The sequence below is a fragment of the Numenius arquata genome, chromosome 2 (assembly GCF_964106895.1).
Source record: "Numenius arquata chromosome 2, bNumArq3.hap1.1, whole genome shotgun sequence".
In the NCBI taxonomy this organism is placed as follows: Eukaryota; Metazoa; Chordata; class Aves; order Charadriiformes; family Scolopacidae; genus Numenius; species Numenius arquata.
In genome coordinates, this window is record NC_133577.1 from 118,644,181 (window position 1) to 118,707,777 (window position 63,597).

At 40.3% G+C, this 63,597-nt stretch overlaps 2 protein-coding genes across 5 annotated transcripts; one reads left to right on the top strand and one right to left on the bottom strand.

Moving 5' to 3' along the window:
* The first annotated feature begins 14,460 nt into the window (after positions 1-14,460).
* Positions 14,461-37,034, top strand: NAPEPLD (N-acyl phosphatidylethanolamine phospholipase D). Of its 3 annotated transcripts, XM_074163527.1 has the most exons (6): positions 14,603-14,672; positions 26,546-26,858; positions 32,893-33,211; positions 33,449-33,539; positions 34,583-34,697; positions 35,892-37,026. In XM_074163527.1, the coding sequence occupies exons 1-6, from the start codon at positions 14,608-14,610 to the stop codon at positions 36,015-36,017; spliced, it is 1,029 nt and encodes a 342-aa protein (XP_074019628.1). In that variant the 5' UTR covers positions 14,603-14,607; the 3' UTR covers positions 36,018-37,026. The 3 variants fall into 3 exon arrangements, 2 of the variants coding, with proteins under 2 accessions (XP_074019617.1, XP_074019628.1); XM_074163516.1 differs by having other exon boundaries at positions 14,461-14,672; positions 32,893-33,539; positions 35,892-37,029; XR_012463643.1 differs by having other exon boundaries at positions 14,469-14,672; positions 32,893-33,837; positions 35,892-37,034.
* Positions 37,034-47,704, bottom strand: ARMC10 (armadillo repeat containing 10). Of its 2 annotated transcripts, none has more exons than XM_074163545.1 (6): positions 47,576-47,704; positions 46,200-46,345; positions 44,922-45,056; positions 43,475-43,651; positions 42,015-42,086; positions 37,034-40,330 (listed from the first exon to the last, which is right to left on the bottom strand). In XM_074163545.1, the coding sequence occupies exons 2-6, from the start codon at positions 46,314-46,316 to the stop codon at positions 40,076-40,078; spliced, it is 756 nt and encodes a 251-aa protein (XP_074019646.1). In that variant the 5' UTR covers positions 46,317-46,345; positions 47,576-47,704; the 3' UTR covers positions 37,034-40,075. The 2 variants fall into 2 exon arrangements, with proteins under 2 accessions (XP_074019646.1, XP_074019638.1); XM_074163537.1 differs by having other exon boundaries at positions 38,188-40,330; positions 47,580-47,703.
* Positions 47,705-63,597: the final 15,893 nt, after the last annotated feature.

The following is a 63,597-nucleotide window of genomic DNA, read 5'->3' on the forward strand; positions in this document are numbered from 1 at the left end:
TCATACATTTTATTAAATTATTGGAGGATATTATACAGATTATAAATGTATTTACTCAAGGGCACAACAAGTTGAACTTACATTCTGTAAGTGCCTTCAGCCTTTTAATGCAACAACCTGGAAATTCTGCAGCATCTTATATTTAAATACTGAGTTCTTGTCATTAACTAAACACAAATTAAGCAAGCACTTGAGTGTTCCTTGTGTTATTTATCTTTATATTACAATAAAATTATTTTTTTATGCTTGCACAAATTCAGGGTTCAAGACACTGTAGCAACTGCATTTTGTGCTGATTTTTGTGAAATGAATAACCACACTATAGAAGTTACCAAGGGAAAAGCTGGGGATGTTGACAGATGGATGGAAAAGAGAAAGTTGGGGATTTTATAACTTGAGAAGCCAGCAGGAGTTTGGGAATGCAACAAAATATTGGCTGGATTTCTGCTCACATAAACAGCTAACTTGCTAAAGTTGATATTTAAAAACTCTTAAATTTCAAGTTAACAATCTGATTGCAGTGAATTTAGCAGTGGACATCACTGAAGATCTTTTTTCAGACTGATTTCAGGTTCACTTGCCTTTTTTTATAGTTCTATGAAGAAAACAATTTCTAGAGCTTCTCAAACCTACTGTGCTCTACGTCCCAGATTGATGCCTTTCTCAAATCCTATTATAGCCCAGAGTGCCAGACCTACCATTTTTTGTAGAAGACAGCTGCTTTTGCTGGTCATTTTCTTCCCTACCACTTTTCTGCATTTTTCTACTAACTTCCAGATGTTTGGCAGCTAGTGCAGAGCAGTAACTCCAAGCAGGCTGCCAAACATCTACTAATCCCAGACATCGTGCATGCACAGGTTTTCTCTGTATTTGATGTGCGCTGTGATTCTTCTCCTTCACAAAAGCCACGCAACTCAAGCCACATATGCTCAGAAAATCGTCAAGTTTGCGATGCAAGAATTTCAGTGCATGCACATTAATGAGTTGGTCTGTAGACAAGCAGTAAGTCCAGAACACATTCAAACTGATGCACATGCGTAAAGATCCAGTATGCCTTAAACACATTTGCTTCCGCATTCGCCTTTAGAACTTCAGATACTGACCGGAAGCATGAGAGTACCTGTGTACCTCTGGAATATATTTTTCTTTCATTGAAAATCCCATTTAACTAAGTATATAAGGAAGAACTGGGTTAATATGAGAGGCTTAAGAGATCCGCCTAAGAGGCATTTTCAAACACGACATGGTCTTTATAGCAGATGAGCTGTAGTATGTCAAACGAAAGAAGGTTTGGAATAGAAATCCAAGTCACAACTACTAAGTAGGTTCAACAGAATTAGGGGATGGACAGTTGCTCCCTAGCTGGCTGCAGTTATTCCACTGATGATATTGCATAGTGGTTGCACTACTTTAAGCATTAGCCATAATCTCACGTGTTTGTTTCTGACTATGGCTGTCAGTCATCCTGCTACTCTATTAATGCTGGCAGATCTACTTTTTGTACTATGTAATGTATTTATTTTATCCTGAACCATTTTTCCCAAGTCAGGTATAAAAAATAAAACCAGAAAGCTTCAGAACTTACTGCCAGCTGCGCAGTGCACAAATCTCACAGCTATTCCTTTTGACTTTGCCACTTTTTTTTTTCCCCCTATGTTAACCTGTATTTTCCAGTCTTGGTTTTCTACCAGTAAACTTGTTTACATCTCATCTTTTCTTTTTGAATTACAAGTTAAACACTTGGAGTAATTTTTAGTATAATTATACATAAAAGTTGATCACAAGGCATTTATTGAGAAATGCTAAACTCCCCAAAGCTTCTCAAAACCATTCTTTTTCACTCTTTTTCAAAGTTTTCAGCACCCTCTGGATAAATAAAAGAAAGAATATGTGGCATTTACATGCAATTTTTATGTCATCTATTTAAGATCCTCATGCATTTCTCAGAACTGTATGGATTGACTCTCTCTGCCTGCCAAAATCTACCCCAAGTCATGTATATTTGAATAGGGAAAACCCATCTACACAGTTTGCAATAAAGCACCAGGAACTATGAGCGTAGTTAAGATTTGCTACCTGATCTTTACAGGCTCTAAAGGTCTGAATCAAAGTTCAGCACAGTCAATGACACACTCTGATTTAATTCCAAGTACCTGCCTTTAAACAGGTGACTTGACCTGCATGAAACGGTGACTGACACTCACATACAGAAAATGGAGTGGAATAGTTCAGTTGGTAGGGACCTAGAATGATTATCTAGTCCAACTGCCTGATCATTTCAAGGCTGACCAAAAGTTAAAGCATGTTGTTAAGAGCATTGTCCAAATGCCTCTTAAACACTGACAGGCTTGGGGCATCGACCACCTCTCTAGGAAGCCTGTTCCAGTGTCTGACTATCCTCTTGGTAAAAAAATGTTTTCTAATGTCTCTTTTTTCACCTCTGTTTTGGCTTCTGCAAATGCTTGTGTATGATGCCTTGCTTTGATTTGTAAGTTAGAGAAGGAAATAAGACATCCAGACAGAAAAGGGAAAGAACAGATAAAGACAACTTAGATAAATTAAATGTTCTAAACTGTGTCAGTGTGATATACCTCCCTTAGCCATTCTCTATTAGTTCTCAGAAGTAACTGCTTCATTCCCTCTCTAAATAAGGAATGTGTAAGTTAAATAAGAAAGGAAAAGGTCAAGCATATAAATAGAAAAAAGGCAGAATTCAAAACTTAGGAATTCAGGAAAGGCGGTTCTATGCCTTTTAAATCCTTTTGCCAAATAATAGAAAAAATACAGTATTTCTAAGCATCTATACAATCGCAAGGAGGAGATTATCAAGAAGATGTAGCCAGGCTCTTCAAAGTGCTATATGGTGGGAGGGTGACAAATGATGTTGTAAATTGAAATAAGAGAGGTTAAAACTGTATTTAAGAGAGAACATTTTCATCATCAGGGAGTCAAACCATGGTCTACACTTTTGCAGGTTTTCAAAATCCAACAGGATAATGTCTGATCTGAACTCATAGCTGACCATGCTTTGAGCAGGGGGTTGAACTAGAGACCTCCTGAGGTCCCTTCCAAACTACATTATCCTGTAATCCTGTGGTCATAAGTAACAGGTAATGTGGTTTTACCAGAAAACAACCTATTAAATGCATCATTCCAGAACTGGGACATAAGCCATGCAGATTAAGCAGAAGCATTAGGATGTTGTTCAAGATGGAAGGATGTAAATTATTTTTAAGAATAATCAGCTGCACAGGAGGGTGATAGAGTGTTGTTGGTAAGCAGCACACCCCTCAGAAAAGCATCTAGTGGTAGTATTGCATCATGAACTGAACAAGCCAGTGCTGTCATACTGCTGTAAAATAATCAGACCTCACACTGGGATGTATAAACAGCTCTATAAAAGACACGTGCAGCAAGGCTCTGTTCAAACCAGCGCTGATAAGACCTCAGCTGGAGTACCACATCCATTTTTGGGCACCTCACTTGAAGACAGACCAATAAAGAAACCACAGTAGATCCATGTAATTTTCAAAGGTGTAGAAAATGTGACCCATGAGGTAAGATTGAAAGAATTTGTTTGTTTAGTCCAGCAACGATAGGATTGAGGGAAGATATGATATCAGTTCTCAAACATATAAAAAGTATTGCAGAGATACAAACTGTTTTTCATGTCTACTGTTATGGCAAGAAGTAATAGCCTTAAATTGCAACTTGAAGATTTAAGTTATATTCTGCAAGAAGCTTTTGAACTGTAAGGAATGTTATGCAGTAGCTCACTGTGGAGAGGTCTGAAGAATCAGCTTGACTGCAAATTTTCAAGGTTAGATTGAACAAATATCTGTCAGGATCTGATTAGATAGATTCTACTCTGAAGCAAGAGGGTGAACTGGAAAACCCTTTCAGATCTTTTTTTTTAAATCATGTCTAGAGAAGCAACTCCATTGTCCTCATTACTAAATTGGCATGAAAAAAAGAGGAAAAAAAAGTACAGGTGTCACCTCTCCAAGTTTTCTTAAATTATGACAAGTTGTTTTTTTTTCCTACTTGTTAAACCTCACTCTTGTTTTAGCTAGAATTAGGGTATCTCTGGTAGCAAAACAGTACAGCATACGTGAAACTGGAAAATTATTTTTATTGACGTTGTTCTATTTTGTGTTTTGAAAATACTTTTTTAACTTAAATCACGCGAGCAGTTGGGATAAAAGAACCCTTTGATTTGTAACTGCTCATTTTGTTTAAATGACAGGAATGGCAGGGATAAGAGGAGCACCCTTTGTTTAGCTTTATCTGTGCTGGAGAACGCCTCTTGCAATTGCTCTGTAAACCACCATTTTGTCTAGGTCTTTTTACACTGTCTTTCTAAACTCCCTGAAGTTCTCCCACTGACAGAGGTACACAGGCACTAGGGTTTGCTGTCCTTTCACCTAGGCTCATGACCAAACTTCTTCATTTCAACTCTGAAGAAACTTACTCCTACCTTTGTAGAGGTCCTGGTGAAATGAGGGGAAATCCCACTTGAAATTTCCAGTACTTCTAGGATTAAACATGAATAGTGGAGTTAAACATCAGTAAGAGAACACCAGTCCCTCACTTCATTTGCTACAAAGGAACAAGTCACATTCTTTATCTACCCCAAAATCCATGGAAGTTGTGGTTTCTAAAAGCTTCCATCCCAGGAAGCAGGAAACTTAGAAGCAATCTCTTTTTTTTTTTTTTTTTCATTTTAGAGGTAGTTTTACCTTCTGCTTATGTTGCTTATATATTTTTAATAACAGTTATCTTTTACTAACACCCTTATTTTGTTATCTGACTCCAAAAGCATTTTCTGTGGAAGAAGTTGATTGTTGTGCAGCATTGTGCTGTATGCTTGAGTCATTCGTAAGTTTTTGAAGAAAAAGCTATCTATACCAGAATATTTAAAAACATATCAGTCATCTTCCAAGTTATAACATACATAATTACATCCCCTTTGAAAAAGACAATGATGCTAATAATTACCTTGAAAACAAAAAATCCTTGTTACCTTCGTAGAGTTTATATTGTATATATAAACCACCATCAACAATTATTCATGCATTTTAAGTAACAGTTGTGCAATTTTGCTCTAGTTTTGCCAAAACTAAAAGACTCGGTTCAGATGGATCTGTTTTCCAGTGACATCTGTGCTTACTTTATTCCATTTATTCAGTGAACCAGCTGTGTTGACTGATGTCTGAGAAATCAAGTTCACTCCCAGAGTAATTCCATTGTAGTCAATTTAGTTGCAGCAAGGACCAATTTGACCCATGCAGCTCAGTATATCTAGAAGGTCATGCAGCCTGTCAGTAGCTCAGACAGGATTTAAATAGAGGATCCTCCTGAATCCCAATTCAAATGAGCCTCTTTTGACATCATCATCATTCCTACACATTCAGAGTGACGCTTTGTCAAATGCCACCCCAAGCATTGCTCATCTGTTCGCATACCAAAAAAAAGTGACCTTCATGGCTTTAGTCACATGCCCTCATTCTTTATTTCCATTTATTTGTAACTCTCTCCTCTATTCAGTGCCAGCTGTTAAAACCAAAGCGGATTTCCTTTCCCTCTCCCTCCCGGGGGCTGTGGGTGAAGAAGAGGTTTCAGAGCCATTTCAGGAGGGCGGTAGCAGGGTACTGAGGTAAGCCTGGGAACCCAGCAGTTTCCATTAGTGCCAGGGCAGCAGCTTAGCAGCTGAAAGAAGCTTCACGTAGCACATAGCACGCCTGCCTGGCATGCCGGCAGTTACAATAATACTCCAATCACAAAAGATCCTCACTGAATGTAGTGGTTTGGAGTACGGGATTTCTTGAAGCCCCTTCTGTCCCCATATTTCTATGATGCCGGTACAATAAAGCTACAAAAACAGTTTGTGCAGTCCACGATTCTGAATATTTACAAGCAATCTCCAGGAAGCTGTGACTTACCTCATTGTTATACATCTTCTTTCTTATTCATGACTATTTCCCTACAGTAACTTTACATGATTTAAAAAGTCATTATTTTTTTCTTGGTTTCCATTTTACAATGTATCTTTCATTGTAATCTCGGTTACAATACCACCAGCGTTATCTGATTTTAACCAGGTTTCTTGTGAAACTGTGCTCTGTGCCTTTCTGTCAAACTAATCGGCCAGTTTCAATTATATTTGAAAGAAGGAAAGAAATCTCAAGGGCTTTCTGTGGATTAGGAAATCTCAGAGCATTCCTCAGTTTCTTAGTAAAGGCGGACAACTCAGCTACATCCCAGTTCACGCTGTGAAGAAACCTGGGTATGCATCTGTCCTTTTCCCTGCAGCCTGGTTTTCACAGAAAGTAAATATTTAAAAATTGTATATGATGGGATGGTGCTCCAAAGGCATCTGTTCTGGTCAGTCAAGGCACCAAGGCCTTGGAGCATGTAATAATACACCCCTGAAGTAAGCCTAATACAGCCCAAAGTGATTAAGTTCCTACATTTTCTTTAACATCAGTATCTGGATATAGGAAGGAAGCTCAAATTAGTTCCCCGAGTATGGGAAAAGTAGGTAGAACATGGCAGTATGTATTATCTTAGCATGGGCCAGTTGGCAGTGGCCACATGCCCTTACTGGCCAGTCTGCTTGCACACATGACTAACTGGATTAACCACAGCACACACTGTCTCTTGCCCAAACAGGTGTCACGGAAGGCATGAAGAGAAGTGGACTCAGATTGTTGCACTGGGTGGGTGAAACTACACAGCAGTGAACAGAAATGATCAGGTAACCAAGCTTGCTTGGTTTCATTCCTTCTGAAAGAGCCTATTTATATACGATTGTGTGTTCCTATGTGACATTGTCTTTCCATACGTGCTCTGAAAGTACGTGAGTAAACAGTGGCTCCAGTTCATCCATGACCATTACTGTTTTTATTCTGCATTGCTGTCAGAAGTATTACACCAACTGTAAACTAAAAAATGAGACAGACTGTGAATTCAAAGAAGTTGTTCCAATCCTAGGATCTCCAAATGGATATATTACTGTTTAGCAGATAATAAACATCTGTGAACCTCCAACATTGTCTGTCTGTAAGACTTTAAAGGTGTTATATTCAAACGTGAGGAGGAGGAGACAGCTTTAACACTCTGCAGCTTTACAGACAGCTCCTCTAAAGCATGTAGAATAAATAGTTGAACTGACCTGTCACACTCCCACGATCAGCTCATCACTGTATTGGTGCACCCCCAAAATCCTCTTGAGAGCAACCTATTTGGGACACTGCTGGTGAAAACTCAGGCCTGTGCACCCTTCAGCATTCTCTTCAGGCAGTCTAGATACTCCTACAGCAGATGTATGCAGCCTGGAACACCCCCAGTCAGAATATTTACACCATGAATTACTTAAGAATATATTCTTCCATATTCTCATACCACACCTCCTTCCCTTCACTGAATTTCACTGAATTTCACTGAATTTTTTTTTAGAGTTCGAAGGGACCGTATAGATCATCTAGTCCAACTCCCCTGCTGAAGCAGGATTGCTTAGAGAATGCTACTCAGGACTGCATCCAGGCGGGTCTTGAAAATCTCCAAAGAAGGGGACTCCACAACCTCCCTGGGCAGCCTGTTCCAGGGCTCTGTCACCCTCACCGTGAAGAAATTCTTCCTCATATTCGAGTGGAACCTCCTATGTTCCAACTTGTGCCCGTTGCCCCTCGTCCTGTCACTGGGAACCACTGAAAAGAGTCTGGCTCCCTCCTCCTTCAACCCACCCTTTAGATACTTATAGGCATTAATAAGGTCTCCCCTCAGCCTTCTCTTCTCCAGACTAAAGAGTCCCAGCTCTCTTAGCCTTTCTTCATAAGGGAGATGCTCCAATCCTTTAATCATCTTTGTTGCCCTTCGCTGGACTCTTTCCAGTAGTTCCCTATCCCTCTTGAATTGGGGAGCCCAGAACTGGATGCAGTATTCCAGTTGTGGCCTCATCAGTGCAAAGTAGAGGGGGAGAATGACTTCCCTCGACCTACTAGCCACACTCTTCCCTATGCAGCCCAGGATTCCGCTGGCCTTCCTGGCCACAAGAGCACATTTCTTGCTCATTGTCATTTTGCTGTCTACCAGGACTCCCAGATCTTTCTCTTCGGAGCTTGGCTCCAGCAGGTCCACGCCTAACCTGTATTGGTGCCTGACATTCTTCTTGCCCAGGTGTAGCACCTTACACTTTTCCCTGTTGAACCTCATGAGGTTCTTCCTTGCCCGGCTCTCCAGCCTGTCCAGGTCTCTCTGGATGGCAGCACGGCCCTCTGGGGTGTCAGCCACCCCACCCAACTTGGTATCATCAGCAAACTTGCTGAGGATACACTCTGTCCCCTCGTCCAGGTCACTGATGAATATGTTGAACAGGACTGGACCAAGTATCGACCCCAGGGGGACACCACTGGTTACAGGCCTCCAGCTTGAACCTGTTCCATTAACCATTACCCTTTGGGTCCTGTCACACAGCCAGTTCTCAATCCACCTCACTGTCCCCTCATCCAGCCCACACTTCCTTAGTTTTCCAATGAGGATGTTATGGGAGACAGTGTCAAAAGCCTTGCTGAAGTCAAGGTAGATGACATCTGCTGCCCTCCCCTCATCCAGCCAACCAGTTATGGCATCATAGAAAGCTATCACATTGGTCAAGCATGATTTACCCTTGGTAAACCCATGTTGCCCACTTCCAATAACCCCCTGCTCTTCAACTTGTTTGGAGATGACATCTAGAATGAGTCTCTCCATTACCTTCCGAGGGACGGAGGTGAGACTAACTGGTCTGTAGTTCCCAGGGTCCTCCTTCTTGCCCTTTTTGAAGACTGGTGTGATGTTGGCCTTCCTCCAGTCTTCTGGCACCTCTCCTGTTCTCCATGACTTTTCAAATATGATAGAGAGTGGCCCAGCAATAACTTCTGCTAGCTCTCTCAGCACTCGCGGGTGTATCCCATCTGGGCCCATGGACTTATGAATGTCCAGTTTGGCCAAGTGGTCCCGAACCTGGTCCTCTTCTACTGAAGAAAAAACTTCCTCTCTCCATACCCTCCCCCTGGCCTCCAAGGCCAGAGGTTCATGAGGGACAGCCTTAGCAGTGAAGACTGAAGAAAAGAAGGCATTCAGCAACTCTGCCTTCTCCGTGTCTTCCACCACTAGGGTGCCCATCTCATTCCTCAGTGGGCCCACATTATCCCTAATCTTCCTTTTTCTGTTTACGTACTGGAAAAAACCCTTTTTGTTGTTCTTAACTGTAGTGGCCAAGATGAGTTCAGCTTGAGCCTTGGCCCTTCTAATTTTCTCCCTGCATATCTTCACTGCTTCCTGGTATTTCTCCTTGCCTACCAGGCCCTTTTTCCAAAGATCATAAACTTTCTTTTTGTTCCTGAGCTCCAGCCAAAGCTCTCTATTTAGCCAGGCTGGTCTTCTTCCCTTCCTGCTTGATTTTTGGGACTTGGGTATGGCTCTTTCCTGCACTTTTAAGAGTGCCTCCTTGAAGTGTGACCAGCCTTCCTGGGCACCTTTGCCCTTCAGGACTGTCTCCCAAGGGACGCTTTCAACCATGCTCCTGAAGAGGCCAAAGTCTGCCCTTTGGAAGTCCAAGGTGGCAGTTTTGCTGGCCCCTTGCCTTGCTTCAGCAAGAATTGAAAATTTTATCATTTCATGATCACTCTGTCCAAGACGACCTCCAACATTTACATCCCCCACAAGACCTTCTGAATTAACTATCAGCAGGTCCAGTATGGCACTTTCCCTAGTCGGTTCCCTCACCAGCTGTGTTAGGAAGTTGTCTTCCATGCACTCCAAACACCTTCCTACACACTTGCATCTTGTCCCTCTCCAAGCACTCTGTAGTGCTGCCAGTGAGTACCCCTCTCATTTTGCAGGCTGACCATATGCCAAACAAGCAAGCGGTGTCTTGGCAGGGTGACTTTTTCTTCCACAATTACAGAGGACTCAAAACGGGCATTCCCTGCCAAAGGGCCACACTCACAGTCATGAAGGCAGCCAGACCATCTTAACAACCCCTGAGACCCAGCATTGGGGTTGTCAGATGATGTGTACGTGCCCCACAGTAACCCATTTTCTCTGTGGTGAATAAAAGTACTGAGATATGGCCAAATACTTCTTATAGCCACAAAAAAAAATGAAACCACAGAGGTATAAATGGCACGAGAAGAAGGTTCATTATATATACAGACAGTGATCTGGTCATATCAGGAATGGAACTAGAAGGTATAGTTAAGATCTTAACAATTGCCGATATACACATTCAAACCATGCTACTGTGTGTAAGAAATACTCCCTGAAATAAAGCATAATTCCAAGATCAATCCATTTTAATCTCACTGTAAAATTATTGTTTAGAGGGACACGTTTCAGTAATGCATTTAAACACAAAGAAACAGTTTGTCATCGTCTTGCCTGCAATGAAAGCAGCACAATGTTCTACAATTTCTAATTTGCAATGAAAAGTCAAGATATTTATAACAACCTAATCATGTTAGGAGTTACCCTACATATTCTGATTGGTTTTTCCTCCTTTGTACATCCAGAATGTCTTTTTCCTGTTTATTAAATCTGTTACTGTATCTTATATGCAATTACAAATTCAATTGCAAAAGGGCAAAGATTGTTCTTTCTGCACAAAGGAATCTGCATCTGGTCAGGCCCTTTTAGACACTGTAATTTAATTTCCTAAAATTTAATGATGGTAATTTTGCAAATTGTTATGCAATATTACAGTACATTAGCTGTCTGTAACAGCCTCATCTCATGGTAGCACTTGTTCAGGATGACATTGCCAAGCCTCACCAGTTTTGGAAACAAATGTAACAACTGTAATTTCCCCTGAGATACACTGTTAAATCTCAAAATCAGGTGTTGTCTAAGGCTGGATTTGTTCCAGTGAGCCAGGGCACGGACCTGGGCGCTGCCACGCTTTCACTGATAACCATTAAATTGCTAGCAAAGGTTGCTACCTGAGCTCATGCCAAACAGCGTTCTCCCAGAGAGCACCCAAGAAGGCTTCGGGGATTAGTGGGGGCCAGGGAACACTTTCAACAGCAATTCCGATGCGGCCAAGGCTAAAAAGGTTTATCTGTATGAAGATACAAGCATTGCAGAATTTGGTGTCAGGGCTGGAAAAGGCTCCTGGCCTCTTACTAGTGTAGCACAGCCTGAAAGTCTCTGTTATGGTTCCAGCTATTGTCTTTCCCCAGTTATGTCCCCTCGGTAGAAGATAAAGAGATACGAGCTCTATTAGAAGTACTATAAGGGTGGTTTCCTCTCCACACTGTAATTAGAAGGGCTAGGTTAGGCATTTTGATTATGTCCTGATACGGGCCAGTTTTACCAGAGAGACTTTTACTAGCCTAGCAGAATTTCTTTTGGTGCAACATGCTAGTAAAATTTTTATTATAGATAATATTAGAGTGGTGAAAATTGCCTTTGCTAGGATGGTTTATTTCACTCAGAGATCCAGCACAGACTGTTCCAGCAAATGTGCTTTCTTGCTGCCATAAACTGCAGCTGCACTATAACAGTAAACATTGCCTAGTATATGGCAAGCCTAAGTCTAAAGGGATTTTGAACTATGACTTGATATTCTAAGATGGAGCAAGAGATGGTACAACATTTTTTATTTTGTTATCTAGGAGGATATTCAATCAAGTTAAGACAGCTCAGCTATAAATCTATAAAAAATGCAACTGTAAGAATTTTTAATTTTTCCTTCTTTAGATAGTGCTTCAGTTGCTGCCCAAGACAATGAGTATCTTGCTCTGACACAGCTTATGTCAACTGACTAAATTAAAACTTTGTGAAAAAGATAGTAATTCTATACTTTAGAGATCTAAACAAAATAGCAATAAACTGATTACATAGACGGTTAAACCCTTCATCAAGAGAAGTTTCATAATCAAGTTAGTTGAGCTGTCCTGCCCTTGATTAATGCATACACTATCTCCAAGGGAAAGACACCACTGCGGATACAATTCATGAAATACTAACTGTGCGATTCTAATTAAGATATAGCTACATTAAGGAACTTATCCTTCCAAGTGGTTAATGAAATGGCATACCCCAAAAACTTCTTCAATAAAAAGGATTCTGTTTCAGCCGTCAAATTTCACTGTGAGAAAATAAAATGCACTGACCCCCAAATAACCCTCTTTGCTATTCCTCATATCTGTGCCTCTCTGCAGTACAAAGAAGCTCCCAGATCTTTTTCATTTCCACATGTAATGGACAATATATAGGGCCAGTCTGAGTAGTAAAAATGCCAGGAGTGCATGCCACTGAAGAAAATACAATTATTAAAACTCCCTTTCTTAGGAGTAGGTGCCAAGCAAAAAACTCTTAGCTCATGCACACGTGGCTGGAACTTTCCCATCTGTTAGTAACTTCTGGCCTCCAGCTCCTGCAGGATCCTAACATCAGTCCTCTAAGCATATTAGCATGTCTGGGGTGTATTAGGAGTCAGAGAGATCTCTGTTCTGGGTTTACACAACTAGTTGAGCACAGGTGTCCCACTGGGACTTTTCCTCGGTTTAAATGCATTTGTGTGCATAAGACATTGAAAGATCAAAACCTACCAAAGCAGCAGGACTAGACTGAGATCTTAGCTGGCTCATGGGAATACTGAAACAGGAAACCAGTTTAAAATTCTGGGTCTGTTGAAGAGCACCTCTGAAGTTGAATTTTCTCCTGTTGTGCACAGTCGCATGGCAAAGTAGGTAATAGGTGCTGATACACGCTTTTGTCTGTGCCAGAAATTACTTGAACAACCATATAATGCTTCACCAGTTGTTACACCAGAGAAGAGATGTATCCCTTTCAAATTGAAAACTGCATGCTGCTATAGGCATCAGTTGTCTTCACTTACAGCCTCCAAATGTTGACACCTACATTTGTAGTACAGACAAAATGCATTTACTAAAGCAGAGTCTCCTGAACTGTGGCTTTTGCAGCACTAGTGACACACAAACTATTTCCGAATGACATGTGGAGGCAGGTCTGCCTACCAGGAGATACTCAGCTGACGTGTAGGGCGAACATCCCAAATCCACTACTGTTGGCAATCAGTTACTACCAGCCTGGAGGCACTTACCTGGTGGCTTACACAAATTTCTGTAGGCGGGCACTAATTATTACTAACTGTTAATGGGCATTGATCAGAGCTATGGAGAGCAGCTTTATCTGGTCATTTAGTAGGTCTAAATCTAACACATCAACTCATTTAGTAGGTCTTAGACTCCATAAAGTAACAGTAGAAATAACTTTGATCAATATAGATTTTTGTTTAATAATGTATGAGTAAAAGTCAATGCTACTACAAGGGCAGCTTAGCACCAGACTTACTGGTAGGAGAGTAAAGGCTCAGGAAATGCCAGGTGAGAAGAGCCAGAAGTAAGAAATACGTTAGGATTTTCTACTGGCAAAAGTCAACAAATCTGCCTGATCATAAGCAACCAAACATATCTGTCTTCCTCGTACAGAACGAGATAACTTGGTGGTAGTATCCTTCCTCTACCTTACAGAGACTAAAAGAAGGATAGATTAATGACAAGAAGAGCAAGAGTTATGTTTCTAGCCTCCCAAGACCTGCCTTGAGAACTTGGCCTCTGAACAGAGGTAAGATTTCTTCACTAATAAACTGGACATCCATTCCTGAGCTTCAGGGTAAAATGTACATAGATATATTATCAGAGCTCCCCATAGTCTTTGATTTCATATTGCTGCTATATATGATTTTTTTTTTCATATCACAGCCGCATAGCTTTGTCCTTTACCTTTCATTGTATTACGTACTTATGGAAATAAGGAAAGATTAAAAAAAAAACCAAACATTTATTTCTGAGAACCTAATTTCTCTGGATTGGGTGCCTCAAAACCCCTCACGTCGCAGCCCGTCGGGTGTGAACTACTCACAGGGGTGATCAGGGGATGGCCAGAACCCAGCACGTGAAGAAACTCGGGCGTGAGTTTTAACTTCCTAACGTCGGGGAACGACCACGGCAACACGGGGCCCTGCGAGTTGGGCCGCTCTGTGGGCTGCCATGCGCGGCCTCACCCGGGCGTCGTTGTGAGAGCGGTACCCGTCGGCGATGGCGGCACCACTTCAGGTTCCTGAGAAAACTCAAGTCTAGGAAACTTTTCACCGCGGCACCAGGCGGTCGGGGCTCCTACTCCCCCGTGGGACCGCGGCCGGCGCTTGCCAGCCATGGGAGTCGGACAGGTGCAGAAGTAAGTCCTTCCCTTCCCCCGGGGCCGGCGAGCCGCCGGGCCCCCAGCGGCGGGGACGCGCTGCCGGCCCTGGCGCTGTCCGGCCGTGGCTGCGGGCCCGGGGAGGTCCGGCCGCCGCGGCTCACCTCAGCGCCGGCCCCCCCGCCGCCATCTTGCTCCCTTGCCGCCAGCCGGCCCGCCGGCCCAGCCCCACGGCCAGCGGAGCCCCGCCGCGCCATGATGCGGAGCAGGGCGCTGTGGAGCTGCTGCCTGCAGCTGGCCGCGCTGCCCTCGGCGGCCGGCTGGTCGTGTGGGAGGCCGCAGCCGTTCAACGGCTCCTGCTGGAGAGCCGCGGAGCCGCCGCGGAGGGGGTGGGGCGGCACCATGGAGGAGGAGGAGGAGGAGGACGAGACTCCTCAGGGGCGGCAGCAGCAGCGGCAGCCCGGGAGGTGAGCGGCTCTCCGGGGGCGGGGGTCGCTGCCCCCGCGCCTTCCTGTGGGCAGGGAGGGACCGAGCCCGGCTGAGCGGTTGGTGCCCGCCCGGAGGAGAGGCACCTGGCCGACCCGCCGGCTCTGACAGCGGCCGGGGGAAGGGGAGCCGGGGCAGCGCCGCGCACCTGCTCCGAGCGGGGCTCGATACACGCTACCGGGGTCCCGCCGGGTGAGTGCGGCGGGGGGGACCGGCCTGGGCCGCGGCGGGAAGCGGGGAGAGAGCTCGGAAAAGTTAGGGGTGGGCGAGGTGGCGAGGGGCCGGGGAGGAGCCGCCCGATCCGGCGGTCCCCTGCGCTGTCCCGGCCCCTGAGGGTGGGTGGTGGGTGCCGGCTGCCGGCGGGGTCGGTGACAGACCGCCACCAGCGCCCGCTGCAGACACGCTTGGGACGGGGACATCCCTTCCCGGCGGGGGGAAGGAAATCCCGGAGGAAGAAGTCGTGCCTCCCCCGCGGAGGTGCTGCCGTTTGCCGGGAACGGACGGGGAAAGGCGCTGCGGTGGCCCCCGGAGAAGCGGGTTATGTAATCGCCTCCAAAAAATGCCCTCCATGGAACTGACGGTTTAGCGAGTGTTTTCCTTCGAAGAGGAGACGCGAACCGATGTTTATCGCCAGCGTTTTTCCTGCGTTGTACGGTGCGAAGTGGAAGATATTAACGAAGTCGTTTAACGTAATTAGTTCAGTCAAATAATCTCAGTGATCGGCAATTATCTCTAGTAAGGATTTAGGGAAAGTATTTTCTGAATGTCTTGACGGCACGCGGTTAAATCCATGATAAACTTCAGCAGAAATATTTTTCTCTAGTGATGATTATGATTTCTTACTCCTCTATTTGCTAAATGGCGACTATGAAGCAAGTTTTTAGTTTTAAAGGAAAGTACTATTTGTACTTACGTATTTTTTCTTTATTTTTCAAACAAGAGGGACTAAAGTGATGTAAAAAATTAAATGTAGTTACAGGACAATTACTTCTGTTTTCTGTTCTGTTTTCTTGAAAATAGTCCTGTATCTTTTATTTTATTTTTATTTTACTTTTTAAAATTCATAGTAGCTGCTTTATCTCTTAATAAAATAGGAAGCCTGATTCATTTCTGGGTAAAACTTTCAGGAATACAAGAAGAAAAAGTAAGACGTTTACCTTATTAATGCAAGAATTATTGCAACAGTTGCTTTAGAAATACCCAAATTATCTGGAATTGCAATGCCTATTATAAAACGATAATGGGAACTTTGACTACCTGGAGACTGGAAAGCCCTGTCTGATTCACTCGCTCTGTTGGAGAGGACGTGTTCAGGAGAGGAGGAAGTAAGACATGACAGTGAAATTGTTCAAATGCAAGTAACAGTTAATTTGGCTTCAGCATGGCCCAAGTCAGAAGAGATCTGCAGCCTCTTTTGAAAGGAAGCAATCCATTATTATTATTATATTCACTTGTATTAACTAAGTAGATTTGAGGAATTAGCTCAGCAGAAATCTGCTATTTCCTCAGCCTTTATAAGCTCTAGACTGAACCAAAACTGCTAATTCTCCATTCGGAAATAACTTTTAAATTCTTTTCTGCAAATGGGAAGGCAATCATTTTGTCTGTGATGAGAAAAACGGAAATGCTGCCATATTAATTAGTGCCTTTATATGTAATACCTGCTGTGAAATTGCTCTTTTCCTTTGGTCACATCTATAAATCCCTTCCTGATCTCATTTTATTTTATTTTTTTAATTCAATTGCTTCAAGCATGTAGCTTGCAGTATGCTGGCTAGCACTGTAATCAGGGTCCTACTTCTAATACACTCAGAGGCAGGACCATGGTAAATCACTTGGTCATCTTGTGTCTAAACGCAGCTTTAAGTAAAAAGAATTTTTCTGTAAACCAGATGTTGCATTTGGTTTGAATACTCTTAGAAAATTTGTGAAAGAAGTTACTTGTTATTTACTGTTTGCATGTAATATCTTAGTATTTAGCAGCTGTTTAAAGAAGGGACTATGTGGGTTTGAATAGCATACAACTGTGCCTAAGCACGTAAACCTTACGAAGCTGGTCAGCAAGGAGAACTGGGCATTACCAAGTGACACTATGAAAACACTTTCCTGCCATTGTATCCCTACTGTGAAAAACAAGGTTTGATAAAATGTTGCGTGAGTGAAAAGTCAAGTGGTAAGAATATAAATCAAGATGCATATCAATATATTTTTCTTGTGTAAGACCTGTTACCATGGTTGGAGCTGGTAATGCTACTGTCTGCTGAGTAAGGCTTGTGATAAGATTTCAGTTTTTATTGCTTATAATGTTTGGAAATAGTTTCAGTTGTTTAGGCTGAAATCTCCTATGCTGTGGACTGGGTTTTGAGGGAGGATTTCATTGAGGTTCAGCTGTTCTGGTAATGAGACTGTGGCAATAACAAGTTGTTTACCTGTGTTTATTTAGGTGAGCTTAAATGAAACACTTTGTCTCCTTAAACCACCTACATATTTAGGATGGTGCCTCAAGAATTAGTAGATGGTTCACATTTGTGTTGGAAATGTGCCTTGACTCTTCCATAAGGAAAAAAAACAAAACAAAACAAACCACTTTTAATATTAACACTTTTGTTGTTGAGTAACAACCAAAGCACTTTGCATTTCATTTAGAGTACATGAAGAAACATCATAATCCAGAGTTGTGGGGATAGAGTAGAAGGCTGGTTATACAAAGGAAAAAGGGGTGTCAAGAAAAATGTTAATGTGTTATGATGTTTCCAGTTTCATTGGGTATTTGTGTTTTGCTCTGTCTGATGTTCTGTCACTTGAAATGTCTTTTAATGGCGGTATTTCAGTTTCAGCTGTGGCCAGTTAAAGAACCATAAGGATGCTGTATTGCGTATGCTTTCTGGCTTTCCGGTGTGAAGTTTTGGAGATTCAAAACTTTTATATTTGGAAAGGCTGAGGGCCTTCTAGCTTAACTCATGTGAAAGATGGTCTTTGAGCAGTTGCATTCAAGAAAAAGATATTTTTTCAACAAAGAAATTGTTGAAAATTTCTAATTTCCTTTTCTTAACTGACCTGGAAATGATTTCTTTGGATTTTGATAAATTTGTAGTCAAATGTTACAAATAGTTCTATAAAATCCATACATCTATAGGGTGTTTGTTTATACATATACAGACAGAGGGAGAGAGAGAATGTTATTGGGACAAGCAAAAGTTGAACTTATGTTGAAATGTAAGTAGATTTAGAGAGAATTTAGGGAAATATTTTTATATTGCAGAGAAATGACATTGGGTCCTATGTGATTGGAATTTGAACTGAAGAGAGGGAGTCAAATAGACAAGCATTTAAATATGTGTATAAACAGAATTGTATGACTGTGTATTAACTTAAAAATAAAATCCATTTTAGTGCTTGGGCGTTGCTGCACTTCCTGGACAACTGAGGTTTTATAGGGTTTTAAAAGATTATTTTCAGTGTGAGTCTAGAGAAAGTTTGCATAAGAGTTTGTTCCTTTCTGGCATGGAGAGAAAAGGAAAAAGAAAATTAAAAGCCTTAGTAAATGAGGTGGAGATAGCAATTGCAGAGTTGCAGACATAAAAGTGCCAGAGTTGATTATAAATGAACTGCTTCAGATCCTGCTTTGCCATGTGGATCCTATGGATCAAGGTTTTAATGTGATTTCTGTTCACTTTTACGGAAACAGTTCTTACTTTGCCTTTATGGCCATGTGCTACAAAGGAAATCAGATTTCTACCATAGTATGTTCAAGTGGAACCTTAGTTTCATTATGTGTAGTAGTGTTTATTTTTAGTCATGTCTAATTGACATAAGATGTTAGATGGGAAACCTTTACCCTTGGGACAGAGTGCAAGCTTGTAATGTTTTAAAACTTCATTTTAGTTAAAAAAAACCCAACTGTGCTAACAACTTCAGCATTGCATAATAACTTAAAATACTAAACCTAAGATGCATAGGCTGGTAACGCATGGGAGTGGCTAAAGTGTGTTTATAAATGCTAAACTTTAAAGTTTGGTTGTTTTTTTTTTAACAGTGAGCCCCATCCTGGAAAGGTTTGCCTCTGTTATTAACTCTAGTCACCAGCAGACCAATTGGAACTAATGAACTACTCATTTGCATAAATATTTATAGCAGTGGAGCTGGTGCCAGAACACTAAAGTTGGGGTCCAGATCCCGCAGCTGGGTTGGTACAAGTTTCGTGTTTGCTCTTTTGGAAAAGCTTTCTTGAAATTCTGTGCAAGTGCGAAGGGCCATCCATGGAGATTATTGTTGCTGTTGGAATGCAGGCTTTATCTGCCCAGCGGTGCGCCTGTGCAGTCTTCTCTTATTCTCTTATTTTTCTGTTGTTTTTAAAACTTGTCTGCATTTGGTCTGTGATCCGGTTATTGTCTTCGTACCATAACACAGCTGTAATGCACAAGCCTTGCTCCTGCATGTTGTCAGCCTGAGTCTTGCAGAGCAGGTAAGAAAACTTTAATTGCAGCTCTTGTGTTTTCAACATTCCTCCCTATACATTAAGTAGTCATATGAAATTAGTTGCTTAGGGAGAGCAAGGTAAAGCACTTTCTGTTCTGGTGTAGGGAAAATTGACTTCTCCTTTCCTTTGGTGATTGCTTCAGCAATAGCACAGAATTACACTGCTCTTGTGCTTAACCATAATGAGAGTCTGGGCTGCTCTTTTAAATGTGATGGCCGCATACCAAATTTTGGATACTTTGATTCAAGACTGCAGTAAAAGATGAGGGAAGTAACTTATAGGCCTGTATAGCTAAAGAAACTGGCTAGTGGGTCTGTCACCTCTGTTAGTACGCATGGTGATTCTACCCCTCTACTCTGCGCTTGTGAGACTCCACCTGAAATACTGTGTCCAGCTCTGGAGTCCTCAATATAGAAAGGACATGGACCTGTTGGAGTGGGTCCAGCAGAGGGCCACAAAGATGATGAGAGGGATGGAGCACCTCTCCTATAAAGACAGGCTGAGAGAGCTGGGGTTGTTCAGCCTGGAGAAGAGAAGGCTCCAGGGACACCTCATAGCAGCCTTCCAATATCTGAAGGGAGCCTACAGGAGAGCCGGAGAGGGACTCTTTGTCAGGAAGTGTAGTGACAAGACAAGGGGTAACGGTTTTAAATTGGAAGAGGGGAGACTTAGATTGGATACCACAAAGAAATTCTTTAATGTGAGGGGGGTAAGACACTGCAACAGGTTGCCTGGAAAAGTTGTGGATGCCCCATCCCTGGAAATGTTTAAGGCCAGGCTGGATGGGGCTTTGAGCAACCTGCTCTAGTGGGAGGTGTCCCTGCCCATGGCACAGGGGTTGGAACTTGATGATCTTTAAGGTCCCTTCCAACTCTAACCTTTCTATGATTCTATGACTGCAACTGTCATAACAGGGATCATAACCTAAACAGAGTGTGCATGTAACAGGAAACTTCTATAATATTGAATATAGTTCATAAACATGCTCAGGGACTACAAAGTGCTCATATTAGACAGGGACAGTAAGCTGGGGCACCTGGAAACAAAGGGAAAATAGTTATGTATTGTGCCAGTTCCAGGAAGAGGCATCTTTATGCAGTTCATACAGTGCTGATCAGATTTAATCCAGGGTTGAGAAATAACTGGCTCCAGGTACTACTGATGGACCTGACTTTAAAGACTATTTGCATTTGTATCCAGAGGCATATAAGGGTGTAGCTGATAGGCATTTGTAATGGCTATGAATAACTTTCTGTTGGTTTAGTTCCCCTAATGAACACCAGGGAAGTAGAGGTCAGAATGTGTAGTAACGGGAGTGGGCTGCCTTTTGGGTGGTAGGTAACTATTAAATTTGCTCGGTTGTAATATGAAACATCACTGTCAGAGGAGGCAGCCAGAGTTTAAGCAGCATCAGTACTAAATGTGAAACCTTGGGTAGGGAATAAATGGAAAATGAAACATATTAAGAGTAGGGGGAATTGTTGAACCTAACTTAGTGGTGTCTGCAACTGAGCTACATTGAGTGAATTCTAAATGGAGGGTATTTAATTAATTAGGGTTGGCTTGTTGTTTTTTTTTTTTTTTATAGCAGCGCTGGCGTAAGTAGCTTTTGTTTACAACACTATATTCCTGTTCTCACCCTTCCCTGTCCTGGCCAGTTTGTTGGTATAAACACTCTCATGGTTACACAGTGATGCAGGTGAAAATGAAGCGCTTCTCTAGGGGATGGGAAGGTAAGAAGTGACTATCAGCTAGATCAGTTTTTTGAACTAATTCACCACGTGGGCACAAATGTTTGTTTTGGCAAGCCTGGGGGCAGAAATGGATTGACTCATGGTGGTGGCTGCTTAAGTAATATGCCTGTTGTAAGAATGTGCCTAAGAGCTGACCATGGATAGATGCTTTACATTTGTTTCATTTGTAACTAAAATTTTTTTCTGTTTTGTCTAAATAAAACTTTGTTTTGTTTTACTCTTGAACCTCAAAACTAGGTAAGAACGGTAAAGGATTCACCCTAATTCTATGAGGTTGTTATGGAGAGAGCTATTTCTGTTATCAAGTCAGTTATTCATCTTTCTTCAACAGTACACAAGATCGCTGTAGAGGCCGTGTACTTACAGATCTGTTGAGAACAGAGAAGAACTGGTCTGGCAGCCTGTAGCTGTGGTATGAAATGGGTACATCCAAGAACGAAAGAAGGCTGTACTAGCATAGATTTTTGGATGTTTGGAAAATATGGAAATAGGCCATCACGCAGAATCCCAAGCTGGCCGTTAAAATATCAAATAATTTGAATGAAAATTTCTGCAATGCTTGTTCTTGCCAGTAACTTCTAATGGGAAATCTCAAATAATAAAGTGTTTATAGATCAGCTAGTTGCAATCTTGAGAGATCTTTGTGTGAAATCCGAAGACCAAGAGTGTCTGGAATAATTGCTGTTGCAGTCATAAAAAGAAAAAATATATAGTGAGGGAAAACTTCCAAGTTGTGTAGCAGTATATGGTTTGCAGAAAGCTCAGGTTCTTACTTTCGTAAGTCTACATTGGTATGACAAACAGCCTAAAGTACTGCACAATAAAAGTTTAAATGCATTCAGAATTTTCCAGTCTCAAACTGTTCACTAATTAAAGCAGACAATTTCAGACCTGAAGGAAAAATAAAAGCACAGCCAAAACTTAGCTGGCATTCGTTTGATAGTTGAGCATGCGGGAGACTTTTTTTAAGAAATTATAGGCTCCCTAGTGTTTGCAAATTCCTTACCTTAAAGTGTGCATTTTGCAGTCATAAAAAACATGCATGTGGAAAGAAAACTTCCGAGTTGTGTAGCAGTATGTGGCTTGCAGAAAGCCCAGATTCTTGCTCTGGTAAGGCTACAGTGGCATGATGAAGCACAAACCAATCGAGTGTGCTAGGAATTGTGTGCTGTCCCTTTTAGGTGATGTGTAGTGCAGCCCAGTTCTGGATGTAGTCTATACAGAGAGACAGTGATCAGGAATGAACCAAACTTATTGCTTCAAAAATAGAGGAAATAAAGGCTACTTGGAAAGCTGTGGAATGTTTGCAAGGTGAGCATAAAGTTTTGTGGATGCTGGGTTCCAGTAAACCTGAGTTACTTCATAGTAACTCTTTCTTAAACTTTCTGGCTTAGGGATTTGTTAAATAAGGACCACATTTCTGTGTAGAAAAGAAGGAGAAATCTGTTCTGGCAGACTTCACAGTTAGTCGTGTGTCTGTGCATGGCTGTGTGCTTAGTAGGGGGAACTACATCCATTTCAGTTATGGAGTAGTGAATGTTAGAGGAGACTGGGTGGAAAAGGTGAAGACTCACAGAGTAGATTTCATGTTGGTGCATTTCTTCTTCAAATAAAGTTAAAATTATTTGGCTTGAAGCTCTACTGTGCTTAAAAGACCAATTAAAAGAAAAATTTTAATGTCAGAATGCTTCTTGTAATGTTAACATATCGTTTCCAACCTTCTTTTGGAACAGAAAGAGAAAGCATTAAAATGTTTTGTTAAACTGTTAATTATTTTGCTAAATAAACAGAAGACTTAAAGACAAAATATTTGTATCCAAGTTTGCAGTTACATAAACAATGCTAAAATAAATAATTGACCCCAAACCTGTTGTCCTAAGGGCTGTATCCCGTTTACAGGGGTAAGCTTGTTTACTGGGACACAAGACATGGGTTTTCCATGACATGTCCTGCCTGATCTACAACTTCTTTCTTGCTTTGTGGATTACTAGGACCCCCTTAGTATTTGTGCAGGAAAACCAGTTATGTGAGCTCTGAATTTTGATTCATGTTAGGCTTCATTTTATTCCTCAGACAGTGGTGTTCTTCCCCTCTGTCTAGAGTACCTTATGGCCTTGTGGGTTTAGGATGACCAATGGTCTCCTTTAGTGGTTTCTATGTCTGGGTCCATTTCCTTTTCTGAATGCAGTTGAAACAGTAAAGCATCTCTGAGCACAGAGAAGGTGGTTGCGTTGCATCTTGCCTGAGCCCCACTTAGAAAAGGTGGCAATCCACTTGCCATTGTTTGGGGGGGAACTTGCCTCATCTTGAAGGATGAGTTCCATTTATTAAGAAAGCAGTTTATTGCTTTTAAGTAGAATAGTGCTTCTCTTTGCTTAAAAGTGTGGAAAACAGAAGATTTCTCGTGGAACCTTAGAATAACAATTAGTCACCAAGGACATGACCCCTTCCCCCTGCCCCTCCCAAGTGAAAAAAACTCTACTCAGTTTTATTTTGGTGTCTATCCAGTGCTTAAATTTATTTCTCAAGTGCCAAATTTTTTTTTTTTTTTTTTTTTGAGGGGAAGAATTCAAGAAAGCTAGATGAAAAATCAGCTCATTTCTGATTGGGTATTTTCTAATATATAAAATATACGTGGCAAATCTTGTCTGTAGAAACTTTCTTTTGCAAAAGGGTAAGAATCTCCATGGATTAATAACTGGCTGAGTTTTATTTTAAGCTAGTGATTCCCGGCTTTCAAGAAATTATCATCTACTTTTTTCTTTTTTTTTAATTAGAAAAACTAGATTTCTTTTACTGTATTGCATGAATATTCTAGGATATATTTTGCCAATTTAAATGAAACGGAAATGAACTGGCAAGATTGATACTTCAAAGGAATCTACAGTTCATCAGGAATACTTTGTCAGTTAATTGTTTGTAAATGTGTCCCTTTCTTATGCATGTAAAAGGGCTTAAAGTATTCTGTGAGCACTGAGGTCTTTTATCCCTTCAGTTGCTTATGGAATACTAATGAAAGTAATGTATGTGCATCATGTGGAAAATATGTTGGCAGACAGATACCTGCAGTGACTTAAATGTTTTGGCATTGTCTTTGTTTAATCAGCATAGTTGATCCCTGCTTCCCCCAGAGGTTTATACTTTCAGAATAAGATCAAAGGTTTATATGAAAATTTAAGCAAAAGTCAAATTCGCCTATTTTAGAGATGAATGAATAGATAAACAGAAGCTTAAAAATAAAACCTTAGGCACTCCAGTCTCTAATATAAAAAGTCTTGTAGGAACAATAATTACAGTAGTTATATATATTTAAAAATCAGACATCTGAGATGTTAACAGAAGAATTTCCTGGGATTAAATACCTATCTGATTAAACTTTTGTGATTTGTTTTCATGATGCTTTCTAGAAGAGCAGATGTTTTATGCTGTGTCTGTGTGCTTTGCTAAATTAATAGGCTGACTTGGCATTGAAAATGCTCTTTGAGGAATGCCACAAAAAACCCAAACGCTCTTAAGTTAAAGTGACAGTTAAAATATCCACTAACATTTTTTGGGTATTCTGTCTGCCTTTTTGTGGCACTGATTCTTTTTTTCTTTTTTTTTTTTTTACCATTTCTGTCTGCTTAAAATGGTGTAGAGCAAGTTGGGTGGCTGTTCCATTGAAGGCTGATTCCAGTAAATGTTTAGTGGAATAGAGAAAAAAGCCTAGGAGTATCAACAGCTAAATTAAAATTGTGATGCAGATGTGGTATCTTATTGCTAAATAGAAAATAAATAAATGGAATGGTGTCAATAAAACCATGGGGAAACTAGAGCCCAAAGCAATTACATTAAAGCAAGATTGTGACCAAGGGTACTACTTATCAAAAATTCTGTCAGCAATGTTTTCCTGAACGTTGTTTATGCCTCTTTATCAGAAGTGAATTGTCCTGTGTTGGTATTTTCTCTACTGTATGGCAAAATAATGGTTATTTTGTTAAGAAAATTTCACAATATTTATCAATTGTCATATCTTTGCATCTGACACCACACTTTCTGTTTAGTAATTGGTTGCTGCTGAAATAGCAGGGGCGGGCTCTGTGTTTGCAGTTGGAGCATCACCAGCAAATGCATTTGGGTCCAGTTCTTCTTCCTCTTCTTCTATGTGTATAAAATTTTAGCTGTAATGTTGCAGTGACAATATATTTCTTTTTCCCTGTAATCACGAACTTATGAAGGGCACAGTGAGTTACGTGTTTTCTAAGAAAACTGTGGGCTTTAATACTGTTCTCTGAAAACGATGTTTGAGTGGAGTGACTTTGGTACATTGGCGCAGTGCTTCTCATATGAGCATACAGCTAAAGCTGGAGTATCTGAGTTAATGAAATAGTAGGTAGGCTAAAACATGTGATGGAGAGTTATCTAGGGGACAAACTTCACAATTTTTTATTAAAAATTATTCCTGCATCTAAGTATTATATCATGCTGTCTGTTCGTTACTAGTCACCTTCTAGTTTTTATCAGGTAGAGTTTGTAAGTACCAGAAAGTTGTGCACTCTTTAAAATAGCAACCCATTTTTCTTAAAAAAAACTGTCAGAACAGTATATTTACTTTAAACTAAAATGGTGAAAGTAAATATAGAAACTGAAGCATTTAGCTTCAACTGAATCGCTTCAGCAACTTTTAAAATAAAATAAGGATATTTGGTTTTTTTACTTTGGATATAATGAGATCAAGAGGACTCCGTATTCCTAAATTCCTAACACTTTGTTAGGTTTGTAGTAAGAGACTCTGTCTACAGAGTTTGCAGTTTGCTAAGAAATGTGCCAGAATTGTGACTTTACAGATACAAGTTTTTCTCAGGTTTTGTTTTTTTGTTTGGTTGGGTTTTTTTTGTTTGTTTGTTTTTTTGTTTTTTTTTTATTTCACAATGGAATTAAGAACAGGCATTGCAGCCATGATTTATTTGAGATGTTCCAATTTTCTGTGGCCTTTCACGAGTGCATTCAATGCATACCAAAATCGTATCTGAAACAGTTACTTTTACTGTTATTACACTAAGCTTTTCCTTCATTTTGGACAAAATAGGAAATAAGACCAAATGCCTTTTGTGTTCTGACTTCTGCGTGTATCTGTTTCTTGTTGGTAGGAGTAATGAGTTTATTAATGCTACATGAAGCTGCTGCTCTTACTACAAAACAAAGTCACTATATAGGCAAATCCTAAGGTACTGTATAGTTCCAGTGTCTCTTGGACAGCTTAGCAGGATTGCATTACATCAGGCACTAAATGTCATAAGTTTCAGGAGGAACTTATTATTCTTCCAAATGTAAATTAAGGAACCCTTCCCCCTCGCTCTTGCAGTTGGTAGATAATAGTGTTAGTATCTGAGGCTGTGCATACCAGGGAGTAAAATTCTGCCTGAACTACAAAGAGATCTCATATCTACTTGCCACAGCATGTTTTTGAAGTCTTTTGTGTCATAGCAACTGTTTTAAAAGCATATTTTGTTGAGGAAAAAATACAGTAGATCATAAAACGAGAAGGGCAGGCTTGTTTCTGATGTGTGTGAGAACATTCAGTCATATGAATGTTGATGTTAGTCCAAGAAAAGATTGATTAATTTAAAATCTATTTTAGTTCTCCTCAAAAAGAGATGGATAAGAACACGGATGAAGAGCAGCCTTTGACTGCAGGTAACCAGTACCCTAAAGAAGCAGTGAGGAAACGTCAGAATTCGGGTCGAGGTTCCAGGGGCAGTGATTCTTCCAGAGCATCCAGGAAAAGCTTCAGGCTGGACTACAGATTAGAAGAGGATGTAACTAAATCAAAGAGAGGCAAAGATGGGAGATTTGTCAACCCATGGCCAACATGGAAATCACCAACCTTGCCAAATGTTTTGAAATGGTCCCTCATGGAAAAAAATAACAGCAATGTGCCATGCTCAAAGCAGGTAAATACTTGCATGTTTTCTGTTCTTAATTTAAATTCCTTTTACCTCTGCTCTAATCAATAAAATAGGATGGTTTCTAACCAATACTTACTAGGCGTCTTTTGGAGACTTTTCTAACTGTTGTTTTTCTAATTTTTATTATCACTTTATTATTTTCAAAAGGTGGGTTGATACTTTCTGCCTATTTAATTTTTTTCTCCTTTCTGTTAGTTCCATGCCCTTTGATTTGTCTAGCTCGGTTTATATTTACAAAAACAACAAAAATGGCCTCCTACTTCAATCATAAATTAGAGTTACTCTCTTTCCTTTTTAATAGGTGTTGCCTTATGAAGCATACTACTGACATCATTCATATTGCATGAAATAGCTGTGGCACATCTCATTTTAAAAATTTTGCCTTTTTTTTCCAGACTACCATTTACTTCATATGTTATATATTTTCATAAAAATGTACTAAATAGTTGCAGTCATTTACTTATGGAAGTGCGTGCAAATCTTATGTTTCTCCACCTCAGTACACCAGGAGGAAAAAAAGGCATATGTTAAAACTAAGCTGAGCAAGTATTTGTACTGAAATAATAAAGGTATAGTACCAGTTTACTGGGAAACACCATTATTTGTTCTTGGTGTATTGTTTCTGCCAGATATTGAATATAAAGAAGGAGGTGGGGGAAGCAACCTCTGAGAGAAGCTTCTTTTCCATGAAGAGTAATGGATACTGGAAAGCCACAGGTTATCTCTGTGCCCATGACGAGTGTCACAATGGCTGCAGTTCTGACAGTTAGGATTACTTCGTGTATTTTCTGGCGCGTTGACTGCACTTCAGAAAAGCTGTGCTGAAGGGTGTGCGACCAGGAAAAGCGTTTTTGAACAAATAGGTTTTAATAATGCTTTTAAGCATCCAAGAAGGCATGCATAAGCTATGAATCTCACAGCCTGTATTTAGCAAAGAGCTTACACTTTTCATTTTTATCTTACTTGAATTATCTGTGAAGGAAGGAATTTGATCAGCTTTATGGACAGGAAAGCCGTGTTACTTATTAACACATGATGGTCAGAGGTTTGGGGATTTCTCTAAGGATATGTGGCAAAGATCGTGTTTAAAGGAGAAATAATCTTGGCTGTAATTGTTCTATAATAATAGTAATTTGACTTCAGAAAGCAGCACAGCAAATATATTTCGGTCTTGGGATCCCTTCTGACAATTTATTGTTTTAAATTTGGTGTCCTGCTTCTAGGCATTATCTGCACCTTGTAACAGTAACGGCGGTTGTGCCTCGGTGTGTACAGCTTCCTCAGCAGTGTGCTGCAGTGTGGTACTTAGGCCACAGTTCTGTAAAATTCACTCCTCAGCGTTTTTAATTGCCTTTGACTGCTGCCCCGTTCCCCATGTGTACGATAGGCTTTGTATCTTGCCAGCACCAGTCACAAACCTGGTTAGTGACTGAAGTACGTAGAAGACAGTGCTAAGGTATACTACAGACTGCAGAATATACAGCTCTCTGATGCCAGTGGAGAACTGCAGCACTCCCCTTTAATTTACAAATTATCCCTGCAATAAAGGATGATTACAGAGAAATCTACACTGTAGATTGACAGTTGTAAAGCTGTGTCTCTGACCCAGTTGGGATTCATTTTGGACTAATTTTATTGCTTTGCATATGAAATTTTTTAATTAAGTGCCTGCAATTATTTAGGAGCTCGGTAAAGCAAACCAGAAATAGAAAAACCTAGATAGGGGTCAATGAAATGCACTTTTTGAGTGCTCAGCCGTTTCGATGTTTGTTCCAGCTGTGTTTGATCCACACCTAAATGAACCTGTAAAGCACTTCTGAGCTTGTTCAAAATTCAAACTAAGAGCTCCATACTTTATTTAGCACTGGTAGATAGCGTGTCCTTCGAGCAGACTCCTACTTCAGTTTCCACATTCGAGTGTGCATAGTGATACCCTGCTATGCTGGGCAGGTTCAGTTTATCTGTACCAAGTGCTTTGCATATGTTAAAAAAAAAAAAAAAGGCAGCATATTACCTAGGATATGTATTTCACTGTGTGAAAGCTATATGTATTATAATCATGCCTTCAAAACAAGCCTATATAATTTTCCAGAATGCATAGACTTCTTGTATTTTCATTGCAGGCTTTATTAATAACTTTTTTCAGTGCTGTTGGGAGTATCTTAATTATTAGTTGTTGGATCAACGATTTAGTTTGTTCTCATTTCTGTGAAATCCAGTGGTATTCCAGTATGCACTAAGCGCCAAAAATCCTAAGCTAATTAAGTAGTCTTACCAAAGCCCGTCATGTGTTTCTTCTTGCTTTGCATTAGGAAGGAAAGAGAACGTGGGAGGGGGGAAGGGGCACAGCAGGAGGAATTTTTGTATTACTCCAGTGATGAGGATAAGACAGTATTAGACACGTTTTGCTTCTGTTGGGAGCTGATTTGACATTAATGCCACATTTCAAAGATCTGTTCTAATTCTTCAGTATTATTAATGTGTTTCTGCTTAGTCTGACAGAGAACGAAATGTACTATAGCAGGATAAAGGTTCCATAAGATTGTGTATTTTGTTCATTATCCTGTTGTATGAGTTTTAAGAATTCCATATGACATATACCGCCAACAGAAATTGTGTTTTAGTTTGAAATTTTATGAATTGAGTAACGAGTCTTATTGCTCTAAAAGGTAATTTTGGGGATTTTAGTGTACTTTTGTAAAATATTAAAACACAAAAAAACCCCACAGAAACCCCCAAACCCCCTGTGTGATTTACTATGATAGCTCAAAACAATGCCTGATTTCTGATCTCATCCCCCAAAGAATCACTGATTTGGATCAGAAGCCGTGTATGACAAACCTGTAGATCTCATACAGAGTCTGTGCTTTCCAAGTTACACTACCTTTTTGATCTTGATTTGCCATGAATTTTTTCTTCACAGAATTTCATTTAAATAGGTTAGGATACTTATCGTTTGAACTGTGCTACCCTTTATTTATCAATCTTCCTGCCTGTGTGTCCTTTACAAGTGCCTTTTAGAGTCATTAGTTTTACCTTTAAGTCAGCTGTTCAAAATATTTAATAGTGTCAGTCCCGGTGACATCCCTTAAAGCCTTTAATAGTGCAGATGTGTTGTGGTTTAACCCCAGCAGGCAGCTCAGTCCCGTGCAGCCGCTCGCTCCCTCCCTCCACAGCGGGATGGAGGAGAGAATCAGAAGGGCAAAAGTGTGAAAACTCGTGGGTTGAGACAAAGACAGTTTAACAGGTAAAACAACAAACAAAGCAAACCAAGGAATTCATTCACTACTTCTCACCAGCGGGCAGGTGTTGAGCCATTTCCAGGAAAGCAGGGCTCCATCATGCGTAAAGGTTACTTGGGAAGACAAACACCATCACTCCGAACGACTCCCCCTTTCTCCTCCTTCCCCCAGCTTTATATACTGAGTGTGATGTCATATGGTATGGGATATCCCTCTGGTGAGTTGGGGTCAGCTGTCCCACCTGGGTCCCCCCAGCTTCCCAGCACCCCTAGCCTCTACTGGCTTTGATGCTGTGTCGGTACTGCTCAGCAATAGCTAACATATCCTCTGTTATCAACGCTGGTTTAGTCATAAATCCAAAACATGGCACCATATTGAGCTACTAGGAAGAAAATTAACTCTATCCCAGTCAAAACCATTACAATATGTTTAAGTCCCAGTTAGGAATTCTTTGTTCACATCTGCCAATTATCTGGTTCTTAATCCATTTAGTATAGTCTGTTAATATTGCATGACACTAATTTTGAAAACTAGTTTGTGTCAAATTTCAGCAAAAAAAAGTGGATTCATTTAGACATGATTTGTAGTCTCCCTTTAAAAACTACTTCAAAAGAATGTTTTCGATAAAGAAGTACTTACTGACCTAAATTGCATTATGACAATTAATTATTACATTCCATATCTGAGTTTAATTTCCTTGATTGTTGACTTAACCACATGTAATTGGGTGGGTTGTCCTAATTTCCATTTTTGAGTGTTATGTTAGTTTTGTGGATCTTCCACTCTTTTAATTGAAGCGTCACAATATTACGCTTTGTGGTTCAGATTTCTCCTGTCGATTGTCCCCTTGTACTTAGAATGAAATGGAGATGGATGTTTCTTTCTTGGAGAAGCAGCAGTTTATCTCGGTCTAATACTCACGCTTTGTTTTTTCTTGTATGAATTAAGTGATTGTATTGTAATAACCTTATATTCAGCTTTGTAGAAGGTTATGTACTTCTCATGCCTGGAGACAGTAATGAAACTTCTTCAGTAGACATGTTTTGTCCTTTAGCTCTGAGAGAAAGCAATTTCATTAATATTTCATTACTTACAGTAGGATTGCAGGGAAATGAGGGGTGTTGTGTTTGTTTTTTCCCAACATATGCCCTCCAAATCAATAAAATATTGTGGAGAAAGTAACTTCCCTGAAGCTGTCAGGACTGATTTAGCAAGGGAAATCCTGGGCTCCTAAACTGTCACAGCATCAGCTGGGCTTTTAAGGGAGCGAGAGGTTAGCTCTGAATAAGCTCCCCGATAGCATTAATTTGCTGCCTTGGACCTAGAGAATGAGAGCAGCAGCCTTGATGGGGAGACTCGGACTAGGAACCAGACATGCTGAGACATCCGTGATTACCAGGGAGAGAAGAGGGTCAGGAGTCTGTAGAAGGTGCCTAGCAGAACTGTTTGTGAGGAGAGCCTTGGCCATGCTGGTCAGGAGCCCTGAGATGACTTTTTGTTTGGTTGGGTTTTTTAATAGGAAAACCTTTATTTATTAGAAATATAGCTGCATAAGCATCTCAACCAAACTGCAGTGAAGAACATAACTCCCGTTCAAAATGAGAGAATGAGCAGTGGTTTGATGATGAGTTTTGGTAGATAATGTACAGCCATGGCTTCTTTTGTGCCAATTGTCCTCTCGAGGCTGAACATAGAGTCAAATTTGGAAGCCGATCGAGCTGAAAGCTGTCTGTTTTCCTCCTCTGGATTAATGTCCAACTGGGTCAGTTGTCTGACCTGCCACACTTGAGTCGGAACTGTATAAGCATTGAGGCTGGAACAACAGGGCAGACGGGGGAAGGTTTCCATAACTTTGTACACAGGAGTATGGTTTTAGGTTGATTTAAGTAATTCACAGGACTGTATCCTGAACATACAGGGAGATCATACAGTGATTTATTCAGTAATAATTAAACTTTAATTACCTAGAAGGCTTCAATAAAACAACCTGAGAATCATAGCTAAGTGCCTAAAGGACCGTCTTAAAAATGAGATCTGAGTTTTCATTTGTGTTTTACGAATGTTCACTGAATTATTGGCAGGATGGAAAGAGAGAATGGTAAAAGCTAATGTTTGCCAAGTGAGGTTAACCTTAATGTGCTGCTTCTGTACCTAATGGAGAGAGAGCATCTGTTAAACACTAATAGAACAGAGCTTTTGCGGAATGCTGTTGGGAACATTGCATTCTCTTTCATCCCTGGGTTTCTGACTTATTTGTGGTAGGACTTAGGGGATGCATCATTTAATTGCACAAGCTAAATTTGAGCATTTGTTACAGTAACAGCGTGTGCATGTGTGTGTATATACACGTATGTGTGTGTGTGTGTATATACACATACACACACACACACTTTTCCAGGTTGGGAAGGCCAACCAATTGCAAAGCCTTTCCTAGAATGTCGTTAGTGCCTTGCAGTGCTTTCACTGCAATGCTTTCAGATTCTCTTTTTCTATGATCAGGTCTCCTGGCCTGGTGGGTTACTCTCGAGTTCTGCCTTCTCTCTCTTGACAGAGAAGTGAAAATGTTACAAAAACTTAAAATTAAATTGGGAGGGGAAATTAGCTGGGAAAATGGTGATTAAAAAGGCATCTGTTTTGTGTTGCAGTTCTCTGTTTACCTAAAAATATAAACAAAATGCAAGTCTTGACTGTAATGATTTGTGCCTTGTATGCAGTTTTTGTTCCGTGGTCAAGTACCTTGTGAAATCTCTCATGCATATTGTGTTCTTTTCTGCTAGGAACTGGATAAAGAGCTTCCAGTGTTAAAACCTTACTTTGTTCAAAAGCCGGAACTTGCTGGGAAGACAGGAACTGGTATGCGAGTCACATGGTTGGGACATGCCTCAGTTATGGTGGAAATGGATGAACTTATATTTCTTACTGACCCCATCTTCAGCCAGCGAGCTTCCCCTACTCAGCTGATGGGTCCCAAGCGCTTCCGAGGACCTCCGTGCACAGTAGAGCAGCTCCCCAAAATAGACGCAGTCATGATCAGCCACACCCATTACGATCATTTGGACTACAACACCGTAACGAGTTTAAATCAACGCTTTGGGAGTGAGCTGCGCTGGTTTGTGCCTCTGGGGCTCTTGGACTGGATGCAGAGATGCGGTTGTGAGAACGTGATTGAACTGGATTGGTGGGAAGAGAACTGCGTCCCCGGTCATGATGCGGTAACTTTTGTCTTCACCCCTTCTCAACATTGGTGCAAACGGACTGCGACAGATGATAACAAGGTTCTTTGGGGCAGCTGGTCTGTCTTGGGACCTTGGAATAGGTTTTTCTTTTCAGGAGATACTGGATATTGTGTTGCTTTTGAACAGATAGGTAAAAGGTTTGGACCTTTTGATCTTGCAGCCATCCCCATTGGAGCTTATGAGCCAAGGTATGAAAATCAAGTTTGATCAAAATACCTAAATGAAATTATATACTGATGACAACCAAATACACCCAGAAGTGAAAACTCATATTAAGAGGCACGCTCATTATCAAGATTTTACAATAGAATATAGAGGCAAAAGACAGAAGTTGCTGAACGGCAGAAAAAAAAGCAGGCAGTTGGGCGATGGAGCTGCGATGTCTAGGATGGTTGCCTGTGTATGTGTGGTGTTCTTGGAGCATTTTTTTTTCTTCAGTCTTAAGCACAGGAAGGATGAATCAGCTGACTTTCTTCCATGAAAAATGTTGAGTAAAAATCTGGAATTACTTTGTGGCTTATTCTTCTAAGTAGCATCACTTAATCCAGCCTGTTTAGATGCATGCAATTTGCAGCATTTCTCTCTTGCTTCAGTCCTTACGCTGTTCTTGCAACTTATCTGGAGATAAAGATGAATCCTTTATAGAGTGTGAAAGTTCCGTTTGTTTAAGCATCTGTATCCTGCTTATGACAGGGTATCTAAACTTTTAGATGATAGCACTCATATAATGCTGGAAGCAGAGCATGTATACGCTGGGGAAGGAAGATAGGAATCAGAATAATGTGGTAAAAATCCAGTATCTTTCAAGAATTGCCAGGTTCTCTCTTCTGCTTTGCCACATGTTCCCTTAGGCTGTCTTCTGAAGCATGCACTTTTTAGTGCACACAACATTTTTTCAGGGATGGATTTAAATCTATGGCCTTAATGCCTCAAGGCACCAGTAATACATCCTTATACTATTAAAAATATAGATAAGAAAAAAACAAGTTTGAAAATAGGACTGAAATACAGGAACTGCTGTTTTGTGGGTATACTGGTATATTCCAGCTTGTTGATTTTGAGTGTTCTGTATGTTGTTCAGACACAGGTGCTCCATATTTCTTTTTTTATTAGGTGAGCGTATTTTATTTATTTATTTATTAAGATTCTTTGCACCTTATCCAATGAAAGTAAAGAAGAAATCTTGCACTGAATTAGGTGACACAAAACCATTTACTTTGTGTTTTGGTAGGTGGTTTATGAAATACCAGCATGTGGATCCTGAAGAAGCAGTAAGAATTCATATTGACGTTCAAGCAAAGAAGTCTGTAGCCATTCATTGGGGGACCTTTGCTTTAGCAAATGAGGTAAATGTCAACACTATACATGAGTTCAGGTTTCCTGAGCACACAGTCATTAATGAAGCTTTGCTTTTGCAGTTTAACCTAGCTATCTGTGAATGTATACTTAACATGTAAACTTTGTAGGAGTGAAAAGTTATGTACTACAGTTAAAAACAATGCTTAGCTTTCCAGAACCAATTACATAAAATATTTCCATTGTTAAGATTGATTTGAAAGTACAGAGTTATTGAAAGAAACGTGGAGGACTTCCGATATACAAAAGCTGCAGAACATGAAAGGTAGGGACACGTATGCAATAATAAAAGTGAACTCAGCAGTGCATCACTTGGAGACAGAAAGAATTGTGTGCTTGTAGGTCAATACAGTATTTATTAATCTGTCTAGTAAATAAATTAAATAGTATCTTTGATAGTTGATTAATAGTTAAATACCAGCAAGAATATGAAAAACTGGGTTATTCTGAGTTGCTGATTATTTTTTTTTTTTCGTTCTTCCTCCTCCCACCCCACCTGCCAAGTTCCCAGTCCTAATAAGGAGGTTACTCAGGTACCTTAACAGTGACTAAAAATGCAGTGAAAGGGAAGTAGCTACATGTACTTTGACACACTTTGTCTGGTAGCTGGTTTTCAGCTTTATCTTTGCATCAGTTGCACCACTCAGTCCTGATGCCATTAGCTATGTTCACCTGCTACATCATGTTCTCTTTAACTTGGATATAACATTTTAGAAGCACAAAACAATGGCCAATTCCTCCCCGATGATGCCTTTTCTGAAATGTAACAAATGCGTTGAAGTACCTTAAAGGGGACCTCATTGAAACTGCACTAGTTTTTAAACAGTAAAAGTGACAACTTTGTTTTACTAGACGAGAGAAAGCGCCATCTGCTGAGCTGCTAACCCTTCTCCTCACCCTATTTCTGCTTCTAAGGGGTCTAGTTCAATACGTTGAAGGAGGCTGAGTTTTGGATGATAGGTTGTGCCTTACTAGTTACTCTAGTTACTGTTATCAGCATTCTTATCATTTAAAAACTGAAAATGAAACCAAAAATTTTCATTTGACAAATATGCACCCACCCTCATCCTTTTTTAGGTAATGTCTAAAACGGAGACCATTTCTTGTTTAGAGCAGTGATATTCTTTCTTTCCCCCAAATGCTGCAATGGTATATTTTCCCCTCATATTATTCTTATTTTTCAGTATTACTTGGATCCTCCAGTTAGACTGAATGAAGCTCTTGAAAGATATGGCTTGAAAAAAGAAGACTTCTTTGTCTTAAACCACGGAGAATCGCGGGACTTGAGCACAAATGATGGGTTTGAATAATGAAACAGCAGTTCCTTTTAAGCCTGGTTTGATTTGAACAAGCAACTGATGTTACAAAGATTAATATGATGTAGATTTTTTGGAGTGAATTGGATTTTTAGATGGCAGGTTTGTCAGTTTCAGAACTAAAACTTGCATACCAATTTCATGATAAAATTTTACTAGTTATGCTGTTTATGAATTTTGAGAGATGATCTAAAAATTGGCTAATATATATGGTATTGTCTGGGATTAACTTGTGGTTTCAACTCTGATGTACACCACTGATCAATTATTGTTTTTTTTTAAAAACTCTTCATCTTACCTACACCAGCAATAATAACCTCAGCACGGGACATATTCTTAGAGTTAATGGCTGACTTGAATTAGTCATTGTTAGAATGTCATCTCCCACTTGTTAGTCATTAATCTTCGGGTTATACCCTGGACCTCGATAGCTTCACTGTATGTTTTGTGGGGTGGAGTCTTCCAATACAGCTGTGTTGTTAAAGCACAAGGGCAGTAAAATAGTTAGGCTTCTACATTTTCATATATTGAACCACAAAAGCTGAATTTTACACCGATCTAAAGAAACGTGCCTTTTAAAGAGAGAGATAATTTAATATTGCATCACTCGTGTAAAACTTACTGCTGGCCAGAGTATCTGCAAACTTTCATTGTTTTGTCAATATTTTTAAGTTAGGCCTGAATGCGTCTACGACTTTCTTGTCAAATGCAGTACATGGAATGGAAGAATCCCTTAATGGCGCTTGCCTTTGCATTGACTCAGCCTGTTATTAAGGGGGGTGGGTTGTTTGTTTGTTTGTTGGTTTTTTAAGTGAAAAGTCTTAAGCAAGGGCTGTGGTATTTTTTTCTTATAGCTTCCCTATAATTTTAAAGTTGAATGAGAGATTACAACATTGTTCAGTATTGTAAAACTTGGCTAAATGTATCTGTATCAAATTGCCATGCTAATTTACAGCCTAATTAAAGCCTACTGTTGCCAATAAAAAGGGTTGTTATTCTCCTTCATAATTCATTGGCAAATCATTTTTTTGTTCATGATTTGTTTTGGTCTATGGGATATGTGGTTTTTTTTTTTTGCTCTTGCTGTGCATTACATTTTATGTTCATACTCCATGAAGATAAATAGTAAAAAAAAAAAAAGACACATTATTTCCCTACAATTTAAAGACACGAACTTCTGGCAACTAATTAAAACCAGCTAATGAGTTTTCATGCTAGGAGCAAACAAGCAATCTTTTAACTGTTGACAGTTATCTTTTAAAATTTTGTATCAGAAAGTCCTAGAAGTCTTATAGATCTTAATACCACCAAGGAACAGCACAAGGAGGCAAAGATCAGTTTGTCCAAGTTCAGGCTGAGGAAGGGTTCTGGAACAGATGACACTTACATGTACGAAAAAGTAGCTTATATTCCTTTGGTGGGACTCATATTTGACAAATATCAAGATTTCTTTATTTGAAAAGGTAATTCCAGTAGGGTCTAGAGGTATTCACCAGAATTTGTTCAAAACTGGTTTAAAACTACTCTCAGTCTTTCAGTGTTGATTTTGGGAGGGCATTTCAGATGACATCTCTATTGGGCCTCATATTTACACAGTAGCTTGAATAACGAGTCGGATAACAATAATGCATATTGTGTGTTCATAACATCGCGGAGGAGACCAGGCTGCAGGATGTTGTGAGTACTTTGAAGGATGTGCTTAAAATTGAAGTTGGTTTGGCTTTTTAGAGTTTTCAAAATCATCAATAGACTATTCTGTAAAATCCCGTACTTCAGAGAAAGACTGAAACTAAGATACCGAGCACCTAGATAAGCAGCCATGTAGCAGAGGAGTACTGACTTCAAGGGTCAGAGACTAAAGGTCAGTAATTGCTTATGTTTGGATCTATTAATTTGCAGCATTTGTATGTAGAACAGCAACAGTTACACTTTGCTTGGTGCTGATAAGATTGAGTCTGGGGTGTGGGATAAAAAAAATTAGACATGCTTGCGTGAAGACACTTTGGAGCACCTTGCATGATTTCAAACATCTCAGTAGCACTGGTCTATGGAGAAACCATTTAAAAATAGGCCTTTCTAGACCAGAAAAGTAAGACTGAGACAACACTGTAACACATTTTCATGCATTTTTAGAAAAGGGGACAATGGTCACTGTTTTCTGTCACCTATCAAAGCAAAGGATAAGAGATGAACTTTAATTGCAAAAAAGATGCTATTTGAAAAACTTATTTTGAGATTGAAGAACATGGAGAGGAACATCTAGACATCTCTGCTGCTGAGCTTAAGAAAACACATACATTATCAGACATACCTAGAACAGACTGATCTAAGCTCTTGTCAGGAGAGGAAGGTGGAATTGGTAAATTCTTAGTGTCTGACCTAGCCTTTGGTTTTCTTTGTTAAATACAAAAGCAGAAAAAAAAAATTAAATCTACAAATAGTAGCAAAACATTAAATGATTGTAACATAACTCACTTATTACAAAATGAGCAATGTTTTTGGGGCAGTGGGAAGGAGAAATGGAAGTTCACTGTCAATGCAGCCCTTGTCAGGGTTCTGACTGGGAATCACGCCAACTTCTATTTCTGCCTTAAGTGTACTCCTGGTGACTTAAAACCACCTATATAGATAAATTAGATACATGTAGCTTTACCCCTGTATTGATCAGGGCATAGACATCTTGGATTTTCAAGGTCACATTTTTCTTGCAGTTTTAGCTATTTGCAAAGTCACCTACCAAATAGAAATAAAACATCTATTGAATTACAGAAACAGAAGAGCGTAGTATTTTATGAAGAGCAGAGCGGGTATATTAACTTAGAAAGATGAAGCATCTGGTAACAGTTTAGATAATAAAGGTCTCTTAAAAATGGTACAAGGTGGAAACTTGTTTCTAGCCTTTACACCTGACATTTTTTAACTTTCTCTATGATGCAGCGTTCAGGAAGATTTAGCAGTCGTGTTTTAGTATGAAGTGGTTTATATTCATCAGTGAAAGTTCCTTCAGGTTCTTTTACAATGATGTTTATATGTGTTCCACTGCATTTTGCGTTAAGGCTGGATTGATGACTAAAATTTTATGGGGGGTAACTCAACAGAAGCATTTATTCCAATGATGTTCCAGTTGCAGAGAAAAAGCAGTAAAGCTCTCTGAGGAAAGTGGGATCGAGGGCTGCTACAGAACAGGAACCTTTTATAAAAATGGCTATGACACTGCTCTTGTAGACTTCTATAAAGATAAGAATGTTGAATGGTAGCTGCAGGTAGTCTTTGACTCATAATAAAATATTTTGAAAAATATGTGTGTTTTTCTTAAAGTCACAATTTTAAAACAAGATAAAATCCTTTTGATTTTTTTTTTTTTTCAAGTGTAGAAACCTTGCATGCTTGTGGCTAAATGCACTGCAGTTTGGCTAAATGGAATGGATGTACTAAGCATATGAGAATGTAAGGTGAAAAAACACAGGCTGGATAACTTTAAGATGCAGTTTTCACTGAGAATACTAATTTTGTAGGAAGCCAACTGGTATTGTTTTTATCTAATATTTTTGAAGATGTGCCTGCAGCCATTTAGCAGATATCAGATTAATAAAATGTAAATGCCTAATCTCAAATTGCTAAATCTTTAATGTACCATTCTACAGAAGTAGTTATTCAATAGCTGTAAATATTTAAGGAAACAAAACATTAGGAAGAATATTTCAATTCACTTTACTCATACATTTAAAATGTTCATCATACATATGAAAGTTTTCACTTTTTAAACTATTCCTCCCCCTTTATGTACATGTACCAGCTGTACAGTGATTTCTCAGTGCTAATTAAGCTATTGCTTTTATCTTGCTCGTAAAAAAGGAAAAAAAAATCTGTTATGCTCTATATTAAATACATTGCATCCTCTGATTTGTGCCTAGTAATATGGTATTATTCAGTATTTTTTGGTTGTTTTATTGTTGGCTTTTTGTTTTGTTTTGTTTTGGTTTTTTTTTAGCACAGCATTCCTAAGATTAGATATTTTCATCAAGTCAGTCTTTTTTTTTTAAAAAAAATCACTATTGTGTTAATATTCTCACAACTTGCTCTTTCACTTCTGTATCAGGGTGATGTAACAAAGATGCCAGTTTCTGAGCGAATGGGGCGCAGTCCCTGCAGAGTGTAAAGAAAACTGAATCTTTGCTGTATTGGTCCTGAGTAACGGTGCCATCTTCATTGTTCACATTCTTTTTCAAGTTTGCTGCAAATGCCAGGGCTCTAAGCAGAATATCTCTGTTTATACGGTTGTCAAAAAGTAACAGCAACGATGGCACCTAGGATATTCAAGAAATAATCCATACTTAATCAACATCAATAAGAATATGTAACTAAATCTAGCTTTGAAAAAACGGGAAAAAAACCCTGCACCTAAGCCATCTAAACCAGAAACCCTATGAAATACCTGAGCTCTATATGCTGTGAAAGCATGCCAGAAACTTGCACAGCACACACATTTCTGCTTTAGAAAAGACTGGGCTGTGCTTCACAGGCTAATAAATGCTCTCTGCTTTCAGTGTCCAAAATGCGGCTGTCTGGAAAATTCCCATTTGGAAGAGAGGGTCTGCTTTCCTTCTCAATAATGTTGCTTTTGCCCTCTGCAGTGATCTGAATGTTTTTATGTTAGCACATCTGATAAATGAGAAAAGGATACACTTTTAACAGAGAACTGAATTATTTAGTTACCTTACTCTTGTTTTAATAATGAAAAGCCGGTAGTATCTAGACCAGCTTTGGTCGTGGCAGAAATAAAAGCCGCTGCATGTTTTAAGAAACTTACTTTTGGGAGGGGCAGGAGGAGGCAGCAGCATTTCACTGACCCTGTTTTGGTGTGAGGAAAGGATACGACTGAAATAAACCTGTGCACCAGGGCCAGCAATAGCAAATGTCAGATAAAGTCCTCTACAAAGAAATAAGTAAATGTGCAGGGAAAGTTCACTCACAGTGCTTAGAGACAGTTTTACAGCTGTGTTTGAGTAAAGGGGTGGGGATTTCAGTGGAATTGGGTTGTCTCAGGTACAGTGTGTTAGCTATAGAAACAGCTGCTGAGAAGGATCATTTACAGTACTGGTTGTATTTGATGTTTGTACCTGGTCTTCAATCTCTATACTGACTGCATGTCCGGAAATGAGGCTTTGCGTTTGTTTTTGAAACTTATCAGGGTACCTTATATATATTACACACAAAAGTTCATAGTACTACTACTTTGGTGGAAAGGGAAGGTGAGAAGGGCAACGAAGCTGGTGAGGGGTCTGGAGAGTAAGTCTTATGAGGAGAGGCTGAGGGAGCTGGGGTTGTTCTGCCTGGAGAAGAGGAGGCTGAGAGTGAGACCTTCTCACTCTCTACAACTACCTGAAAGGAGGTTGTAAAAAGGCGGGGGTCAGTCTCTTCTCCCAAGTCACAGGTGATAGGACAAGAGGAAATGGCCTCAAGTTGCGCCAGGGGAGGTTCAGATTGGATATTAGGAAAAATTTTTACACTGAAAGGGTTATTAAGCATTGGAATGGGCTGCCCAGGGAATTGGTTGAGGCACCATCCCTGGAGGTATTTAAAAGATGGGTTGACATAGTGCTTCGAGATCTGGTTTATTGATGGTTTTTTATCAGAGTTAGGTTGATGGTTGGACAGATGATCTTAAAGGTCCCTTCCAACCTAGACAATTCTATGATTCAATGATTTGGAATGGTACACAGGCAGTGTGACCAACTGTCTTCAGTATTTATGCCCTGTGACTCCCCCTCTGCCAGTACAGTAATTGTATTACACCGCACTCTGGAAAAAACCAGCCTGTGAAAAAATGTACACTTCCAGCTACTGATTTTAACCGAGTATTGCCTAGAATTTTACTCTGGAGTTGCATATATACTTCTAATACATTAAACTTCTTCTAATGCATGCACATACCTATGTGCATACGCATGTATAAATTCTAAAAATATAGTCAGACAACAAGGACCTTACTTGAGCTCTGAGAAGATGTCTTGTCATGGCTGGGTTTGCAGATAAGTTCACAAGTACTTTCAAAACTTGAATCTGAAATGAGGAACATAAAAATTAATTGCAAGCTCCAAACCCAGTAAGTACAGCAGTAACAGGCATCAATAATGTCAGTGTTGACTTGGAGGGGAAAAGGTAGAATGGGTCAACTGACATCTTGAGTTGTGCACTTCAGTCTTTGGTAGAGGAGAAAACAGACCTTATGGAGCCAGTAGCATGTATATACTAAGTATAGACATTTTAGAAGCAAATTCAATTTGACTTAAACATTAAAATAAGGCAAGATCTATAAATAACTCACAGTAGGCAAAATATGGAATATTTTTAAAATATACAGAGGATAGTTCAGTACTGTATTTAAAATGTGATCAGAAACATATACAAATACACCTTTGCACTTTCCTGGACCTTTTGAAACTAATGTTTTAACTATACACTAGGAAAAGGCCAAATGCTACTTACTGTACTTAAGCAAAATAGGTCTGCTAAGTTTAGTGGAAATTTGTGTTTTGGAAAACTGGTTTTGATCTGACAGAGCAACTGAATACATTGATATTGAAGGTACTGTGACACCCTGAATAAAGATTTGAAGCTTTTCGCTTCTTTTAGTATTACAGTAATTCATAAATAAGCTCAATTTCCCATTGCAGTCACTAGGACGTAATAAGCACAGGTGAGCAGAAATCCGTAAGTTAGGTTACCACTGCTTGGCATGCTTTCCCAGAGACATTCATAGAATCATAGAATGGTTAGAGTTGGAAGGGACCTTAAAGATCATCTAGTTCCAACCCCTGTGCCATGGGCAGGGACACCTCCACTAGAGCAGGTTGCTCAAAGCCCCATCCAGCCTGGCCTTGAACACCTCCAGGGATGGGGCATCCACAACTTCCCTGGGCAACGTGTTCCAGTGCCTCACCACCCTCACAGTAAAGAATTTCTTTCTGGTATCTAATCTAAATCTCCCCTCTTCCAATTTAAAACCGTTACCCCTTGTCCTGTCACTACACTTCCTGACAGAGTCCCTCTCCGGCTCTCCTGTAAGCTCCCTTCAGGTACTGGAAGGCTGCTATAAGGTCTCCCCAGAGCCTTCTCTTCTCCAGGCATGAACATTCGTGCATGAGTGAAGCCTTTCACATACAGGTTCTCCTTGCTCTGTGATACAGCAGCAACATTCAGCGAGCAGAAGAGAATTCGGGAGCAAAGGCATAGGACAATAGCACACAGAACTGCTTCGGTAGAGCTCTAGCCCAACAGTTCCACTAACAAGATTCCCTTCCTCCCCTCTTTCGGAATTTATGGATTTTATGCACTATCTGCTATCATTCATGAATATTTGATTTTCTAGCACAATCTAAACCATTTTACAAAACCAGTAAAACAGAGGCAAGTAAAGCACCTTCATAAATGGTTACACTGCCCAGTACCTGTGTCCTTTCATTTCCTTCTGAAAGCAAATGAAGAAAGCAGGGAATTGAGTTTATCATCTTATGGTGATAGTCACTGGTAACAGACATGTTTGTCAACAATCGGAGTGCAGCCAACTGCAGATCGGAGTTCAGGGGAGCTGACTCAATGCTCCTACAAACTTGCATAATGTATACCTGGGGAAAAAGGGAAGGAGTTAAAAAGAGAAAACATTTTTTTGATACAAGTAGATTTTCCATTCACAAATAATGGCCCAGCCACAGTAGCGTAAATACCTCTTGAACGCTGCTCGCTGAATACATAACCTCATCAAGATTCTTGGAAATGAGTACTATTTTGTTTTGTTTGAATATATTCAAACATTCTATTGGCATGACAGAAGCAGATGTTAGAGTTACACTCACTAACCTTCCTGAAGCATAAATTGCTCTGAAAACCCAAACTGCTTTGACTTCATCTCAGAAGTGGCACATTTCCTTTAAGGAGTTATTTAAAAAAATCACTTACAGCAACCAACATTGTCTTAAATGTTGAGAACAAGCTAAGGACAAGTCCTGGAATGAAATCCTTTCTTCCAACCATATGGCTCATTCACCTCAAGAACAGTGATGACAACTGACATGAACCTTTTACCAAATTTTCTTCTGGGTGACAGTATACAATGAATCTTGGCGTCCTAACTAAGAAAAAAATTACTTTGCCTTTACCAAAGGAGTTGTTTTCTACCTATAGATCTGTATAAATATTTGCTGTTGGCAAGCTCTACTTTAAAAGACGTTACTCAGCGCTGAAGATCCTGCAAACTACTACCTACACTCAAACTGCCTGTTTATCAAGCTAATGAAAAAAGTAGTAAAAAAAATCTTCAAATCTGCATCAGCTCACTGCTTGAACACATCTTGATCTATTGATTAATCTGATAACATCAAAAGTGGATGCTTTTTTCATGGTTAGTCCTTTCACATCCATACCATCTACTATATTTATGAGTGGGACTTCTCATTTTTATATGCTATTCTAAAAGTATCCCCCTGAAAAATTGATGTCGTACAAACCCAGGGGATCAATTACTGTTCTCTCCTTGCCTAAGAAGTCATGGTGAGTTCAGTCTGAATTCCATCCTATTAAACAACCACTACTGATGTTCTAGATGTGTCTGGAAATCATCTTGCCTCACATAATTTCACTATTAACTTAGCAGCACAATCTCTGATTAATAGCACTTGGTGAAAGCCGAACACAAAGTGCCTAGTTTCGTGACTGTCTTTTAAAAAAAAAGTAAGTGCCAGTGATGCAGTGCATTTTGAAGTTATCCTTTTGGCCTTGGGACGCACAGATCATCTAGATCTGCTGGCTCGTATGTCTAACATCAAAACATTTTGGCATCCTGGCCTGTATGCTGAAAGCCCTGTACTATCTCCTGTTTTTTCCCTTTAAGAAACTTACCTGTATCTCTTCCTGGTTTTTAATATTCATACTCAAATTATTAAGTGCATTTAGTGCTTTTTCTTTAACTTTGGGAACACAATCCGCGAGCATTCCTCCAATAACAGAAAGGCCATCCAAATTTCTGATTATATCCTGAAATATAAAACACATATTTAATAATTATTTAAAAAAAATAATTAAATGCTGAAGGCTTTCCTCAAAGTTTCCATTTTAACACAAATGGAATGTATAAATGAAGACTTCCAGAATAGACTCCTCTGTTTAAAAAGACAGCATTAGCAGATATTGCTTTATTGCTTCCATTGAAATTTAGAATAATCCTGCTTAGGGCCAAAGTATTATTTGACGTTATTTGACAATGGCACACCACCTTTACTTTTAAAATCTGTCCTGCAACGCGTGCTTAAAGCATTTCAAATTATGAAGAATCAAAGGTAATTATTGCATAATGAGTTTGCAGAATAGCTGAGCCAGATCAGGGTCCTAAAAGTCCTGACTGAACAGAACAGAATTTCAAGATGCAGCTTTATATTATGCATAGAAGTTCTAAAACTTTATCTTTCTTTTCCATTACACTTGATTATTTTTTTTTAATCTTTCTCACTTAGACTCTAACCATCATCAAAAAAAGCCAGGTACTGTTTTCAAGAAAATCAAAAATGAGCCAATGGGCCTTGAGATTCAGTTCTGTTCTGTTCTGAGAGTTTTGAGAAGCCAGGATAGCCAGCTGTCGTAAGTACCATACAAAAAGTGAAAAAAATAAAAACAAAAAAAAAGGGTGAGGCCCTGGAAGTTAAACCTTTACAAAGGCACAAAAATCTGCATCCAGCTCAAAGTTTTTCTGCATCGTATTTCCAATTGATTCAAAGAGACCTGGATAGCTGGAAAGTTGCTAAGGTGTAAATGGCATCCAACTTTGTAAAGATAACTATCTCGGTAAATTTCAGATCTGATCCTGAAGGTATTTAACTGCTCTCCAACCTTTTCATTAACATTACGTAACTCTAAGCAACAAAAGATATATTTACAGCACTTTTAAAATATATAACTCTGTACAGACTTTAAGTTGTACAGACATTAAGCTTACATCAATTCTGTGAAGCTGGTAAATTATATTACTCGGGCTAGCAGAAATTAAGGCATAGACATAAAATGGATTTTAGAACACAAGTTACCCCACGTCTCAGTCCTGTGTCACTTCAGCAAAACAGCACCTCTCCTCTCCCACGCTGACTGGTATTAAAACACTGTTGTTTTCTACAGAACAATACTTACTTGATTTACAGAGAAGGCAGCGCTGTTGCTGAGAGTGATTAAAGCTTGCTCTTGAATTAATGGATCATCTGTGGCCTGGAGCAAATGAATAAGCTTCTGTAGGGCATCCACATCCATGGTGGGGGTTGACGCTGGAGGTCTGTTGTCTGTCAGTGTTTAAAAATGAAATACTTGATACCGAGTTTGAGACATTTCACTTAGTTATCACTAAATGTTTTTTACAAAGCTGAGCTTTAGTTCTCAGTTGTAGTACACGTCGTTCTAAGTTTGACCGTACCCAACTATCGTATCATGGCAAAAAGAGTGTGTTCTACAACAGCAAGACTTCTGTCCTTTTTCTTGAGTCCTCTGACTACCTCTTCTCAAAGTAGAAAATAAAACAAGAGCTTAAGTGTTATTTTTGTATGTTACTTTTTGGTTAAACCTCCCCTTCAAACTATTAGGAATATTCACCAAACATGTTAATTTTTTTCCTTGTGTTCTCTGAAATGAAATGAAATATGGAAATCTGTCTGGACACTGTAGGAAAACAGAACTTCTGACTTGCAGACTGCTACTTCCAGAAATTATTATAATGGCTTTTTGCTACTACCCTGAGGTCCTTTGACAAATGAACAGCCACAATGTCAAGAACACTGCCGACCGTGGCATCAATCAACCGAGGAAGGCTTGTTTCTGAGTCAGGATGATGTTATGGAGTACCTGGCTTTTATAAAAGGGCAACACAAATGCCATCAAAGACCATTTTCAGCCAGGCTGGAGGCAGAACTATTTAGCTAGCTGAACTGCCTGAAGACCCAATCTATGACTGTTGGACTAATCATAGGTGACTCAAGACTACTTTTGAGAAGCTAACCAGTCCTTTGTAATTCCACATACTTGCTGTCACCATCTCAGCAGGCAAACACCATAGGGTTTTTTGGGGGAAAAAAGAAAAGAGGTCAAAGTTAATTATGACAATCCAAAAGCTAGCCTGAAGAACGAAATAGTTTTTTATCCTCATCTCATCCTCGTCTAAACACTTTGTTTAGCTTTGAATTACAGGGGCAATACAAACAACTTCAATCAGCCCACGAAGTAAACACACCGACTGAACGGACGCTTTAGGGGACTCCAAGAATATTAATTAGGCTTTTCTAAAAATCAAACGTGCTCTAGAGTCCTTTACAAACGTCGCACGGCTACCGGAGAGCGACAAGCAGCACCCCCCACACGGGGCGCAGCTCCGCCTCCCAGGCCCCGGGCGGGCTCGGCCTGGAGCCGCGCCCCACAGGCGCTGCAACCCCCTGGGCCGCGGCGGGGCCTCCTCCGCCGGCCCCGGCCCCCGGCCCCCAGCCCCGCACCGCCTGCCAGCCCCTCACCTGCCAGCCCCTCACCTGCCGGCGGGCCCAGCCTGGCCCCGGCCCCTGCCCCTGCCTGCCGCCAGCCGCCACAGGCAGTAGCAGGCGCCCGCCGCCACCACCACGGCCGCCACTCTCGCCGCCGCTCCCCGCGGCTCCCCCATCTCCCCCGGCCGCCCGCGGAAGCTACCGCCCCATCCGGCGCGGCCCAGCCCCGTCCCCCCGGTCCCTCCTGGCCCCGTCTCTCGGTTCTGCCCTGCCCGGGGACGGCCGGGTGCCGAGCACACGGCTCTGCGCGGTGCGAGGGGAGGTCCCTCAGCCCGCCGGGGCGCAGCGAGGCCGAAACCCACGGAGCGACGAGGCTTCTGCTGTAAAGGGGACAGTAGCCCGCGCCCCCAAAAGCCAGCCCCAGCCCCGGCGCCCAGCCCGGCCCCCCCGCGGGAGGGAGGGCTGCTGCCGCCGGGCACCGGGGGGAATAAAACCGCACTTCTGTATAGCTACTAAGCTAGTTTAAAGGCAGTAATTAGAACACACCTCCCCTAAAGATCAATTTAAAGTTTTAATGAAATAAATATTTATGTATATTTATAAACGTGTATATGTATATATTTGTGTATGTATATATATAGGCAACCTATGCACCCTCTGAAGGGGGCCCACAAGAAAGCTGGAGAGGGACTTTTTACAAGGGCATGTAGTGACAGGACGAGGGGTAATGGCTTCCAACTGGAGGAGGGTAGATTTAGACAGATCTCAGGAAGAAATTCTTCACCGTGAGGGTGGTGAGGCACTGGAACACGTTGCCCAGAGAAGCTGCGGATGCCCCAACCCTGGAGGTGCTCAAGGCCAGGCTGGATGGGCCTTTGAGCAACCTGCTCTAGTGGAGGTGTCCCTGCCCATGGCAGGGGGGTTGGGACTCGATGATCTTTAAGGTCCCTTCCAACCCGAACCATTCTGGGATTCTATGAGATACAGCTGTATCTTAAAAAGCCACATGCTGAGAACACTTTCCTGGGGGGTGCGTACACCTGCTGACCAAGCCCTCACCCTGTCAGAGTTACCCGTGCCCGCTGGCTGTAATGCCTAACGCAGGGCGGATGCCCTTTGGGACCCCGAACCCCTGCAAACCTGCTGGGCCACACCGGCCCCGGCCCCGCTGGGCTCGGGGGAACGGCGTGCTGGGGCGGGCAGCCGCGGCGCTGCCGAGAAGGCCGGCGGGGCTCTCCGGGAGCGAGAGAGGCAGATCCTCCTCTCTGCCTCCCAGTGCGTGGAAGCCCCGCCAGCTCTCCTTGCCCCGCTCAGGTGCGTGTCAGGATGGCGGAGACCGCCGGCCACCTCGGCCCGGGCAGCTCCAGGCCCCTGAGCCCGTTGCTACGCGACTGCCGCAGCTATGGCGTCCCTCAGGCCCCTTTTCCCCGGGCTTACTTTAGCTGCCACAACCTCCTCCACGCCTATGAGGGACCGGCGGCAGACCCCGCCAACGTCACCCCCCTTCCCACCGACCCGCTTTCTGCGCAGGCGCCGGGAAGGGCGGGAAGGGCCGTCCCCAGCGTGGCGGGTTGCCTGAGGGGAGCACGTGGCGGGGCGGGGGAGACAGCCCCCTCAGCCGCCCCCGGCCCTTAAAGATCCGCCGCCCTGGTCCCCACTGGAGCCGGTGGGGCCATAAACTCCCCCGTAGTGTTTGTGTGAGGGACATTTGCCCCTCAGCAGCGCCCCGGTACCGGCGGGTTGGTACTTCAGCGATGGGCAGGGTATTTCACACCCCTGACACTGCCCGCTGCTGGCGTGGGCCCCGTTTTCCTTCCACACCTTTTGTTAATAGCTTGTTTCGAGTAAGTGAAAACTTCAAAAATCGGGACAAGATGGAACAAGGTAATTCTGCTTCTTAATCCATGTTTAAACTCAAACAGTGACTGAAATGAAGGCAAACGGGGTGAACAAATACGAGAAAAAACTTCTTCACAGTGAGGGTGACAGAGCCCTGGAACAGGCTGCCCAGGGAGGTTGTGGAGTCCCCTTCTTTGGAGATTTTCAAGACCTGCCTGGATGCAGTCCTGAGTAATGTAACATGCTCTGGGCAATCCTGCTTCGGCAGGGGAGTTGGACTAGATGATCTTTATGGTCCCTTCCAACTCTAAAAATTCAGTGAAATTCAGTGAAACATCTTCCCTAGAATCTGGGGAAGCGTTGATATCTTCCTAGATTTGCTTAAGGTTTTTAATTACAGAAGTACTTTCACTGAATTTCACTGAATTTTTTAGAGTACTTGATTTAATCTAGAAACTTTGAGATGTGCGGTGGCTGGATACTTCCCTCCTTTTTGAGTGCTGAGGCTCCAATCAGTAGTTTTTTTTATGGCCTGTCAAGGGTAAAGATGGTGGTGGACCACATTTTAGATGTTGATGGATTATTTGTTGGCCCAGGAGTAAATAAATTTCCATGAAATGTTAGAGAATAAAACAGTCCACCACATCATGAAGGGCTGTGGGGGAAACAGAGTTGGTGGGTTTGCCTTTAGGTTTTTCACCTGATTCTCTGTATTTCTTCAATTTTCTCCCAGTTTATCTCTGTCACCTTCACCCCTGCCTGTTTCAACAGCTGCAACAGCCATTTTTCACTTTCCTTAAAACAAAGAAGGGCACAATGCACAAATACAAGTTTAAGAGCTACCAAAAATAGACTCCATTTGCAAGCAGCTATTATGGCCAGGATTTCCATGGAAACATTAATAAAGAAATCTTGAGCCAATTAGAATAATTATAGAGCAGCACCGCCACGCAGACTGAGTACCTCTCCTACGAGACTGTTTCTTGATCAGTCTCTTTTTTTTTTAAGCACAGAAAAACAAAAGATAAGATGTGTCTGCGTGAGGTGCATTTCTTGATTCAGCACTTCAAAAATAGCTCATATTTACATTTCCAAACAAAAGTTGTAAATACTTTTGTAGCAATAGTGGCATTAAGTTAATAAACTAAACATGAAAGAATTTAGGTTAAGATTAAAGGGAGTTTCTTAGAAGAAAGAGCCAGTTAAAAATTAGCCGGTGTAACACCTTTTTTCCTTGTTTTTTGTTTGTTTGTTTGTGATTTTTTTTCTTGTTTCCCAGAGGTTGGTGCTTGTTGATATCTAGCCATATTTCTTATTTCATTTTATTGTGTTTTGATTTCTTTATGAAGTTACAGTACGCTTGGTGTGAAGATAAATTAGATGATACCTGTCTCTCTATTAAGGAACATCAAAGCTAAGCTAAGGCCTATGAACATTTACACATGCCGTCTCAAAGTTAAGGATATAGAGTTCTAAAATGGCTATTTGCTTAAGTCTTTTTAGGATTAGGTTGTAATATGGACATGGTCCAAACACAGTTGGAGTCCGAATAATCACATCCAAATAATTTGGGATTCCCTGCTGTTTCTGAGTCTTTCATTCCTGTCTGATTTCTCTCTTTCAGTTCTCATCCAGATTTACTTTTAAACAGTATGCTTAAAATGTCAGGCAAACCGTTAATTGTAGAATCATAGAATCCTGCAAACACCATGTGTGTAACGACTTCCACTGTTGCTAGCAGTTGTAATCTTACAGTGTTAAAATTAAACATGGATGCAGATTGGCTTAAGGTTTTTCTGCCTTATGAACGGGATGAATTTTGCTGTGAGGGATAAATGGCTGACGTGGTAGGAAGAGGAATGGGGTTATGGCTGGAAGAGAGAAGCCTTTGAGAGTAGCCAGGCTTTATGCTCTGGGTTAGTGGAAGGCTGAGGGTCATGGCCAGTCCTGGCCTCATTATGTGATTTGTACAACCTCCTCTTTTCCTCCTCTTCCCCTCACAGGAACAGCAGCAGTAGATCAGACTTTCTGGGTCTCCACAAGAGACAAAGTTGACAACTGTTTTGTCACAGTTTTGCATCTGTTTCATTATCACTGTTACTGTGCTGCTTTGGGCTGCTGCCTACCCTGCTAGAACTTCTCCTGGGGATGGTGGGCTTTTACTGTCTTTGCAAAATGCATCTGGTTTTAGGGTGCAGTCTCTTACTGCAGGTAGATGTGAAATAATAGTATGTAGCATTTATAACACTACATTGACATTTAAGCAAGGTGTTATAGGATAGCTAAAAAGTATAAATGGTAATATAGTTTGAACGTACAGTGAACAGCACATCTTCAGCACTGGAAGTATGAGGCAGGGAAATGACACACTTGTAGCAACAAATCAAAATAACAAAATTCATATCTTTCTTGGCAATTTTTTATTTTTTTTAAAATATTGATCTCACAAACTACTTCTTGTAATAGTCATCATCATCCTAATGCTTAGAAACCTAGGTAATGACTGAGGATATTTTGTTGTGCTAGGTGCTGTACTTTTTTATCAAAAGATGTTCCCTGCCCAAGTGCCTTATAAACTGACGTCCATTTCAGCAAATGGACATAAGAGACACAGGTGGGCATGAGAAACACAAAGACACAGTGAGATCAGTACTGGTGAGCAGGGAAAGGCAGTAGTCGCAACATGTCGAAACAAATCAAGGTCAAGGGCTTTTGTCTAAGATACACAGAAGAGTTGTGGTAGAACCTATTTAGTTGGCTTTTTTGATATTCAACAGGAAAACATACGGTCTCTCAATTTTAATCGGTGCTCCTGGAGAAGCATTGCACGTTATGAGGGTTTGCAACTAAACAACAGGAGTTGTTAACAAAACTACACCCAAAGGCAGCTACTGATTCTGGATAGCTTACGGGGTTTGGGAGAATCATTAAGTTTAAAGCTTGTTATATCTCTAATAAATTGCTATTGGGTAGATGCTGTGTTGATTTGCCCAGGACGAGGAGTAAGAGAAAATGATGAAAATATGCCACTGTTAAGAATTTTTTGATAAAAATGAATATGTTATGTTTAGATTACCTGACTTTTGAGGCACAGAACTTAGATCTTGAAACTTTTTGCTTTGAAAAACTTTATAGAAAAGACATGGATGGTTTTTTGTCCTCTTAGGGAATATTTTCTAAGGCACAGTTGATAGTCATCATCCCTGCTACCCAGTCATGCTGGCTATTTGGTACTGGAAATAAATTGGAAATAAAAAAGTTACCGTTTAGAAAATGTGTGTTAGCATCAACAAAGCTATTGCCCTGTGTACTGAGGTGATTTCAATGAAAAAAAAGTATTACAGCTGAAAAGTTTGTAAAACTTGTTGGATATCAGTATCAAATATTTTATTCAGATGATGAATATGCTGATTCTCAGTAGCTCTCTTTCATACATGAATAAGGAATGAGAACATGTATATGTAGATATGAGTGTGTTTTTAACAGCTGCTAAATGTACACAGGAAGGGAAACTAAAAAGCGTTCTTCTGTTACTGAGCTTTAAACTGAGTGCTGCAGGATTTTAGGACTTCTCTTTTGTGAACTTTTAAACAACAGATGAGCTTTTTCAGATTGATGAATAGAAGCAGTTCATATAAAAACCTGACCTAAATATGTAACTCTAGCCTGATAATTTAGTTGCATCATAGCAGTTTTGCTGATTTTTTTTTTTTTTTTTAATACTTGTTTGGTATTTGGTTAGCTGGAGATTGTGATGATATGCGACTAATGATCATTTGATGCATGAGTATACTTTTAGTTGTTTAATGTTACGAAGAAGTAAAATTTATAGGTTGGGAAAAATTGTTGATGGACTCTTAGTTTGTTGAGAGTCTTGTAGAAGTCTAATAGAAATACCCAGACTTGTACAGATTCGGCTTAATTGTTTCCGGTTTTACAGCTGGCCCAAGCATCACTGAAGAGTACTTGAATGAGGATTGCAAGACCAGGTGTTACAATTCCTTCCTTATTAAAGTTTTATAAAGGAATTCTCGAATGTTAAACAGAGGCCTTGTACTCCAGTATGTGGTTGGCTAGTTTGGATTTCCTGTGTTGGAGACCCTTCAGAACATCCAAAGGAAAAAAAGTTGCTTGTGTCTCTTTGAAAAGAGAGGGGAAGAGGGAGGGGAGTAAACAAAACTTGAAATAATAAAAAATGGCATTCCTATGGCAGACATGTACTGGTTTAATCCAGCAGAGGGAGTAGCCGACCAACGCTGGGACTGGCTTTGGGAAATTTGTCCATAGAGAAATTTGTGATGAAAGCCATTTAACTTCCTGTATATTATTTAAAATAATATTATTTGTCATGAATGAAAATGATAAGTGATGTATTTATAATATTTATATAGTCAACCATTAAGATATACCTCCCAAATTACATCTTTTGTTAAGAAGATTGAAGAGATGCCAAGGTTGGAATCAGTGTGTTGATTAGTGCTTATAAATATTCAAGGTGTCTAAACTGAAGACAGTTGCCTTTCATTGTGTCTGTGCATACAGAAATATTTTTCTTTGCATTTTCATATTGGTCTTAGAATCATAGAATCATGGAATCACAGAATGATTTGGCTTGGAAGGAACCTTCAAAGATTCATAGAATCATAGAATCGTCTAGGTTGGAAGAGACCCTTGGGATCATCGAGTCCAACCATCTACCCTACACTACAAAGTTCTCCCAAATCATCTAGTCCAACCACCCTGCCTTGGGCAGGGACATCTTTCAGGTTGCTCAGGTTGCTGTCCAGCCTGACTTTGAACACTTCCAATGATCACAGAATTGTCAGAGTTGGAAGGGACCTCTAGAGATCATCTAGTCCAACTCCCCTGCTGAAGCAGGATTTCCTATAGCACGTTACTCAGGACTGCATTTTCCCAGGGACAGAGGTGAGACTAATTGGCCTGTAGTTCCCTGGGTCCTCCTTCTTGCCCTTTTTGTAGACTGGTGTGATATTTGCCTTCCTCCAGTCCTCAGGCACTTCTCCTGTTCTCCAAGACCTCTCAAAAATGACGGAGAGTGGCTCAGCAATAACATCTGCCAGTTCTCTCAGCACTCGTGATGATGAGGCATCCACAACTTTTGTTCAACAACTTTCAGAGATCCTTTCCCATTTACATTATATTCTGATTCTGTTTCTACATAGTATTCTAATTAGCATGTGGGAAGGCCTCTCTTGCATGCAAAAGTTCCCAGGCTGTTCCCTCTGCCTGCCTGCACTGTTCTCTGCCTCTACAGAGTGAGGGCCCACTTGACAGGGTGTCTTTCTTTTTTGCGTGTATATTGTGCAAGTCTTTTGCTCTATATTCACAGCATGCTTTTGATTTAGGGCTGCCTTCTTTTCCCTTGTACTCCCACCATGCTTCCTGAAAAGGATTCCAGCACATGCTCCACATTAATTTAATAATAGCAAGAGTCCATGTCTTGAAAGGAAAGCAGTACTGCATCATTTGAGCTTGTACAGTGAGTAAACCATTATATTCTTGTATTTTCTCAATGCATCAAAAATGTGGCAGTTGCTTCAGATATTTTCTGGTTTTAAAATTTAGATTTATATTTACATAGATCAGTTGTATTACAGTAATAACAAGTCAGAATCAATACAGATATTAGAAAATGAAGAAAGTATTTCTACCTACAGGCTGCCTAGGTGAAAGGCCATGGCTTGGGAAAATTAAGCCTAAGCGGATGGTGAGATTGCATAGTCAGAATTTTGGTGATGAGCTTATAGAGGCCAGAGCAGATTCTGAATGGCAAGATTTAGATGTGAACTATCCAACTGCACCACAGAGAGTGGTGGTAGTGAAAAGTGGGCAGAGGCAAAGAAAAACAGTTCTCTCTTTTTACTCACTGGACTTCATCCAAGAATGCAGTTTCGTTTGTATGTGTCACAGCTGTGCAATAATCAAGACTGATGTTTTAGGATATCATCAGGATTAAGCTGCAAGAAAACTTTAAATATTGAGAAGAACTTCTACTGAGATTGTAGTGTAAGCAAATAAGAAGATAAGAAAAAATATGAACAAAATCTCATAACGGGAAGGATGCTTGGAGGCAAAAACTCTGCGGGGAGAAGTGAGACCTTTGTACTGGAAGGAGATGGGAAGCATTAATTCAGTATGAATTACATTCTGTGCTGCATGTAATTCAAAAGTAATATAATTTTCTTAACAATGCAGAGAAGACTGCATGCACATTATGCAGCTCCTTAAGACAGAAAAAACTGCTAGGCCAGAAAGCAAGAGGAGAGGAGAGGAATCTACTGCAAGGGCACAGTGGGTAGGGAAAGATTTCTTTCCAAAGATTTTTATTCAATTTGTTTAAATCAATTTGTTTAAAAGGTTGTGCTTTTTTGGTATTTTTGTATCCTTACAAAATGTAACTTTAAGAGTGAAAGCTTGTTAATATGCTACTTCTAGAAGAGAAGGTAGTTCTACCCAGAAACAAGAAGATTGATTTGTGGCAGTATTTTAGAAAAAGAACAGAATTGTTAATTACTGGTTGTGGGGCCTTCAGTTGTAGAGGCCAGTTTAACTAAATTTTAGGTTGGTTACTGAAAATAATTGCCATTGAGGGATACATTGGAACTACTGCTAAAATGTTTTAATTTTATTTTCTTATAAGCTTTAATTTGTCCTATCGTGTTTTTCCATCAATTTAACATTGCAAAGAGATTAAGGTGGTATTTCAGAAAAACATGATATGTTTTCCTTTTAAATAGTATGGACCATAGTGCTCATGGTCAACTGAACTCAAAATTCAGTTTTTATCCAATGAAGTCTAAAAACCAAATGCAGATACTTAGTTTTAAGCATGCGCGTAATGCCACTGATGTAACAGGAAACTTGAATCTGTAAGGTAAATCATGTACTTAGTTTACAGACCTTACTCGCCAAAAATACAGGATGCTTTAGTTGTTCTTGATGTTATCTATATGGATTCCACTGGTGGTGCATATAGTCTTCATGGACGTGAGACTGGTTTATTTTGACATAGGTCCATCAGTGGGTTTAGTCTGTGCTATTTTCTTAGTACTGTCTCATTCAGTAACCAGAGAAGTTCTGCTATCAAATGATTCAGATATGGGCCCTTTGCAGCAGCAGCAGCAGCAGTATCTCGGCTAAAAAATTTGGGAGTCATAATACTCAGACCTCTGATTACTAAGACATTGATACAAGTTAAGGAAGAATCTGTAGTAAGAACCTCTTCTTCAAAAGCAGCGCACTCAAAAGGGAATGTTCTTCCCATATAAGCGTAAACACCACTAAAACAGGGAGAGAGATCCATTTACTGTATGAATATCAGAATGACCAAAATTTGATCTACAGTGCCACCTCCTAATGTTCTCTTTCCTGATAATATCATACACTACAATAATATAATATATAAAAGGTAGTATTATATGAAAGTATGTGTGTGTATTTATATATGTATATATATATTAAAGATAGTATTAAAGCCTACATGCGTCCATATCTATCAAACTTTCCATACCTATAAATAAATAATTATTCAAATTTTCAGAAATTTTGAGGTCTGTACTAGCATCCTTTCTTCATTAAAAACCCTGAAATAGTCTAATCTTTCTGGTAGTTTATAACAATCAATATTGATAGTATCATTCCTTTTTTTGTAGCTTGGGAGAAATCTGTTTATTTTATATTAATCCATGAGCCTTGATTTTTTGAGATTCAAACCATGAGCTCAGAATTTAGTGACATTTTAAGCTGTCCTCGTAGGCTGCTCTTTTTTAAGGTCACAGCACGCTCACAGTTACATGTTCTGCTGTCACAAAGAATCAGATCTCACATACGTAAAGACTGTGCACATGAAAACCAGAATCCGGATATTAGAATATTAAAAAGAATGACAGCTCTTCTGAGGTATGTAGCCATACCTTTCGATTAAGGCTACAGAGCAGCTGTGAAAATGCATTACATAATTTTCTCTTCTGTGTATATATAAGATTAATCTTATAGCCTATATAAATCAAATATACTGGTGCTACTTTAGTGGCTTAGCGGAAAGCATTGCTGTCTTCCATTTCTAGAGCAATTCCAACTCTGAGCTCTGGAGCTGAAAAGCAAGGTAGTTCGCCAGCTTAGACTTTGGTCCCATCATAGTGTGTATTTTAATGTGTGTTTATGAGGAAAATAAAGTAGGAAGTGAGAATTCTACTGATTTGAATAGGAAATAATAACCTCAAGAATGAGAAAAAAGAAAATTGCATAATCCACACAAATTTCAAGCCGTATTTCTGTGATCCATGTATAAGTATGTCATTGTAGGAAGAGGAATTATTTTTGTTTGTCTTTATTTAAATAACATTTGCAGATCTAATATCCAAATCCAAAAGGTAGAGCTAAGGATATCCTATGTCATAGAAGAAATCAAAACTAATTGTGTTGCTGCAGTGAAAGAACCCAAGAATTGTGTCGCTGCAGTGAAAAGCAGCAGTAGGGTAAGGTGAATATATTAGGGAATGTTAGTCAAAACTCCATTGTAGTAATGATGATGCTGAGTTTTTCACTAGAGAGTGACCAATATCTGTTGAATTTTCAGGAAAAAATAAATAAAAATAACATTCTATGAGTATTTTCAAATTTCCTTTTAATTAAAAAGATCTTTAACTAGCAGTATGCCCATTCAGGAATATGCCTTTTTTTTTGTCACGGTTCTTTTCTTTTCTTGTGACTGAGCACACAGCTAAAGATAAAGAAATGTAAAAATCCTGTGTCTTAAGCAGTATACATATTGTATAGCTTTGTATTCCTAAAGACAACATGTACAAGCCAGTTTCTGCGCACCTTTTCATATACTCCTGTATGTAATATCTGCTTTTCATTGAACTGAACCAAATGTACTTTTCTATCCTTATTTGTATGTAGTAAATAATTTTAAAATTATTATTATTATTACTGTTATTAATTAATTTTTTCAGTCTTGTTTTCTTGTGGTTGAGTTCTGTTATTTCCCTCTCTTTACAGCACAGGAAAATAAACCCAAACCCCACCAACTTCTGTCTTTAACAGAATGAAGATAATAACTTTACTTCAAGATAGTGAGGGCATACGTTTGGGATATAGATGAAGACAAAAGCTGAGGCAAGAACGGAGGTTTTTTTTGTTAACTGGCTGGTGTGCTAGACAGGGTTTGCCACCTCCCACCTCCTTTTTTTGTGTGCAGTGGTGAGACAAACAGCTGTGGTGGGGTTTGCTGTAGTTGCTGTGGTGAGTGGGAGTGCAGCAGTTTCCTATTTTCCCTAGGGAGCTATCCCAAGAGAAGTTGGGCCACAGGGAATGGGAGATGATTCTCTTGGGTTATGTTGGAGTAGGGAGGGTTAAGGACTGGGTTAAACAAAAAGACAACAGCAGGGATTTGGGGAGGGGTCCATGGAAGCATCCAGGGCTGGGGAACACCTTCTGGAGGGTCTCCTTGAGGACATGCAAGAGAGAACAGGCTGAGCCAGCTGTGCTAAAAGTATTTTTGCAAGTATTTTTTGCGTATGTGAGATAAGTCGTGTGAGTTATTACATGTGTGGCCTGAAAGCTAGAACTGTGAATCTTTGGGACAAGCCAGAAAATAATGGCTTTATTTATGTGTAAAGTGCAGAGGGAACAAAAATTACAGAAAAGCAGGAAGCCTACTGAAATGCCTCCATTTTGTATTTTAAAAAAGTGCAGCTCCCTTGATAAAGAGAGAAGTTCAAATCTGTGTGGCTGTCACCTGGTTTCTTTTTCTTGAGCTGTTACTACTTTGTTCAGTACAGAAAGTACAGAAAGAGCTCTTCTGTTTATTGGCACAGACCACAGCTTCCCAGCAGCTGAGTGCCTAACCATTTGCTGCAGAAAGGTAGAGCTTTTCCCTTCCCTTCCCTTCCCTTCCCTTCCCTTCCCTTCCCTTCCCTTCCCTTCCCTTCCCTTCCCTTCCCTTCCCTTCCCTTCCCTTCCCTTCCCTTCCCTTCCCTTCCCTTCCCTTCCCTTCCCTTCCCTTCCCTTCCCTTCCCTTCCCTTCCCTTCCCTTCCCTTCCCTTCCCTCCCCTCCCCCTCCCCTCCCCCTCCCCTCCCCCTCCCCTCCCCCTCCCCTCCCCCTCCCCTCCCCCTCCCCTCCCCCTCCCCTCCCCCTCCCCTCCCCTCCCCCTCCCCTCCCCTCCCCCTCCCCCTCCCCCTCCCCCTCCCCTCCCCCTCCCCTCCCCCTCCCCTCCCCCTCCCCTCCCCCTCCCCTCCCCCTCCCCCTCCCCCTCCCCCTCCCCCTCCCCCTCCCCCTCCCCCTCCCCTTTTCCTTCTCTCCCCCCTTTCTCCCTTTCTTCCTTTCCCTCTGTGATTCCTCATGTTGTCTTTTTGGTGGATCCAGTATGTAGGTATGATCTCCTTCAACAGGAGATTGTTACTGCGTGCTGTCTTCTCCAGACCAAATCTGTGTTTGCTCTGAGCATTCACAGGCCGTGGAAAATAAAGCATGCCCGGACTTCTCTAAAGTTTAGAAACTTATGACAAGGAGACTTTATTGCCTCTGGCATGGTAGATGATATCTGGTGGTGGATCATTTCAAAATCACAGAGTATTCAGGAAATATTAGTTAGTAATTTAGTAAAAATGTTATCATTTATTGCAGCTTTCTGTTCTGCTCCCGTGCAAAAAAGAATCTCTCATTTTGTGTTTACTTCTGGGACAAGATCTATCCCGAGGGCCAGCTGGAACCCATTTTCTTTGTAAATTACAGTTTCCTAAAAAAGTCAGTGATACCACAGTACCCTAATGTTCAATTATTGACAGAAAATGATTGCTGTGCTTTAAAGCTGGCTACTGTGGTCTTGACCTAACATGAAATAAATGTTTCAATAGAATTTTTAGAACTGAAAATTCAAAAAGTTACTAGCAAAAGAGTGTCAAATTAAAAGCCTTGCTTTTATTCTTCTAATATGAAATGAAACCCTATTAATGATTAATAATACAGTCAATATTTTCTTTGTCATTCTAACAAGTCACATAGCTTTTCAACTCTGTCAGAATTCCTTAGAGTTTTAAATTAGATTGAGCTTTGAAGTTAAGGAAATAATCCACATGTCCAAATTAAACAGACTTTTGGTTAGAGAAGCCTGTGATGGGTCCAACTATAATTATCAAAGGATGCAAGTCTTTGAAGGGATGGGGTGTACAGAATGAATTTGCTATTATAAAGAGCCTACACATTTCTGTACTTTAGAGATCTTTGTAAGTCTCCAATTGCTTTCTGAACTACCTAAATATCTTTAAAATGAGTATGACTTGGAGCAAGGTCCGAAGATTCCAGAATAAAAACATAAAGCCAGAAAAATTGATGGTTTAAATTGTTTTAAGTAGTTTATATGAAGTGAATACAGACAGGTTGTGGGACAGCAGCATATTTTGAGGAGCAGACAAATTGCTGGAATGTATCATAGAATAATAGAATCACAGACTACCATGTTTGAAGGGACCTCCAGGATCATCTGGTACAACGTTTTTTGGCAAAAACACAATCTAGACAAGATGGCCCACCACCCTGTCCAGCTGAATCTTAAAAGTGTCCAATGTTGGGGAACCCACCACTTCCCTGGGGAGGTTGTTCCAATAGCTGTTCTCATTGTGAAACATTTTCTTCTTGTGTCCAATTGGAATCTCCCCAGAGGTAACTTGTACCCCCCATGTCTTTTCCACGTGACTCCTTGTAAAAAGGGAGTCTCCATCTTCCTTGTAGTTACCCTTTAAATACTGGAACGTGGTGATAAGGTCTCCCTAAGCCTTCTTTTCTCAAGGCTGCACAAACCCAATTCTCTCAGCCTCTCCTCATATAGCAGCCTTTCCAGTCCTTTGATCATCTTTGTCACCCTTCTCTGGACCCTCTCCAGCCTGTCCACACCTTTTTTGTATGGTGGGGACCAAAACTGAACACAGTATTCCAAATGTGGCCTGACAAGCACTGAGTTGAGTGGGATAATGACTTCTTTATCTCTGCTGGTGATGCCCTTGTTGATGCAACCCAGCATCCTGTTGGCTTTCTTTGCCACAACGGCACACTGTTCACTCACACTGAGCTTGTTGTCCACCAGGACCCCCAGGTCTCTTTCCACAGAGCTGCTCCCCAGCCGGGTAGATGCCAGCCTGTGCTGCACTCCTGGATTATGTTTTCCCAGGTTCAAGATCCTACACTTGTCCTTGCTGAACTTCATAAGGTTCTTGTTAGCCCACTCTTCCAGCCTACCCAGCCTGTCTACCTTCCCAGGTAGAATGGCTCTTCCTTCTGAAGTGTCAACTTCCCCACTCAGTTTGGTGTCATCATTTAAGATGATACTATAGTACAGTATGCCGCAGAAGGTGGCAAAGAGGACGTGTAATTCTCCTGTAACTGACAATGATAATTTGAAAGTTGACTCAAACTGAGTTCAGTCATTTTAATTTAAAATTTAATTAAAAAGGTTTCTTCTCTTCCATTTGGGTGAAGACCACAAAAGTTCATAAAAGGAGCTCCTGTTCCTCCTGATTTGCTATTAAAAAAAAAAAGAAGTGTTTTTTGTCAGAGCTGTATGCTTCTTCTGGTATCAAGTTAAGGAGACAATCATCTACACACGAGATCTTGAAACTATGTTTTTCAGTTCTAAAATACTGTAAAAGAGAGCAGCCGAATGGCAATAAAAGCTAAGGTTAAGGCATCAGTTTCCCCCATAAGTAAAAAAACACTGCTCCCTACTGAGAGTGCAGCAAGACTTAGGATCCCTCAAAGAAAAAAAAAAAGTTTAAGCAGAACTTTGAGGAGAAGCTTTTAAGCATCTGGTACAATTATTACTGTGGCTGCCTTTTGTGCTTATATCTCCAGTTGAGTGGCTTCAATACCTCAGCTGTGCAAACACAGATAGAAAAAGGAGCAAAGGAGCAGGAAAATATTTAGAGAGGTTTTTGGTCTTTTATCTTTTTTTGTTTTTTTCCCCCGTGAGATGACATGCAGGGTAAAATCCATGCTTTTATTATGTCAATGAAGTAAGCAGAACTGAACCGGAGATTATTTTTCCCAAAACTTATAAATGTTTAATATTTATACCCAAAACTTCTGTATAGACTATACCATAGGCAATCAGACTAATGAGGATATTTCATGTATATAAGAACTACTGAAATCTTGATTCTCATTTTTTCATCTAGAAGTCTTCACATTCAGGCTGTACAAAGGCCTGCACATTGATTTTGAGACTCCAAACTCCATTTAAAACCTTGTAATATGCAAAATGTTTGTGTGACATCAGTAACAATTGCAAAATGGAAATGATAAATAATAATCCCAGTCATTCTCAAAATACTGATTTTTTCTAGAAAATGAAACAAGCAAGAATCTAGTATGATTTCTTTATTATTCATAAACATTAAAAAAAATCTGGCTAGGTGCTCTGGCTTATTGTCTAGTGAGCTTTTCCATATAAATCAGGACTGAAATCCATGTTTCTAAACATCCCTCTTCTCTCAGGTGTCATAGAACTGGAAGTGATAGTGTCCTGATCAACAGTCACTTTTTATTTTATCCTAGCATATATTTTGCAGGGGAGAGATAAGCAACTGAATGGGAGTAATTGCTTCCATATCTGAGCAATGTCTGCTTTAATAACTAAGAACATGAATATCAGTTTTACCAATCAAGCTTTTAATGAAAGATACAGAAGGCTTGTATAAGAGCATATTTTAATACTTTTTTTTTTTTTGCCATTCGAGTAGGTGATTGTTCTGCATATATCCACAAAAAGTACTGACTGGTTCAATTTAGTGGAAAGAGAAGCTGAAGAGTTCCATATCTAGAGCTAGCACAAATTAATCACTGGACTGAGTTCAGTAAAAATCATTAATAAAGACAACAGAAGACTGAGCATATAGTATTTGCTGTAGATCGTGACGGTTTTTTTTCTATGAACATCTACTGGAAATGCAGTTATTTAACCTACTACAGTTATAAGAAAAATGTAAGTCACAGGAGTCACATCTTTTAATCCAATTTTTTTCATTTAACCTATATTGTATATACCAACAAGCACGTTATTTCAGTTGATATGATTTTTTACCAATTTTGTTATTTAGGGGGTATTTTCTATATAATAGGTTAGAAAAATAGATGCAAATCAGTCTCTAAGTTAGTTTTCTGTAATAGTCTAGTATGAAATTAATCTGTCAACATGTACAAAGTCTACAGTTTG

What these genes read in the sequence shown, in the direction of transcription:
- NAPEPLD (XM_074163516.1), top strand. Translation starts at nt 14,461, where the DNA reads ATGATGCGGAGCAGGGCGCTGTGGAGCTGCTGCCTGCAGCTGGCCGCG. An exon ending in ATGTGCCATGCTCAAAGCAG is followed by an intron (nt 26,859 to 32,892) that starts GTAAATACTTGC and finishes CTTTTCTGCTAG; the next exon opens with GAACTGGATAAAGAGCTTCC. An exon ending in ATTGGAGCTTATGAGCCAAG is followed by an intron (nt 33,540 to 34,582) that starts GTATGAAAATCA and finishes GTGTTTTGGTAG; the next exon opens with GTGGTTTATGAAATACCAGC.
- ARMC10 (XM_074163537.1), bottom strand. Translation starts at nt 47,703, where the DNA reads ATGGGGGAGCCGCGGGGAGCGGCGGCGAGAGTGGCGGCCGTGGTGGTG. An exon ending in GGGCCAGGCTGGGCCCGCCG is followed by an intron (nt 46,346 to 47,579) that starts GCAGGTGAGGGG and finishes AAACACTGACAG; the next exon opens with ACAACAGACCTCCAGCGTCA. An exon ending in AAAACCAGGAAGAGATACAG is followed by an intron (nt 43,652 to 44,921) that starts GTAAGTTTCTTA and finishes CTTTTTCCCCAG; the next exon opens with GTATACATTATGCAAGTTTG.